The 72,089-nt window shown below is 43.7% G+C and overlaps 2 protein-coding genes across 9 annotated transcripts in view; both read right to left on the bottom strand.

The window, feature by feature from the left end:
* Positions 1 to 21,790, bottom strand: part of LOC110485308 (ubiquitin carboxyl-terminal hydrolase 36) — a 35,733-nt gene extending 13,943 nt beyond the window's left edge. For 5 of the 8 annotated variants that reach the window (XR_005035632.1, XR_005035631.1, XM_036941840.1 and 2 more), the window contains exons 1-13: positions 21,664 to 21,790; positions 11,242 to 11,522; positions 10,722 to 10,943; positions 9,501 to 9,611; positions 3,614 to 3,716; positions 3,396 to 3,463; positions 3,126 to 3,196; positions 2,704 to 2,786; positions 2,479 to 2,590; positions 2,106 to 2,246; positions 1,795 to 1,895; positions 1,013 to 1,196; positions 1 to 270 (exon numbers count right to left, since the gene is read on the bottom strand). The exon at positions 1 to 270 is cut by the window's left edge and continues 105 nt beyond it. Coding sequence is in view for 6 of the 8 variants with exons in the window: in XM_036941840.1 (XP_036797735.1) it covers positions 1 to 270; positions 1,013 to 1,196; positions 1,795 to 1,895; positions 2,106 to 2,246; positions 2,479 to 2,590; positions 2,704 to 2,786; positions 3,126 to 3,196; positions 3,396 to 3,463; positions 3,614 to 3,716; positions 9,501 to 9,611; positions 10,722 to 10,943; positions 11,242 to 11,509 (1,734 nt within the window). In the remaining 2 variants the exon portion in view is untranslated. Of the gene's footprint in view, positions 271 to 1,012; positions 1,197 to 1,794; positions 1,896 to 2,105; positions 2,247 to 2,478; positions 2,591 to 2,703; positions 2,787 to 3,125; positions 3,197 to 3,395; positions 3,464 to 3,613; positions 3,717 to 4,439; positions 4,578 to 4,773; positions 4,879 to 9,500; positions 9,612 to 10,721; positions 10,944 to 11,241; positions 11,523 to 21,663 lie in introns of those variants that run through there. The other 3 variants (XM_036941843.1, XM_036941844.1, XM_036941845.1) reach the window with 3 other exon arrangements.
* Positions 21,791 to 24,645: 2,855 nt separating this feature from the next.
* LOC110538848 (metalloproteinase inhibitor 2) lies at positions 24,646 to 49,875 on the bottom strand. The gene is made up of 5 exons (XM_036941839.1): positions 49,448 to 49,875; positions 29,708 to 29,808; positions 29,493 to 29,601; positions 27,107 to 27,231; positions 24,646 to 26,926 (listed from the first exon to the last, which is right to left on the bottom strand). The coding sequence occupies exons 1-5, from the start codon at positions 49,575 to 49,577 to the stop codon at positions 26,729 to 26,731; spliced, it is 663 nt and encodes a 220-aa protein (XP_036797734.1). The 5' UTR covers positions 49,578 to 49,875; the 3' UTR covers positions 24,646 to 26,728.
* Between the last annotated feature and the right edge of the window lie 22,214 nt (positions 49,876 to 72,089).

Below are 72,089 nucleotides of genomic sequence, written 5' to 3'. Positions count from 1 at the left end.
GTCCGACCTGCCGGCCACACCGTTGGAGGGGGCGGGGGTGCTGCTGCGCGCCTGGGGCTGCTGAGGAGGACAGGGCTTCTTCAGCTTCTTGAAGGGCTCCTCGATCAGCATGGGTCCACTGGGTATCCTGGTGGGTGCGTGGGAGGAGGACGACGTCCCGTTGGACATCTTGTTGGGCTGCTGGGAGATGTTGGCGCCATTCCTAGACACAGGTATGCCCAGGCCGCCCTCTACGGACTGAATCTTACGCAGCTGGAAAGGGTCCAGTTTCTGCAGTGAAAGAGACATGTTTCAGTGACCAAGCCTTGAGACAACACCCCATACAAGACATCCAGGAGGCAATACAAAGTCCCCAGGTTCAGAACAAAGAGGTAGAGCCAGCTTCATCTCATCAGCCATCAAATCACATTTTATTTGTCACATACACCAAACAAAACAGACCAACCTTAGTGAAATGCTTATTTACCATGCTTACATCAAGCTACTGAACAGTGGTATAATGTATATTACATCCTATCAGCCAACAGGCTACTGAACAGTGGTATAATGTATATTATTAACTGGGTGGTACAAGCCCTGAATGCTGATTGGCTGACAGCTGTGGTATATCGGACAGTATACCACAGGTATAACAAAACTTGTATTTTTTTCCTGCTCTAATTACATTGGTAACCAGTATATAATAGCAATAAGGCACCTCGGGTTTGTGGTATATGGTGAATATACCACGGCTAAGGGCTGTGTCCCGGCACTCCACGATGCGTCGTGCATCAGAACAGCCCTTAGCCGTGGTATATTAGCCATATACCACACGCCCCCAAGCCTTAACACTTAATTATAGTGTAAGGCCAGCTTCATCTCATCCGCCATCAGGCTACGGAACAGTGGTATATTACCTTGTGTAAGGACAGTATAGTTAGTGTGTCCTTATTTGAACCGTTCTGTATTGTATTGATTTCCATGCAAATGGACAATAAAAGTATCACATCGAAGGCAGCAAGTCTATTCATACCGTATTGCTTTCAAACATTCTGATGACGGACCGTTCTGCCAGCCTGTCCCATACCTTGGTGACCTGCGGAGAGGACAGGGGTCTGTTGAGGTTGGTCTTCCTGAAGTGCTCTGACGTCGCTACGTTCTTCCCCATTCCCTGCTTGGTGATCTGGCCATCCACGTTCTTCTTGGTCTCTGGGATCCTAATGGGCAAAGAGCAGATATGGTCAATGTGTATGGTTCCTAGCTACTACTGCAATCAGTCGCTAGTAACCATCAGACCAGCAATAGATACTTGATCTAGCTTGTCGTGTAGAACGGAACCAATGGAATAGTTTTAACAGTTGGTAGATCATGGCGCTTGCAACACCAGGGTTGTTGGTTCGATTCCCACGGGGGACCAACTACAGTAAGTTGCTCTAGATAAGAGCGTCTGCTAAATGACTCAAATGTCATGTAAAACATAACAGAGTAAACTCTTAAGATAAACACTTCCAGGGCTCACTTGAAAAAGGTCTCAATGTAAAAGGCATTTGAACTGGTCAGACATGTGTATTGGACCCGGGTCTGGTAACTATATAAGGTCTCAATGTAAAAGGCATTTGAACTTGTCAGACATCTGTATTGGACCCGGGTCTGGTAACTATATAAGGTCTCAATGTAAAAGGCATTTGAACTTGTCAGACATCTGTATTGGACCCGGGGCTGGTAACTATATAAGGTCTCAATGTAAAAGGCATTTGAACTTGTCAGACATCTGTATTGGACCCGGGTCTGGTAACTATATTGTTAACGTCTTACCTCAGGTAGAATAGAACGTAGGCTTGCTGATTCAGGACTACTTTGATGTTACTGGAATGGACCATCGAGTCATTCATCTGGTACCATTGCCCGTTGCTGGCCTGTGAAGACAACAGAAATCTGAATGGGCTTTTCTAAATAAAGTGAAGGGACATGCCACAGTAGAGACTAAACACAGATTAACAGGACAAACAAACATACCGTTCTGATAGATTTTCACTGTCACTGTTCTAAACGTAAATTATCTTTCAGACTTCCAAACAAAATCCATCTCAAATGTTCCGTCTCAGGCCGACCATCAATGTCCTTACCTTGACATAGCAGTAGTAGTGGCCAGCATGACAGCTGTACCCAGAATGCACCAGGACAGCATAGAGGCCATACATGACCGGGTCCCCTGTGCTCTGAGACATGTAGGGGCGGATGTTCAGGAACTCTGGGTAGCCAACGTCCTAACAAAAACACAGGCGAGATAAGCATCAGGGGCATGTTCAGTAGGGAGCAAATTTTATTTTATTTTTTAAAATGGGGAGGAACTTCCTGAATGTTTCAAAAAAATATATATAATAATTGCAAAGTGTTTTGCAATGGTGCCCTACGGACTACGACCCAGTTAGGGTGAGAACTGTTGCACTGAAACAGCATTTTTAAACAGAGTAATGACTATTTTTGCGAGAGGTTTACCTTGGTGATTTTTCCTCCACTGAAGTTGGCAAACCTCTTGAGAGACAGGGTCAGAACATTGGATGTTCGGTGGACTGTGAATCGCTTTGTTGCCGGAACTTTCTTCTTACACCTGATAAAGTGTAAGTGTGTTGTTTATAAAACGTCTATAACACTAATGTGGGCCTTGTGTACGTCTACAATATCAGTGTGTTAGAAGTTACATCATCATTACTCAGAACTTACTTGGCACACATGTAGGCGTTCTCTCCACTCAACACGTCGGGCTTGACAAAGAGCTCCAGGGCTCGGACGATATTTGCTGCTTGCTGAAAAGGACAGACGGAAGACCACTCAACACAGGCATGAAACCAAATAGGAATTCAGCTGATGACTTTGGGACAGCAAACACACATCAATTAACTCTTTATTCTGGCCGAGGGATAAATCAATAGGACCACCTATCTGACAAGAATTTATAAGTACCATTCTTCCTAGGTTTCTGCCTAGGGAGTTTTTCCTAGCCAATGTGCTTCTACATCTGCATTGCTTGCTCTTTGGGGTTTTAGGCTGGGTATCTGGATAAATGTGATTGATTGATTAGATCTGTGCTTGTGAAGTATTCAAGGACAGGAGGAAGATACTTTTAAAGTAAGCAAGAGACTTACTCGAATCTCCACAGCAATGTCCAAGTAAGGGTCGTAAGTGTCTGACACACTTTTGCAAATGGAACACTTAACTGAAAGAGAAAAATATAGAATTAATCCACTAAGGCAATTTGTCAATATGCCTTAAAAAGTAGTTTATCGACGTAGCAGGGTTGGGATCAATTCATTTTGAATTCCAGTCAGATCAGAAAGTACAAATTACAGTTCCAAGAGTTCCTGAATTGAAATGGAATTGACCAACTGTGCAATACAGTAGACTGAAAGCTGTACCTCGCGACCTGAGGTAACCGCCAAATATCTGGTGGACCAATGTGGTGGCCTGTGTCGTCCGGTCTAACCTACGACCCAGAGAGAGAAATATATTAAAAAAAGACAAAGAATCATCCAAAAATGACAGATTGAGGCTTTCTGAACACCCACATTCAATTCAATCCACATTTCATTGAGGTATAATTAATGTCCTTCACTCGATGACTTGACAAACTTACTTGGGGTAGCTGTTCAGACAGGCTTTCTGCATGGCATCGATGGTGTAGCGTAAGAATTCATGGGCGTCTTCCTGGCTACCGAACCGAAAGTGCCTGGCAATTTCTGCAAGAGCAAAAAAGAAACACCTTGTTAGATTAATACCAAAAGCCTCAACTCCATCCCTTATGGCTTAATGGGAAACTATCTAGAGCACACAATACCAGCATGCCCAACCCAACCTTCTTCCTGTGTTTTTGTCTCCGATGTTGGTTGGACGTTGTTTGTAACTAATGGGCTGTGCGGTGAAAATACATTACTGTCCTCAGTGGGGGAAATGACCCGTCCATTATCAGCAGGCCTACAGCATGAGACCACTCTGAGGCATTAAGCCATTCAAATGGGTATCATAATTTTAAATGGAGGGAGAAACAAGAGACCTAAACACACTCCACAACCTGCTAGTCTCCTCTTAAAGGAAAGGTTCATCCATTTTAAATGGAGGGAGAAACAGAGACCTAAACACACTCCACTACCTGCTAGTCTCCTCTTAAAAGGGAAGGTTCATCCATTTTGAATGTTCTATTGTTTTCGTGCATCTCTGAGTGATGTTCTATCAATTCCCCTGGTAATTTCATGTGTATCTGCGTTATTGGAATGTAAGCAGGCAGAAATCCAGCCTGTATGATGTAGCACTGTGATGAAGTAGCTCTCACTACACTAGAAATTATTAGGAATAGGACTTCAAGATGATCAAACATGTCAGATTTCAATACTGGCCAATGTCGTAACTCAAGAGGATGTCTTCTCTGGAATGAGCCATTAATCATATTTTTGTGATATTCCTACCTGGAGAAATGTGTCATTTCATGTAGGATCTAGCGCACGTCATAAGTCTTCCTCTTTAGTCCAGAGTGCATGGTGCCGGCGTCAGAGATATTATACAAAAGGAGATAGGAATCCAACGAAAGACGGAATAAATAAATATATATGTATATCTATAACCTCACCCAGCAGACATGTTCACGATGTCATGCTGCGTCACGTGGTTGCTAAGCTAATCGTCACGCAATCCCTTCTCAAAGTCAGTGTAAATGTCAAGAAACGTGCCTTTTTTCCTCCAAACTACATAACGCCATGATTCAAAAGCTATACAATATTACAAATAGCAAGTTAATCTTACGTCTAGGAAAAGATTTGCAATGTAGTTCTTGTTGACACATTTGTGCTAATGTTGGGTTGCGCCCTATAGACTCCCCTTCACTCCTTGGAGAGCGCAGCTTGTCCCAGAATAGCCCAGAATGCACCGTGCTTGACATGCTTCAGCAACATTTCCCATCTCCTTAAAAGTATATACGTCGTTGCAAATGTCAGACTCCACTCTGAGGCACATTGATGTGCAGGTTGAACATGGTGAGATTGTCGACGCCTAAATGGATAATGGAGTTTAAGGCGATTTTACAGCTAACTAGCTACGTGACATGCTGATATTGTCGTTGGTATTATTGTTTGCTACGTTTGTTTGCTAGCTGGCTAGCCCATAGAGAGAATTGCGGATTTTGTATTCAACTGCAATAGATATCCAAAAGGACTTTCCATGTTGCTATCAACCTTCTTATAACGCCAAAATGAAACATTTGTTCAAAGAATTGTTCTCAGTGTTATTTAACACTGTATATTAAAGGAATGAGTGTTTTTTCCTTTAACAGGAGGGAGAACCAGTCTACAGTCTCCTCTTAACAGATAGAGGGGGAAGGAGACACCACAAACAAGAGTGAAAAGGAGGAAATGGTGGGTGTGAGGAGAGCAAGAGGCTGACTGGTGAGAGGGAGCGAAAGAGGCGAGGGAGAGAACGTCTGAAATCTTATAGCCAGGAGACAGAGGAAGCTAAAGGAAAATCAACCATCTCAGCAGAGCAGACTGTTGATAAATTGTAAGCATTTGTGGGTTTGTGCTAATGCTGCTACCCTGCTACTCCTAGCCTGCAGTCACAAGGAGACAGAGAGGGCATCATAGAGAGAGAGCACCGGATGGGGGGAGAGGGTATTGCAGCAATTGGGAAGGAAAAATTCAGGATGTAAGAAGACTCGGACAGTACCAAGAGAAGAGAAAGGTGATCCCTGGGGACAACGCCTCTCTGACACAGGCCCATCGCAGGGCTGTTCAATGTCGCTCCAAGTGGGCCAAAACACTTCTAGTTTTCATCCTCTCCTAATATGGGAGGAATTCAGAAATGGTACACAAGGTAGGAACAAAACCCATAGTGTTTTTGCCTTCCAGGAGCGGAATAGCCCTTCACTAGAGGACTCTACTACTGAACACACCATAAGGTATCCACAGTAAGGTGCCGGAAGAACACACTCCAAGTCTCCGCAAACTTAAACCAATAAAGAAGATCAGTCATTTCCTGTGCCAAACTTAAGATTATATTACTGACATTAGCAGTGATCCGAGCATTTGTGGCTTCAGATCAGGCTGAACTCACGATCCCTTCCCCCTCTATATAACAGTGTGGTGGTTGTACCATCCCTCCCTCTCTCTATATAACAGTGTGGTGGTTGTACCATCCCTCCCCTCTCTCTCTATATAACAGTGTGGTGGTTGTACCATCCCTCCCCTCTCTCTACATAACAGTGTGGTGGTTGTACCATCCCTCCTCCCCTCTCTCTATATAACAGTGTGGTGGTTGTACCATCCCTCCCCTCTATATATAACAGTGTGGTGGTTGTACCATCCCTCCTCCCCTCTCTATATATAACAGTGTGGTGGTTGTACCATCCCTCCCTCTCTCTACATAACAGTGTGGTGGTTGTACCATCCCTCCTCCCCTCTCTATATAACAGTGTGGTGGTTGTACCATCCCTCCCCCCTCTATATAACAGTGTGGTGGTTGTACCATCCCTCCCCTCTCTCTCTATATAACAGTGTGGTGGTTGTACCATCCCTCCCCTCTCTCTCTATATAACAGTATGGTGGTTGTACCATCCCTCCCCCCTCTCTCTATAAAACAGTGTGGTGGTTGTACCATCCCTCCCCCCTCTATATAACAGTGTGGTGGTTGTACCATCCCTCCTCCCCCCTCTATATAACAGTCACAGCCTCACAGTGACACTTCCAACCAGCGTTATATCATCACCTTATGCATACTGCTACCGAGTCTCCAGGGTGTTCTCTGGCACAATGCACCATCTACGGGACGATTATATATTATAATCGATGTACGGGTAAATAACAAGTGAAAAACACGCAGTACATAATACTAAATCAGATTTCTTTGGTTCTCATTTCATTAGCTAGGTTTCCATCCAACTAGTGAGATTCTTACGCAACAATACAAATCTGCATATAAACAAAATGCTGCACTACGTCACCAAAGATGTTTCCATCAAATGTACTTGTTGTGGATAAAAGGCTGTGCGTGGTGACGTAGTGCAACATTTCCACGGACAGTTAAAGGAGAAGTTTACATACACCTTAGCCAAATACATTTAAACTCAGTTTTTCACAATTCCTGACAGGGAATTTTTACTAGGATTAAATGTCTTAGGTCAGTTAGGATCACCACTTTATTTTAAGAATGTGAAATGTCAAAAAAAAAATAGAAGTATTTATTTCAGCCTTCATTTTCTTCATCACATTCCCAGTGAGTCAGAAGTTTACATTACAATCAATTAGTAATTGGTAGCATTGCCTTTAAATTGTTTAACTTGGGTCAAACGTTTTGGGTAGCCTTCCACAAGCTAGCCTTCCCACAATAAGTTAGTTGAATTTTGGCCCATTCCTCCTGACAGTAACTGAGTCAAGTTTGTTGGCCTCTGCCCACCTCTCCGGGTGGCGCAGTGGTTAAGGGCGCTGTACTGCAGCGCCAGCTGTGCCATCAGAGTCCCTGGGTTCGCGCCCAGGCTCTGTCGTAACCGGCCGCGACCGGGAGGTCCGTGGGGCGACGCACAATTGGCTTAGCGTCGTCCGGGTTAGGGAGGGATTGGTCGGTAGGGATCTCCTTGTCTCATCGCGCACCAGCGACTCCTGTGGCGGGCCGGGTGCAGTGCACGCTAGCCAAGGTTGCCAGGTGCACGGTGTAGCCTCCGACACATTGGTGTGGCTGGCTTCCGGGTTGGATGCGCGCTGTGTTAAGAAGCAGTAAGGCTGGTTGGGTTGTGTATCGCAGGACGCATGACTTTTAACCTTCGTCTCTCCCGAGCCCGTACGGGAGTTGTAGCGATGAGACAAGATAGTAGCTACTACAACAATTGGATACCACAAAATTGGGGAGAAAGGGGTAAAATTAAAAAAACAAAACAAAAAAAGTTTGTTGGCCTCCTTGCTCGCACATGCTTTTTCAGTTCTGCCCACAAATTCTCTATAGGATTGAGGTCAGGGCTTTGTGATGGTCACTCCAATACCTTGACATTGTTGTCCTTAAGCCATTTTGCTTCACCTTTGGAAGTATTATTGGGGTCATTGTCCATTTGGAAGACCCATTTGCGGTCAAGCTTTAACTTCCTGACTGATGTCTTGAGATGTTGCTTTATTTTATCCACATAATTTTCCTTCCTCATGATGCCATTTATTTTGTGAAGTGCCAGTCCCTCCTGCAGCAAAGCACCCCCACAGCATGATGCTGCCACCCCCGTGTTTCACGGTTGGGATGGTGTTCAGCTTGCAAGCCTCCCCCTTTTTCCTCCAACGATGGTCATTATGGCCAAACAGTTCTATTCTTGTGTCATCAGACCAATGGACATTTCTCCAAAAAGTACAATCTTTATCCCCATGTGCAGTTGCAAACCGTAGTCTGGCTTTTTTAATGGCGGTTTTGGAGCAGTGGCTTCTTCCTTGCTGAACGGCCTTTCAGGTTATGTTGATATAGGACTTGATTTACTGTGGATATAGATATTTTTGTACCCATTTCCTCCAGCATCTACACAAGGTCCTTTGCTGTTGTTCTGGGATTGATTCGCACCTTTCTCACCAAATTACGTTCATCACTAGGAGACAGAACGCCTCTCCTTCCGGAGCGGTATGACAGCTGAGTGGTCCCATGGTGTTCATACTTGCATACTATTGTTTGTTAACAAGAAATTTGTGGAGTGGTTGAAAAACAAGTTTTAATGACTCCAACCTAAGTATGTAAATTTCCAACTTCAACTGTACCAAATAAGAGTTAAATGGGTTTCCATCGCATATTTCACTCTACTGACAGTTGTCACTAAAGATACATCTACACATACTGAGTGAGCCCACTCTGGTCTTGGCACATGAGCACTAGACAACAGCTCAGTCATAGATACAGTGAGGGTATAGCCTACATGATGATTATTATGACTAGAGAGAGATCATTTTTAATTGTCTAACGGCAGTCAAGCATCGATCATGACCAGAAAAAGACCCTGGATATTTGTTGGAAAGGAGGATCATGCTCAACACCTTGTACTTTCACCACCCTGTGAAGTTCATCACTTATTTCATCTGTAGTAAACTACGGTTTCCTGAGTCGTAGTGGGAAGACTACACAACATGTCATCATGTGACTCCAATATGATGTTATTATAGCAATATTGGCACATAAAAGCATTTCCATTACTCACATAATTCATCTTAGACATAAAACCATCCCCACCGTGTCTAGCGTATTGTCTAGCGTATTTTGTTTAGTGACATTTGCTGTTTCCATCTGGCCCGTTGGGACATTTGTCCCCCCCCACGTACTTTAATCTCAAAAAGGACAGATGGAAACCTGGTTAGTGTTTCTGAAACTAAACTGAAATCAAGAATATAACAGCCAATCAATATCATGTACCTTGCAGGACAACAAAAACTGCAATGCTGCTAGAAACAAGCTTCCACTTACAACTCTGAAAAACCAACGCCAACTCAAGATGGAAACAGCTAAACAAGAAGCACACTACTTACTTTTTAGGTCTCGGATGAAGGAGACAGGCTTGATGGCATTTCCTGTGTTGGCAAAGGCTTGGATGATGTGGTTCTGCATTATACAAATCATACAGAAACCCGACTGGTGACCTGAAATGCACAGGAATAGAATAATGAGGTGAAGTCACCGTCATTACCCCCACCAGACTGGCCAAGTCACCGTCATTACCCCCACCAGACTGGCCAAGTCACCGTCATTACCCCCACCAGACTGGCCAAGTCACCGTCATTACCCCCACCAGACTGGCCAAGTCACCGTCATTACCCCCACCAGACTGGCCAAGTCACCGTCATTACCCCCACCAGACTGGCCAAGTCACCGTCATTACCCCAACAGACTGGCCAAGTCAAGTTACCGTCATTACCCCCACCAGACTGGCCAAGTCACCATCATTACCCCCACCAGACTGGCCAAGTCACCGTCATTACCCCCACCAGACTGGCCAAGTCAAGTTACCGTCATTACCCCCACCAGACTGGCCAAGTCACCATCATTACCCCCACCAGACTGGCCAAGTCACCGTCATTACCCCCACCAGACTGGCCAAGTCACCGTCATTACCCCCACCAGACTGGCCAAGTCACCGTCATTACCCCCAACAGACTGGCCAAGTCACCGTCATTACCCCCAACAGACTGGCCAAGTCACCGTCATCACCCCCAACAGACTGGCCAAGTCACCGTCATCACCCCCAACAGACTGGCCAAGTCACCGTCATCACCCCCAACAGACTGGCCAAGTCAAGTTACCGTCATTACATCAACAAACTGAGGAAGTCATTTGACTTCCAGCACAACAGTTCTCTTAAACATATGTTCGTTGCTTATTGTGTGTCAGATGTTGGCTGTTTGGCTTATGACATAATATGAATCAATTTCTTATATTGTGAATGCACACAAACCCATTGTTTTTAAGCAAACAATATGCTTTTAGAAACATTTCAGTTGAATGCATTCAGTTGTACAACTGACTAGGCATCCCCTTTTACTCATGGGAGTAGAGCTGTTGGACATGTGCCCCTTCCCATCCAACCTTTGAGGTCATTTCTAGACAATATGTTTGTCCATTTAGGGGACCTGTTTAGTCTCAAAAACTAGAAGCAAAAGATTTGTATTGACCCATTTAATGTTTTTGCACTACAACACCTATATTGTGCCATTCAAAAAGGTATGTAACCAGAGGTCAACTGAACTACTCACAGGCACGACTGTGCTCCTTGGAGAGGAGATAGTTTGCCAGGGGCGGTGTGTAGGTGAGACACTGCACAGTGGAGTTAAGGAAGCAGGTGTTGCCCAGGTTGTGGAGGCCGGCTCCCACCCGGTAGACACGCTCCCAGCGCATGGAGAGTCTGTTCCCAGGGAAGAGCATCTTCTGCGGGGCGGGGATCCCATCACTCTGGCCCCCACACTGGTTGTCTGAAACTGGTGGATGGAGGAGTGAGATTAATTACAGAAATTGCATGGATAATTCAGAAAAGCCATTGAGAATAGTTCAGCAGACAAACTCAACAATTCAGCCAAACTCGATCACGTCGCCAAAAACCCAGTAGAGAGAAACACTCATGGTGAATTGAGCTGTTCTTCAATTCCACCAAAAAGGTTAAGACAGTGGGGGTGATTAAGAATAGCGACGTGTGTTAATTCTGTGGCAGTGAAAACTAGATTTAACAAACCTCTTGAATGGCTCAGAGAGGGTACATTTCTCAGTCAACGGCCTTACCTTGCCTCTTGATCTGAGCGGGCTCTGTGCTGGCCCTCTGACCCGAAGTGGCCCCCTCACTGCCGCGGGGGTTGAGGATCACATATTTGGTCTTGAGACTGTCGAGCTGATAGGAGAAGCCTTTGCTGGCCGGCTCAAACTCAATCTTCTGCAGCAGGACCTTCTTGGCCGAGGAGGCCAGCAGCTTATTGAGGTCGCTATCGTCGCCCGCCGAGGAGTCCTTCCGGCCGGGCTTCAGGGCCTCCTTGAGCTTGTCCACTATAGGCATCGTTTGAGCATCACTGTGGATGAGACAGAGGGTGGGATTCAGGAATCAGAATCACCTTTGCTTACATGTACCAAGGAATTTGACCTGGTGAAATGGTACTGACAAGTAGAACACAGAAAAACGTATGAAGACATAATCCACACAAGCCTACAGTATAGATAAAACAAAATCAGAACAATTACACACAATAAGGCCAGTTTGAGACTAGTCAATTAAATCACATAGGAACAAACACTAAATTCCACAGTGTATATAGATGTTTTTCAGCATGCCTAGGAATAAAAGTCATGATACCATAACAATAATACACCTGGGAAATCTTACTGAGCAGCAATTGGTCTCAACCTTGTGTAGCACATCCACAAGACCCAGTCCCAAGTACAGCACTGCAGCGTCATCGTTCCCTCAGAGAGAGAGGCTACTGTAGCAGTGAATGTCTATTTCCTGTCAGTGATTCCTAAACTGGTAACCCGGACTGTAAACCCGGACTGTAAACTGGCAACCCGGGCTATAACCCCGGACTGTAAACTGGCAACCAGAATGTAAACCCGGACTGTAAACTGGCAACCCAGACTGTAAACCCGGACTGTAAACTGGCAACCCGGGCTATAACCCCGGACTGTAAACTGGCAACCCGGGCTATAACCCCGGACTGTAAACTGGCAACCCGGGCTGTAACCCCGGGCTGTAAACCCGGACTGTAACCCCGGACTGTAAACCCGGACTGTAAACTGGCAACCCGGGCTGTAAGCATGGAACTAGTGCTTTTCGGCCAGAGAGCGGCATATTATGTGAGCAGCAGCATATTATGGCAAGAGGACTGAGTATCTGAGGAGTCAGGCTGGGACTTGGCAGCCGTCTCGGTTGTTATGCAAGATAGTGGAGGCGGGCATCATGTGTGTGTTCATGCTCGTGCATGTGTGTGTAGCGGGGAGAGAGACTCGACACAAGCACAACTGCTGTCTACCAGGTCAGATACTCATGTTTGGTCTATTCCTACATCAATCAAGTCAGCGCCATCCCAACCAGCAACAGTCCACTGTCACAAAGGAAAGACTGGTGTGGTAACAGTCATGCTGTTTGTTACATGTCCTCAGAATGCCTTCAGTTATTCCAAGTGCAATCTGTGTTCTATTTGTTTTATTCATTCAGTTGTAAACGTTGATTATTTTTTTCACCTCAGGGCCCAATTTCATAAAGCGTTAGAGAAGGAGTGTTGATCTCAAATAAGTTTGCCTTTCAGATATTCTAGTGAATATCTGACAGATGGAAGCTGATCCTAGATCAGCACTCTTAGTCAGATGTTTCTAAATACAGGCCAGGTTGGTTATGCTCTAAGAAGAGCTACAGAATTGGTTGTAAAAGACAGGCTATACTGCACATCACTTGTGTGCTTAATATGGGACTGAGTAGTGAAATAGGCTAGATACTGGTCCTCTGTAGCTCAGTTGGTAATGCATGGCTCTTAAAAACGCCAGGATAGTGGGGTCGACTCCCAGGAGAAAAATCTACACACGGATGACTAAGTTGCTTTGGATAAAATAAGTCTATGGCATATCTCATATCTATACCTACTGTCATACAGTGGGGCAGAAAAGTATTTAGTCAGCCACCAATTGTGCAAGTTCTCCCACTTAAAAAGATGAGGCCTGTAATTTTCATCATAGGTACACTTCAACTATGAGAATGAGAAAAACAATTCCAGAAAATAACATTGTAGGATTTTTAATGATTTTATTTGCAAATTATGGTGGAAAATAAACTTTTGTTATTGACCAAATACTTCTCAATACTTTGTTATATACCCTTTGTTGGCAATGACAGAGGTCAAACGTTTTCTGTAAGTCTTCACAAGGTTTTCACACACTGTTGCTGGTATTTTGGCCCATTCCTCCATGCAGATCTCCTCTAGAGCACTGATGTTTTGGGGCTGTTGCTGGGAAACAGACTTTCAACTCCCTCCAAAGATTTTCTATGGGGTTGAGATCTGGAGACTGGCTAGGCCACTCCAGGACCTTGAAATGCTTCTTACGAAGCCACTCCTTTGTTGCCCGGGCGGTGTGTTTGGGATCATTGTCATGCTGAAAGACCCAGCCCCGTTTCATCTTCAATGCCCTTGCTGATGGAAGGAGGTTTTCACTCAAAATCTCACAGTACATGGCCCCATTCATTCATTCATTCTTTCCTTTACACGAATCAGTCATCCTGGTCCCTTTGCAGAAAAACAGCCCCAAAGCATGATGTTTCCACCCCCATGCTTCACAGTAGGTATGGTGTTCTTTGGATGCAACTCAGCATTCTTTGTCCTCCAAACACAACGAGTTGAGTTTTTTCCAAAAAGTTTTATTTTGGTTTCAGCTGACCATATGACGTTCTCCCACTCTTCTTCTAGATCATCCAAATGCTCTCTAGCAAACTTCAGATGGGCCTGGACATGTACTGGCTTAAGCAGGGGGACACGTCTGGCACTGCAGGATTTGAGTCCCTGGCGGCGTAGTGTGTTACTGATGGTAGGCTTTGTTACTTTGGTCCCAGCTCTCTGCAGGTCATTCACTAGGTGTGGTTCTGGGATTTTTGCTTACCGTTCTTGTGATCATTTTGACCCCACGGGGTGAGATCTTGCGTGGAGCCCCAGATCGAGGGAGATTATCAGTGGTCTTGTAGGTCTTCCATTTCTTAATAATTGCTCCCACAGTTGATTTGTTCAAACCAAGCTGCTTACCTATTGCAGATTCAGTCTTCCCAGCCTGGTGCAGGTCTACAACTTTGTTTTTGGTGTCCTTTGACAGATCTTTGGTCTGGGCCATAGTGGAGTTTGGAGTGTGACTGTTTGAGGTTGTGGACAGGTGTCTTTTATACTGATAAGTTCAAACAGGTGCCACTAATACAGGTAATGAGTAGAGGACAGAGGAGCCTCCTAAAGAAGAAGTTACAGGTCTGTGAGAGCCAGAAAGCTTGCTTGTTTGTAGGTGACCAAATACTTATTTTCCACCATAATTTGCAAATAAATTCATAAAAAAAATCCTACAATGTGATTTTCTGGATTTTTTTTCTTCTAATTTTGATTAAGTGTACTACCTATGATGAAAATTACAGGCCTCTCATATTTTTAAGTGGGAGAACTTGCACAATTGGTGGCTGACTAAATACTTTTTTGCCCCACTGTATAGGCAAGACTAGGTCAGCAGGTAGCCTAGTGGTTAGAGCGTTGGGCCAGTAACCGAAAGGTTGCTGGATTGAATCCTCGAGCTGACAAGGTAATTTTTTTTATAATATTCTGCCGTTCTACTCCTGAGCAAGGCAGTTAACCCACTGTTCCCCAGTAGGCCGTCATTGTAAATAAGAATTTGTTCTGACTTGCCTAGTGAAATAAAGATTAATATAAATAAATACATGTTTTTTAAGTCTACTCCAAATAGGCTAGCTGGAATAGTCAGCATGAGAATGATTGAATAGGCTACATTCCATTAACTCAAAAGATATGGTGAGCTGTTAAAAACCCAGCACGCTTAGAGTAAACAAAGGACTGCTACACAAACCTTGCGTCAACTTGCTGTACGACCAGCAAACTATAGCGCTATATGTTAGTGATGCACTAGCATGCTGCCATTGAGGGGTTGAAACACACCGGGGAGACGGAACAGCTCTTGGTCAACAGCACACAGACACAGGATGGACCAGTCACAGAGCAGTGTTCTGTTCAAACCCACACTTGACGGAGAAAAGGGAGGGAGCCTGACTCATCATTAGATCTGGCAGTGACGTAGCCAAGGGAGGAGAGCAGGGGGGCTGCACATGCAGCATCACACACACAAGGGCAGACTAACCTTCATGTGCTGCTACTGATAGAATTAACAATCACACAGCCCACAGTGAGATGTGGGTGGACCACCTACAGGGATTTTCAGTTTATTCACCAAACCGTTTCTATAGGGGTGCTGTTCTACCCAACCATTGGACCATATAGGCGAGGCTACCACACAGAACGATATGCCACTGTCAGAGACACCGTGGACCCATGACACTACATACTGTTTTAATGACATCCCAATCAAGAAAACTCTAGGCTTTTTACTTAGATACTGATACCAGGATTAGTATCACAATAGTCAATACCAAAATGATACCACGGCAACAAAAGGCGTATTAGGCTAAGTCACAGAATGGCACTTCCAGACAGAAACTCAGCTACTTGGCTGTTCAATCACTAGGCATCCTGAGTGCAATAAACACATTTGAACTTTTTCACATCAACATTTTTCAGAGACATCCATGCATGCATTAATTAAATCAAGTATACAATCAATTTGACTTTGACTTCATTTATTTCAATGGTAAATATATTGACAAACTGGTAAAAATCAAGATGTAGCCTATTCACAATACAGGGGAATGCATATTGAATAGGAGTAAGAGAATGCATTGAGTTGAGCTTGTTTTGGCTGATTTCATGGGGCTTCAGATGGCAAACAATCTGTTTCCCTTCCAATTGGGACTCATTTTATTGTAGTGATAAACAACATCTGCATAGAAGTAACGTATTTTATAAAAGTGTGTGCTCGCTCTTTAACCAGTAATGACATCATTCATGAGGCAGGGGGGGGTGGGGGGGGGGGCAGCCCCAGGCCATATCAGAGAGGAAGAGGTGAAGTGAGAGGTCTCACTTTCGCCAAAATACACCCAAGGCATTTCTATGGGAATATTTTGGACCCAAGCTTGTCACCCACTTTGGGTCAACGACTCCCGTTGGTAGGGTGGCGACATGAGCATCCCATGATCCATATTCACACAGAGTCCGTTTGCAGAGGCAATAGATCATCTTTCAGAGAGATGTAAGATCGATTAAGTGAATTAATAAAGTTGTGGTGGCAATCCGATAATTAAAAAAAAATAATTTAAACAATTTTTCCATTATGGTTTGCAAACAAAAAAAATGCCGACATGCAAACAGCAAGCAACTGCCTCTATAAGTGTGCACATTATTATTTGCAAAATATCGGTTGCACATTTGGGGGAATATTCAAAGGTGGAAACTTGGTGGGAATTAACGGAAATATATGCAAACTAATATTAATATAATTTAAATATATGTTTTTTTGAATAGGATACTTCCCCTTTGGATATATTTACCATTTCACATGGAGACAAACATACACCTTATAAGTAGACAGACAATTGTAAATTATTAAATCCTCCCAATAGAACATTTTAAAAACAATTTAGTTATGAATTGAACTTTAAATGAGTTGACTCTTCACATGGAATGATTTTACTGAAAAAAAAGGGAATATTGAATGATCGCCAATGATCAATCGCATCTCCCAGAAACATTTTCAAAATACATACATATAAAATGATAGTCTAGAAACTAAAGCTTTGGTTGTCTTCCTCTCAGGCTTCCATGTCTTCTCCCTGGACCTCCTCAAGGTCCACCTCTTGAACATCAAACTCTCAGGCCTCACCTTCACTTTCCAACCCTGTTGAGGACGGCCCGCTGTCAGGTTCAAAAAGTCTCACATTTGCCCAGATGGCCACACATTTTTCAACCCCTGTATTGGTTATCCTGTTGCGTGCTTTGATGTGTGTGTTCCCAGACAAGGACCAGTTGCGCTCTGAGGCAGCTGATGTTGGTGGGATTTGGAGGATGATGGAGACAACATGGGAAAGAGCCTCAGATCCACAAAGTCCCTTCCACCTGGTGGCTGATGAGATAACCTGGCACAACTACCATTTTGCATCTCCATCCCAAAGCACTTGCTTGGAAGTGTACTTGGCCAGACTGCCAAGAACCTTGCCCTCATCCAGGCCACGGTGGCGAAACAGTAGTGATGACACCATAGGCCTTGTTGATCTCTGCACCAGACAGGATGCTCTTGCAAGAATACTTGGGGTCAAACATGTACACTGCTCCATGTATGGGCTTCAGGCAGAAGTCTTCACGCTTCTTGATGTATTTCAGAACTGCAGTTTCCTCTGCTTGGAGCAACAGTGAAGTGGGCTGGGCAGTATGGATTTCTTCTCTTACATCTGCAAGCAGAGTGAACATCAGACAGGACGGCATTGTCTCCCTCAATCCGTGCAATGGCTACTGCTATAGGTTTCAGGCTGCTTACCACTCTCTCCCAAAATACATAATCCAGGATGATCCTCTTGACGGGGCTATCCATATCGGCAGACTGATATGGCTATTTCTTGGGGAGACTGTCAAACATAATGACACCACCACCCCAACCAACGGGTGTTGCTGGGCAGCTTCAATGTGCTGCTCTTATTCTTCTCACTTTGCTTGGTGAGGTAGATTGCTGATATAACTTGATGACACATACCTAACCATTTCCTTGACTCTCTTGTAGAGTGTATCCATTGTTTTCAGTGCCATGATGTCCTTGAGGAGCAGATTCAATGCATGAGCAGCACAGCCAAAGGGTGTGACGTGAGGGTAGGAGTCCTCCACTTTAGACCAAGCAGCCTTCATTGTCTGTCAACAGTGAAAATACCTTCTGTGGTCCAAGGTCATTGATGACTGACTTCAGCTCATCTGCAATGTTGAGACCGGTGTGTCTGTTGTCCCGTGTGTCTGTGCTCTTGTAGAATACTGGTTGAGGGGTGGAGATGATGTAGTTAATTATTCCTTGCCCACGAACATTTGACTACCAATCAGAGATGATTGCATTACAGTCTGCTTTCTCTATGATTTGCTTGACCTTCACTTGACCTCTGCATCCAGCAAATGAGTAGATAAGTAGTCTGGTTGGAGGGGTGTATGCTGGGCGAAGAACATTCAAAAATCTCTTCCAATACACATTGCCTGTGAGCATCAGAGGTGAACAAATTGCATGCACAGCTCGAGCAAGACATTCATCAGCATTTCTCTGACTAAGTTCCTCCAATGAGTAAAAAAAAACTACTGATTCCAGGAGGCCCATGAGCTGTTGCTATTGATAAGGTCTCTGATTCATTATTTTCACCCCAAATAGAAGTAGAGGGACTTTTGTCAGAGGTTGCTTATTGTGAGCGCTGAGGGAACTTTATGCACTTGGCCAGATGATTCTGCATCTTTGTTGCATTCTTTACATCTGATTTGGCACAGTATTTGTAAATGTGCACCGCTTTTCCTTCTACATTAGCTGCAGTGAAATGTCTCCACACATCAGATAAATGCCATGGGCGCACTTCTTGTAAAGATTAGAAAAGGGAATTTAAAAAATACAATTCCATGTACAGATAACTATTTAAGCATTTAGATTAAACTCCTTTGTAAGATAAATGTTTTAAAACGAAACATGTATTGAAACAGGTGAATTAACACTCAGACTCAAGTAAGTTAAAACTAACAAGCAGAAATTATTCACAAGTTAGAAATAATTTAAACACTTTGCTGTAGGCTACAATTTACAAGTTTTTAAAAATTGTCATAAAATATATTCACCCCACCCAGTATTGTAATCAAAACTTAACAGAAAGCATGTAGTCCTTGGCTCAGACAGTGTAGTAGTGTGGGTTCAATTGAATCTCATTAGTGTGCAAGATCTTCAGAATCAGCTGTACATGTGACGGGAGAACGTAATGCAGAGGGTTGCAATTCCATTGAATTGGGCATAGTTTAACCAAAATATGTCACTAGACTAGAATTTCCTTACATGTATCCCACAAAAAAGGTCTGCTGTTATAAGCTAACTTTTTGATGAATTTACACAAAACTCCCCAAATTCACCGGAAAGTTTCCAACCCTTTGCAACCCTAGCAAAAAAACATCAGAAAAAGAGACTGAGGGGCAAAATACCGACCCTCAAATGGTTGGGATTTGGAGGTGAAAATTTAACATTTAAGCAGCTGCATTCTCTCCACAGCTCTACCAAACTGCCATAATTATGGGTAAATCCTGCCTATTTCCACAATTTCTCATCTTAAAATCTGATATTAAACCCTACTACTACTATTCTTAAGACCAAAAAACACGTTGTATTCAGATTTTTTTTACAATACAGACCATTTTAAATTTGTGGCTGTGGTAGCTGTTGGTTTCATCTTTGCCGTCGATGATTGGGTCTCACATGCTGTGCCCAATCGCATCGTATCCATCCTCATACTACAAGATACAACTAAAATGTGCCCGAATATTAAATCAGGACATCCCACCGGGGGTCTGGAGAACGGAACAGCCAAAATCAGTGTGTCCTTGACCCGCTCAAACTACACGAGTCCCAATGACCTGATCCTTGCCCAAGTTCATAGGATTTCATCTCAAACATGAAAATGTGTCTGGGACAGCAAAAACGTGTCAAAGATCGTGTAGTGTATGCACGGCAATAACACGCAACAACGAGACTGGTTATGCCGAACATACACCACGCCATTTTGCCATCTTGTAGTATGAGCAGTACTATGATGCGATTGGCTATTGACAGCAGTCCATGCCCAATGAGCACTCAGCATGTGAGACCAAAACCATGATGGCGAAGAGGAACACAACAACAACCCGCACCGTGTGGACCAAGGTGATGGAAAACTGATTGGTGGATGCCTTTTCAATGGACGGGTTCATTTTACATGGTCAGGTGCTCCAGCTTAGCAAAGTTCGCCCATTTAAGAAGATTCCAAGAGTCTTTAAAAAAAAATCTCCACTCACCCGGGGCACCGAGCCATGCAAAACAAACCCCACCAATATTACATTGCGTCCTACCATGACAAAAACAAAAAAAATCGAATTTATTATTATCCATATTCTGTGCACCCATGTCTTTTGGGATGTTTCTGCACATAATAATGTACACATTATCTCAACACTAATAAAGCAGCTCAACGTTAGCGTGTCGGCATTTTTCCCTACCACAATTGAAACGCAGGGGGATCAACTAAGGAATCATTGTGTTATGTGAGCACCACAGTCCTGGGGTTGAAGATTGATGGAATTAAAGATTTGGGACAAGGAGACATGTAAATGTGAGCACATCCAAGTTGTTACGATTGTATTAGTCGTGTGGTGTATGCCCAGCATTAGCTACTTGCCACAAATAGCTAAATGTTAGTATTACAAACCGGCTTCTGATCGAAATCGTCCATATGTTTCGACTAGGAGGTTCAGCATGGAAGATGCTGAATCTGAAGTCTTAACATCGGCTATAAACCCAGCGAGTCCCATTGCTGGACATGGACATTTTCAAACACTGAACTACTGTCGGGAAACTAGCCAACTTCCCTGACTGAGACTTGAGCAGTGTTTACAAAAAAAAGTATGCACAGGATTGTGAAGTGTAGCTAGCAAGTTAACCTAGCTATTCCGGTAATATACTGTTTACTAGCTCGCGCTCTGCCCCTTAAGTACAACAATACCATAATAGTTCACTAGCTTCCGGCCATCTACTGCAAAGTTAACATGTGTTTGTAGATTGTTAGTTCGCTAAATAAGACACGGCGACGAAGTCGCTAGCAAAGATTTTACAGACAGAGCAAGTTAACTAGCCAGCCATGTTGGCTGCAGTAACTACTAACGTTACATAGTAAGTCAGTAGCTAGCAAGCCAGGTTAGATACTAGACATTCTAGCTAGCTTAGCCATCAAGCGTTAACTAATCTGCAAAGCGAGCCAAATACATTGCAATTTCTGTGACATTTTTATGTAATTGTTATGGGGCCTCGTTCAGTATGTACTTATATGTGTATCTAACTTGCTATTTAGCTAGCCAACGTGACCAAGGCAATGTAATTAGCTCGTCTATCGTCGCTAGTCGAACCTGGTCTGGTCAAAATGTCTCCACGCGGAGTACTGTGGGTCACGGAGAGGCAAACGTTAGCTAGCATCCGAGTTGGAAACACGTAACTTTAGTTACTACGCTAGCCGATAAACAAACAGGCTTTAGATGAAGGATAATAGTTAACGTTATTCGTTACATGTATCTATTTGTAACAACTGAAAACTGACACTGAATGGGTAGCTAGCTAGCTAAAAAAAAAAACCACGTAACATCAGCAAGCTAACTGTTTACTGCTAGCTTTCTGGTTAGCAACTTTGCTAACGACTAACGTGGCGTCTCGATGCTGCAATGTGGTTAGCTAGCTACCCCCCAACCTCCTCACAATATCCGTCAGATGTTTAGTCCTTATAAAAACAGATCGATAGACTGATCATTCTTAAATATCATTAGTAACACTCACCTTAAGTTCAATCATCCGAAAACGACGACTGTTTGGCGATAAAGACACTCTGCCTGGCTACAGTTCCTTAATTGTGTTACATTCTTTCCCCCATGCTGCATTCTGAGAGGGTGTGGGCAAGCATGACTGACAGATTTGTGAAGCCAATGAAAATGCAGGTTAGCAAATCAAATCAAATTGTATTTGTCACATGCGCCGAATACATCATGTGTAGACCTTACCGTGAAATGCTTACTTACAAGCCCATAACCAACAATGAGGTTAAATAAATAGATTTAGGAAAATATTTACTAAAAAAACTCAAGTAAAACATTCAATAAAAAGTAACCCAATAAAATAACAATAACGAGGCCCTATACAGGGGGTTCCGGTACCGAGTCAATGTGGGGACACAGGTTAGTCAAGTTAATTTGTACATGTAGGTAGGGGTAGTGACTATGCATAGATAATAAACAGCAAGTAGCCGCAGTGTGTGTGTGTGTGTGTGTGTGTGTGTGTGTGTGTGTGTGTGTGTGTGTGTGTGTTGGGGGGGGGGGGGGGGTCAATGTAAATAGTCTAGGTGACCGTTTGGTTAATTGTTCAGCAGTCTTATGGCTTGGGGGTAGAAGCTGTTAAGGAGCCTTTTGGACCTAAACTTGGTGCTCCGGTACCGCTTGCCGTGCGGTGGTAAAGAGAACAGTCTATGACTTGGGTGACTGGAGGTCTTTGACAAATTTTTGGGCCTTCCTTTGACACCGCCTAGTATATACAGTACGTACCAGTCAAAAGTTTGGACACACCTACTCATTCAAGGGTTTTTCTTTATTTTTACTATTTTCTACATTGTAGAATGATAATGAAGACATCAAAACTATGAAATAACACACATGGAATCATGTAGTAACCAAAAAAGTGTTAAACAAATCAAAATATATTTTATATTTGAGATTCTTCAAAGTAACAACCCTTTGCCTTGATGACAGCTTTGCACACTCTTGGCATTCTCTCAACCAGCTTCATGATGTAGTCACCTGGAATGCATTTCAATTAATAGGTATGTCTTCTTAAAAGTTCATTTGTGGAATTGATTTCCTTCTTAAGCCAATCAGTTGTGTTGTGATAAGATTTTATTTTTATTTTATTTATTTCACCTTTATCTCATTTGCAAATGCGACCTGGCCAAGATAAAGCGTAGCAATTCGACACATACAACAACACAGAGTTACACATGGAATAAACAAAACATACAGTCAATAATACAGTAGAACAAAATAAAACAAAAAGTCTATATACAGTGAGTGCAAATGAGGTAAATTAAGGAAATAAATAGGCCATGGTGGCGAAGTAATTACAATATAGCAATTAAACACTGGAATGGTAGATAGGGATTGTATACAGACGATAGCCATATTTGGTAAGTCTATATTATGGCAAGAACAGCTCAAATTAGCAAAGAGAAACAACAGACATGAAGATCAGTCAATCCTTAAAATTTCAACAACTTGTGCAGTCACAAAAACCTTCAAGCGCTATGATGAAACTGAGGACCGCCACAGGAAAGGAAGACCCAGAGTTACCTCTGCTGCAGAGGATACGTTCTTTAGAGTTACCAGCCTCAGAAATTACAGCCCAAATAAATGCTTCAGAGTTCAAGTAACAGACACATCTCAATGTCAACTGTTCAGAGGAGACTGCGTGAATCAGGCCTTCATGGTCGAATTGCTGCAAATAAACCACCACTAAAGGACACCAATAATAAGAAGACACTTAATTGGGCCAAGAAACACAAGCAATGGACATTAGACTGGTGTAAATTTGTCCTTTGGTCTGATGTGTCCAAATTTGAGATTTTTGTTTCCAACCGCTGTGTATTTGTGAGATGCAGCGTAGGTGAAATGATGATCTCTGCATGTGTGGTTCCCACCGTGAAACATGGAGGAGGAGGTGTGGTGGTGTTGGGGTGCTTTGCTGATGACACCGTCAGTGATTTATTTAGAATTCACCCTTAACCAGCATGGCTACCACAGCATTCTGCAGCGATACGCCATCCCATCTGGTTTGGGCTTAGTGGGACTATCATTTGTTTTTCAACAGAACAATGACCCAACATACCTCCAGGCTGTGTAAGCGCTGTTTTACCAAGGAGGAGAGTGATGGAGTGCTTCATCAGATGACCTGGCCTCCACAATCACCTGACTTCAACCCAATTGAGATGGTTTGGGATGAGTTGGACTGCAAAGTGAAGGAAAAGTGCTCAGAGCCGCCCAAAATCCATCTCGCTCCATCTTGTCCCACTGCCGGCCACTGGGCTTCCTCTCATCATCATATTTGGTGGTGAGTGGAAACGCCAAACGGATGCCTTAGATTCATACATCCGGTGAAACATATGGCTCATTGTTCTATCTGTGGTAACGTGCTGGAAATCCAGAGGATTTCATTGATTGATATAATTGAAAACACAGTGCTTGGCTGTTATGTAACACCATTAATTATGGCATGTTATTATGTATTTCTTGTTTTTAATTTCTCAATAAATGTATCATACCCCCCCAATTAAATGTTTTTTATATAAGAATATGAATCACTTATTGTGCACATGCAATCTCAAATAAGAGATGCCCTCAATTAAGAATGTGAACTTTTGAATCTAGCATAGCCTTGAACTGTCACATAAACATTAATGGACCTCTACCATTTTCAATGACCCCTACACTAAAGTTTATTCCATCCTGTGATTTTGACCACTTTCTTCATGTGGAATGTAGTAATAATTGTACATTTCCAGTGTATTCCAGAGGAGGGCACTCTGTAATCAAATACAGTCAACACGAGAAGGCACATAGATCTGTCAGCAGGAGGAGCCATTATACCACCGTAAAAATTCAGCATGACGAACAAATCCAATATGGGCATAATAATAATTATTGATAATAATGTGTGAAATATTGTGTCATATAAATTCTGCTGCACAATTGCCGAACAAGTAAATAAACACATCAGATGTCTATCTAAACTTTTATTTGTATCGTCTGTCCAATGTCTGAAGATACCATACAGTCCCAATGACACAAGGAGTCATATGCATGCAAAAACTTCAGTTGCTTCTCCACAGTCTCATGTGGACCTAGCACGAGTCGTCCAATTTCATTCTACTTTTCTGCTAGTATTACATAAAGAGACACTTACTAATACAGAATTGATACCATGTACATTACAGGAGAATTTCATATTTTTTACGTGGATATACAAGTTTGGAGTTATATGATACAGTATCCCTGTTCTGTCGGCAAATGATTGATAAGTTATTATAGCAGTACAACATTGTGTTCAGTTTTTACTGAAGTAATACAACTGTAATTGTAGATGAAGCTCTTGTAGAGGACAGGTCATGGTGAAGCAGAGCACCGGTAACCAACAAGCTACTCTGACAGGCTGGGTTCAAACCCAGGTGTCCAATGCACCACAAGACTATGTTAGCCCGCTAAACTAAAACCTTGGCAATAGCTTGGGGAGCTAATACAAGTCTTCAGTGGAGATTATGGCATGCTACAATATGGGTCTGATCTGTTTTGTGAAGTAACTACGTGTACTGTAAAGTGAACAGAAAACTGTGCCAAACATATTCCCTTTACCCCAATCACAATTCGAGAATATTCACACACAAAAAAGTTTGTGTTTTTTTTACAAAGAACACATGTAATTTGCAAAAAGGTATAACGAATCTCCCAATTTCTCTACTGAAATATGTTCTTACACAGAGGCATTACACCAAGAGACAAAACAACCAAAGCAAAATATTATAATTATACCAGAACTAAACAAATATAAAATACGTACATAACATAAAAATGGAAGATTCAATGACCTTGTTTTCAGACTGTACTGTGTGGCATGTGCAGTGTAGGTATATAAACATAGCAGCCAGGTTTACAGTCTCCGTTGCAGAGAAATCAACAAAGGGTTTTGTCCATAGTAAGACCTTAGATAAGCCAGTTAATATTATAATAGGAATGATGAAGCACTTCTAGTTATACGACACTGCACCTATTTTTTTTTAGACCACTCCTGTCTAGTACATTAAAATTAACATAATATTTATCCCACCGAAGAATATACACCAAGAATAATATTATCAGACTTATGAAGCAAGGAAGAAAGAATCTGAGCAGCGGAGGCTGGTGGGAGGAGCTATAGGAGGATGGGCTCATTGTAATGGCTGGAATGGAATAAATGGAACGGTATCAAACCAGATGTTTGACTCATTCAATTTATTCCATTTCAGCTATTATAATGAGCCCATCCTCCTATAGCTCCTCCCACTAGCCTCCACTGCATCTGAGTCATGTTTAATTTGGCCAATGACATTACAAAACTGAAGCCCTGGTTTCGACCTAAACTACTTCAGGGCTACGTTCAGGAGGCTAGTGTTGAATGTTGTAGGCAAAGGTTGAATGTTGCAGATAGAAATGCCATGAATAGAGCTTACATGATTCCTTCCTTTATGTCAGAGAAACATATTTGTTCTTCATGTATTTAAACATACGATCTGAACGTTCTACAATATTGTGCCCAGCTGAACATTCCCCAGGCTTTAGGATGGTATTGTTTAGGAATAATGTTCTATTTAGAAACACGACCACATCGGCCAACAACACTTTGATATCACCCTTTTGGGTTTCAATAACACCTTTGGTTCCAGTTTAAAAACGAGCGACAAATGAACGGCACAATATCAATTAATACTTGAAGCTCTATATTTGATTTGTAGTTTATTTTTATTGCACTTGTACAAGAAGTGACCAGTAAGCGCTTTTAGAGCGGTGAGGGGGTCAGAAAGTGCTGTTTTCTCCAGATTGTTGCTCTCTTGCATACGGACTATTTCCTGCAACCTGTCACCTGACCTCTCTATGTGACATCACAACTGGACAAGTCAATATGGGTCTTGTAATTCATTGATATTAACTACTTCACTGATTCATTTAATCATAATTATTTGGATTTGTAGCTTTGTGTACTTTTGCTTTTCCATGTATTAATTGCAGACATCTTTAGTCACTCTGAACAGTAGGTGGATGGCCTGAAGAGTTTAGGGGTCTTCAATATCCAGGAACTCCTTCTTGGGTGGTGCTATCCCCCTGTACCAGGCACAGGACCCATCGCTCCTATTGATACAGGCAAAGTGTTGGGCCTGGGGACCGCTGTGGCTCTTTTCCATCACCCAGTCCGTCCACAGACACTCCTCTGGGGCGCTGATCGTACAGGGGATGGAAGTGCAGCGGATGATCTGTGGATCGGAGCAGAAAGAGAGAAAGACCAAGATCACCGACTGATCATTACCCCAATTCTATAGCGTTTGCCAATGTGACCAGAGTAATCTTTTTAAGAAAATGTGCTGTGTAAATATTGAACAAAACTGGTGTACTGTAATATTCCTATAATTCCCATCAAACACACCCACACACACCTTGCACTTGCAGCCACTCTCATAGCGTTGAGTCAAACTCTTCTTTTGTGTGGCACTCATGGCCTCCCAAGACTCAATAAAGTCACACAGTGTTACATGCATGGTTCCATCAGTCTCCAGCTTGCCTGCAGACAGAGGAGATAGTGAGTCTATGTCCCATAGAGAAAACATACTGATACAGACAGGAACACTGGAACTCTTCGAGTGGGTAACACTTTATAATAACTTGAATAAGCATTCATAAACTATTTATAACTAGTGTACATAAATACTTCAAATCAATTCATATTTCAATATTTATAAACATTTATAAGAATTATAAAATGGTTAATTCATAAGCATGTATAACATTTGTCATGATTCATTTAGAAATCTGCAGTTCCAACAATAACAAAGCAGACACCCCGCCACGGTTTTGGTAAAAAGCTGAGGGATGGGGCTGAAGAAACGTACCCTCAAATTCATAGACAGAGCTATGGATGCAAACACTGACCATGCATGTGATTAAAATGAAAACAAGCTTGTATTTTGGGTTCTGATGGGGTACAACAGTTGAACTAAAGACATTACTAATATACAAGCTATATTCTTCAAGAATCAATGGGTATACATCATTAATTTAAAAACAAACCTTTATTTAAAAAAAAGTTATTATAAATGAAAACCTGAAGTTGTACCAAAATGTATTGTTCTAAAGCACTTGTTTTCTCATACAGCATGCAGTCAGTAGGATGGTCAGTAGGATGGTCAGTGGGATGGTCAGTGGGATGGTCAGTGGGATGGTCAGTAGGATGGTCAGTGGGATGGTCAGTGGGATGGTCAGTAGGATGGTCAGTGGGATGGTCAGTAGGATGGTCAGTAGGATGGTCAGTGGGATGGTCAGTGGGATGGTCAGTGGGATGGTCAGTAGGATGGTCAGTGGGATGGTCAGTGGGATGGTCAGTAGGGTGGTCAGTAGGATGGTCAGTGGGATGGTCAGTAGGGTGGTCAGTGGGATGGTCAGTGGGATGGTCAGTGGGATGGTCAGTAGGATGGTCAGTGGGATGGTCAGTAGGATGGTCAGTAGGATGGTCAGTGGGATGGTCAGTAGAATGGTCAGGTAGAATGGTCAGTGGGATGGTCAGTAGGATGGTCAGTAGAATGGTCAGTAGGATGGTCAGTAGAATGGTCAGTGGGATGGTCAGTGGGATGCAGTCACTGGGATGGTCAGTAGGATGGTCAGTGGGATGGTCAGTGGGATGCAGTCAGTGGGATGGTCAGTGGGATGGTCAGTGGGATGGTCAGTAGGATGGTCAGTAGGATGGTCAGTAGAATGGTCAGTGGGATGGTCAGTGGGATGCAGTCACTGGGATGGTCAGTAGGATGGTCAGTAGGATGGTCAGTGGGATGCAGTCAGTGGGATGGTCAGTGGGATGGTCAGTGGGATGGTCAGTAGGATGGTCAGTGGGATGGTCAGTGGGATGGTCAGTAGGATGGTCAGTAGGATGGTCAGTGGGATGGTCAGTGGGATGGTCAGTAGGGTGGTCAGTGGGATGGTCAGTAGGGTGGTCAGTAGGATGGTCAGTGGGATGGTCAGTGGGATGGTCAGTAGGATGGTCAGTAGGATGGTCAGTAGGATGGTCAGTGGGATGGTCAGTAGGATGGTCAGTGGGATGGTCAGTGGGATGGTCAGTAGGGTGGTCAGTGGGATGGTCAGTGGGATGGTCAGTACGATGGTCAGTGGGATGGTCAGTGGGATGCAGTCAGTGGGATGCTCAGTAGGATGGTCAGTGGGATGGTCAGTAGGATGGTCAGTAGGATGGTCAGTAGGATGGTCAGTAGGATGGTCAGTGGGATGGTCAGTGGGATGGTCAGTAGGATGGTCAGTGGGATGGTCAGTAGGATGGTCAGTAGGATGGTCAGTGGGATGGTCAATAGGATGGTCAGTGGGATGGTCAGTGGGATGCAGTCAGTAGGATGGTCAGTGGGATGGTCAGTGGGATGGTCAATAGGATGGTCAGTAGGATGGTCAGTGGGATGGTCAGTAGGATGGTCAGTAAGATGGTCAGTGGGATGGTCAGTGGGATGCAGTCAGTAGGATGGTCAGTAGGATGCAGTCAGTGGGATGGTCAGTAGGATGGTCAGGAGGATGGTCAGTGGGATGCAGTCAGTAGGATGGTCAGTAGGATGCAATCAGTGGGATGGTCAGTAGGATGGTCAGTAGGATGGTCAGTGGGATGCAGTCAGTAGGATGGTCAGTAGGATGCAATCAGTGGGATGGTCAGTGGGATGGTCAATAGGATGGTCAGTGGGATGCAGTCAGTAGGATGGTCATAATGCTGTAAGCATTTCTTGGTAGTTGAACCAGTGCTGGCAATAGATCTTGGTAACATAGTGAGAACCGCACCTGTGAAGAGATACTCCTTGTTGCCGTTGGTTTCCAGAGTAACGCCACAAACGGCTGAGGAGGGTGCAGTGAAGATGGCGTCGATATCCCGGTCAGGACCTTTAAACATCTGTCCAATCACAAGGAGAGGAAGAGAAGGATCTATCAAACATGTCCATATGCAGGTCTGAACTTCGCTGACTGCAGAAAGCACTTAATAAAAAGTCTGATCATACCTTGATCTGTTTGATGTCGTACTTGATCCTCTTGATGGTGTTGCCATAGACGTCATTACCAGCCTCAACCACTTTCTTTCCAACCACCTTGGCCCTGATCACTAGAAGAGCGGAAGAGAGGGAGACATGTTTTAACTCTACTGAAATAATCTATTTCCGTTTTACTGGTCAGTCAGACACTGACGGTTTAAGGGCGTTATGGGATGGAAGAGAACAACAGTAAAATGCTTTATAGACCCACGTTTTTACCGTCTGTTCAGACTGTGCATAAGTTTAGACTGTTTGGGTGTAACATATTGGCTAGGTTTGCTCCAAAACAGATGAAAGTCCGTTTTCCCTCCTGGTCCTAGATTCCTCGCTCTGGTCGTTTGCTTCTCCTTTAACAACATTCCTGGTTTAACTATGTTGTCCTGCCTTTAATTCAACACTCCTGGTTTAACTATGTTGTCCTGCCTTTAATTCAACACTCCTGGTTTAACTATGCTGCCCTGTCTTTAATTCAATACTCCTGGTTTAACTATGTTGCCCTGTCTTTAATTCAACACTCCTGGTTTAACTATGTTGCCCTGTCTAATTCAATACTCCTGGTTTAACTATGTTGTCCTGCCTTTAATTCAACACTCCTGGTTTAACTATGCTGCCCTGTCTTTAATTCAATACTCCTGGTTTAACTATGTTGCCCTGTCTTTAATTCAATACTCCTGGTTTAACTATGTTGCCCTGTCTTTAATTCAACACTCCTGGTTTAACTATGTTGTCCTGCCTTTAATTCAATACTCCTGGTTTAACTATGTTGCCCTGCCTTTAATTCAACACGCCTGGTTTAACTATGTTGCCCTGTCTTTAATTCAACACTCCTGGTTTAACTATGTTGCCCTGTCTTTAATTCAACACTCCTGGTTTAACTATGTTGCCCTGTCTTTAATTCAACACTCCTGGTTTAACTATGTTGCCCTGTCTTTAATTCAACACGCCTGGTTTAACTATGCTGCCCTGTCTTTAATTCAACACTCCTGGTTTAACTATGTTGCCCTGTCTTTAATTCAACACTCCTGGTTTAACTATGTTGTAATGTCTTTAATTCAACACTCCTGGTTTAACTATGCTGCCCTGTCTTTAATTCAATACTCCTGGTTTAACTATGTTGCCCTGTCTTTAATTCAACACTCCTGGTTTAACTATGTTGCCCTGTCTAATTCAATACTCCTGGTTTAACTATGTTGTCCTGCCTTTAATTCAACACTCCTGGTTTAACTATGCTGCCCTGTCTTTAATTCAATACTCCTGGTTTAACTATGTTGCCCTGTCTTTAATTCAATACTCCTGGTTTAACTATGTTGCCCTGTCTTTAATTCAACACTCCTGGTTTAACTATGTTGCCCTGTCTTTAATTCAACACTCCTGGTTTAACTATGTTGTCCTGCCTTTAATTCAACACTCCTGGTTTAACTATGTTGTCCTGCCTTTAATTCAATACTCCTGGTTTAACTATGTTGCCCTGCCTTTAATTCAACACGCCTGGTTTAACTATGTTGCCCTGTCTTTAATTCAACACTCCTGGTTTAACTATGTTGCCCTGTCTTTAATTCAACACTCCTGGTTTAACTATGTTGCCCTGTCTTTAATTCAACACTCCTGGTTTAACTATGTTGCCCTGTCTTTAATTCAACACGCCTGGTTTAACTATGCTGCCCTGTCTTTAATTCAACACTCCTGGTTTAACTATGTTGCCCTGTCTTTAATTCAACACTCCTGGTTTAACTATGCTGCCCTGTCTTTAATTCAACACACCTGGTTTAACTATGTTGCCCTGTCTTTAATTCAACACTCCTGGTTTAACTATGCTGCCCTGTCTTTAATTCAACACACCTGGTTTAACTATGTTGTCCTGTCTTTAATTCAACACTCCTGGTTTAACTATGCTGCCCTGCCTTTAATTCAACACTCCTGGTTTAACTATGTTGCCCTGTCTTTAATTTAACACTCCTGGTTTAACTATGTTGTCCTGTCTAATTCAACACTCCTGGTTTAACTATGTTGCCCTGTCTTTAATTCAACACTCCTGGTTTAACTATGTTGTCCTGTCTAATTCAACACGCCTGGTTTAACTATGCTGCCCTGTCTTTAATTCAATACTCCTGGTTTAACTATGTTGCCCTGTCTTTAATTCAACACTCCTGGTTTAACTATGCTGCCCTGTCTTTAATTCAACACTCCTGGTTTAACTATGTTCCCCTGTCTTTAATTCAACACTCCTGGTTTAACTATGTTGCCCTGTCTTTAATTCAACACTCCTGGTTTAACTATGTTGTCCTGTCTTTAATTCAACACTCCTGGTTTAACTATGTTGTCCTGTCTAATTCAACACTCCTGGTTTAACTATGTTGTCCTGTCTTTAATTCAACACTCCTGGTTTAACTATGTTGCCCTGTCTTTAATTCAATACTCCTGGTTTAACTATGTTGCCCTGTCTTTAATTCAACACTCCTGGTTTAACTATGTTGCCCTGTCTTTAATTCAACACTCCTGGTTTAACTATGCTGCCCTGCCTTTAATTCAACACTCCTGGTTTAACTATGTTGCCCTGTCTTTAATTCAATACTCCTGGTTTAACTATGTTGCCCTGTCTTTAATTCAACACTCCTGGTTTAACTATGTTGCCCTGTCTTTAATTCAACACTCCTGGTTTAACTATGCTGCCCTGTCTTTAATTCAACACGCCTGGTTTAACTATGCTGCCCTGTCTTTAATTCAACACTCCTGGTTTAACTATGCTGCCCTGTCTTTAATTCAACACGCCTGGTTTAACTATGCTGCCCTGTCTTTAATTCAACACTCCTGGTTTAACTATGCTGCCCTGTCTTTAATTCAACACTCCTGGTTTAACTATGCTGCCCTGTCTTTAATTCAACACTCCTGGTTTAACTATGTTGCCCTGTCTGGTCTGCAGATGGTTCAGGTGCCAACCAGGTGCTGGTAGGAAGACTGAGACACACTCCTGGTTTAACTATGTTGCCCTGTCTGGTCTGCAGATGGTTCAGGTGCCAACCAGGTGCTGGTAGGAAGACTGAGACACACTCCTGGTTTAACTATGTTGCCCTGTCTGGTCTGCAGATGGTTCAGGTGCCAACCAGGTGCTGGTAGGAAGACTGAGACACACTCCTGGTTTAACTATGTTGCCCTGTCTGGTCTGCAGATGGTTCAGGTGCCAACCAGGTGCTGGTAGGAAGACTGAGACACACTCCTGGTTTAACTATGTTGCCCTGTCTGGTCTGCAGATGGTTCAGGTGCCAACCAGGTGCTGGTAGGAAGACTGAGACACACTCCTGGTTTAACTATGTTGCCCTGTCTGGTCTGCAGATGGTTCAGGTGCCAACCAGGTGCTGGTAGGAAGACTGAGACACACTCCTGGTTTAACTATGTTGCCCTGTCTGGTCTGCAGATGGTTCAGGTGCCAACCAGGTGCTGGTAGGAAGACTGAGGCACATGAGTGTTTCATCAGCTGTAATCTGAGAGAGGAATGTGCCTGGCCTGCTCTGAGGAAGCTAGTCAGCAATCTTTTGGAAAATTTAACCAGAATGCACACATGCGCACAGGAAATCAGTCACACACTGGACGTTGTCACACACTGTCGGGCCCAGGCCCCTCCTCCCGAGCCCTCCGCCCATCAGTCTGGGTAGAAGGTGCTGACAGCGACACAAACCAGCCTCTTTTCTTCTTTCTCCTCATTTCACTCTGATTCAGGAGATTCTTACAGGATTTGTTGTTGGACAAGGAAGGAAGAAATAGGCAGAAAGGTTGGAGTGGAAAAACATGGTCCTTGCCAAACAGATGAACTTCCTCTGTAACGATGTTAAGTTCCCTCTATTCCACAACTGTCTGTCATCATTAGGACCAGTACACCACAGAGATGTACTTGTTGCTTTATCACTGGAATTACAGTTTGTTTTTGTTTTGCAGACATCCTGATCCAATGAAATTACAGGAGACTGGGTTTTTTCTAATAGCTGTACCAGCTACTTAAAGGGGACACTACACTCCGTTGTCAGAGTTTGCCAGAGGTTTACAGACCTTAAGATGGCTCCACATCCCCTACAATCGGTTCGGCAGAGCCAACTATGCCTCAACCAAAAATGAATTGAAAAGATAAGCACCACAAATACAGAAATTATATGGTGCTCATCTTTTCCATTCATTAGGGATTGTGGCATGTAGCTGTATCTACACAATACATAGCCTGGGATGTGTATTTATGGATCTACACAATATATAGCCTGGGATGTGTATTTGTGGGTCTACACAATATATAGCCTGGGATGTGTATTTATGGATCTACACAATATATAGCCTGGGATGTGTATTTATGGATCGACACAATATATAGCCTGGGATGTGTATTTATGGATCTACACAATATATAGCCTGGGAGGTGTATTTATGCATCTGCACAATACATAGTCTGGGATGTGTATTTATGGATCTACACAATACATAGCCTGGGATGTGTATTTATGGATCTACACAATACATAGCCTGGGATGTGTATTTATGGATCTACACAATATATAGCCTGGGACGTGTATTTGTGGATCTACACAATACATAGCCTGGGACGTGTATTTGTGGGTCTACACAATATATAGCCTGGGATGTGTATTTATGGATCTACACATTATATAGCCTTGGATGTGTATTTATGGATCGACACAATATATAGCCTGGGATGTGTATTTATGGATCTACACATTATATAGCCTGGGAGGTGGACTTTCCTCAACACAAGATCCCTTTTGAGATAAAAAATAAATAGATCTGACAAACTTAGACTTTAGAGTGTAATATCCCTTTAATATGAACATCTCTTCTATTGGTTTTTAAAACCAGAACTGTACCACTGCCTAGCAACAAACAAAGGGCAGTGTGGAAAACGCTGCTATGAATGAAAGATGAGGTTCACCTCAGTGCAGTCCAGCCCTAGCTGCATTCAGCTGTGAATCAGACTGGAGACTAATGTCAAACAGATGTTTACTTTGAGTTCAGTCGTCCAATTCCCCAAGGTGGCGACCGCAGGTACGGCTAAGAACAGTCTTTTAGGGAATTTATACTTTGTCTAAGAAGTATGAAGCATGTGCCTTAATTGGATTACAATACGGCCCGAGAAAAACATTTCCTTTTAAGGTTTTACAGAGTCAAACTGTTGACAGGGAGAACGGAGAGGGAGGGACAAAAGACAACGAGAGAGAGAGAGAGAATACTAGGAGATAGGATGTTGAGAGTGATGGAGGAATGTAGAATATCTCCAGGCAGGGAAACAGAGTTAAGGAGTGGCAGGAATAGCAATCATTCTGCAGTTGTGGAATCATCCTCATCACCATTTCATGTGTTTAGAAAGAGACAGGCCAGCAATAGCAATACCATATGCTAGCAGTGACATTCAGAGAGAGAGGAGAGAGACAGGGGGAGAGATAGACAGGGGGAGAGAGAGACATGGGGAGAGAGAGACATGGGGAGAGAGAGACAGGGGAAGAGAGAGAGAGCGCGCAAGAGAGAAGCCAACAGGATCGACAGAGAGGGAGAAGTCAACTAAGATCAAGTTCATAGTCAGGAAAAAGCACTAAACTCTACCCAAGCTGCATGGTTTGCTGTGTGCATCAGAACAGCTCTGAGAGGGCAGCCCTCGCAGTCATTCAGACACTAACCACTGGGAACACACTGTTTGAATCAACATGGTTTCCTCATCCTTTCAAATTAAATGACATTGAACCAACGTGGAATAGAGATTGAATTGACGTCTGGGCCCAGTGGGTAAGGTCTACACACAGTCTCACTATAGTCTACACACAGTCTCACTATAGTCTACACACAGTCTCACTATAGTCTACACACAGTCTCACTATAGTCTACACACAGTCTCACTATAGTCTACACACAGTCTCACTATAGTCTACACACAGTCTCACTATAGTCTACACACAGTCTCACTATAGTCTACACACAGTCTCACTATAGTCTACACACAGTCTCACTATAGTCTACACACAGTCTCACTATAGTCTACACACAGTCTCACTATAGTCTACACACAGTAGTGGAACAAGTACCAAATTGTCATACTTGAGTAAAAGTAAAGATACCTTAAAAGAAAATGACTCAAGTAAAAGTGAAAGTCACCCAGTAAAACACTACTTGAGTAAAAAGTACATTATTTTCTTTAGGAATGTAGTGAAATAAAAGTAAAAGTAGTCAAAAATATAAATAGTAAAGTAAAGTACAGAAAACTACATAAGTATTACTTTAAAGTATTTTTACTTATGTACTTTACACAACAGTCTCACTATAGTCTACAAACAGTCTCACTATAGTCTACAAACAGTCTCACTATAGTCTACAAACAGTCTCACTATAGTCTACACACAGTCTCACTATAGTCTACACACAGTCTCACTATAGTCTACACGCAGTCTCACTATAGTCTACAAACAGTCTCACTATAGTCTACACACAGTCTCACTATAGTCTACACACAGTCTCACTATAGTCTACACACAGTCTCACTATAGTCTACACACAGTAGTGGAACAAGTACCAAATTGTCATACTTGAGTAAAAGTAAAGATACCTTAAAAGAAAATGACTCAAGTAAAAGTGAAAGTCACCCAGTAAAACACTACTTGAGTAAAAAGTACATTATTTTCTTTAGGAATGTAGTGAAATAAAAGTAAAAGTAGTCAAAAATATAAATAGTAAAGTAAAGTACAGAAAACTACATAAGTATTACTTTAAAGTATTTTTACTTATGTACTTTACACAACAGTCTCACTATAGTCTACAAACAGTCTCACTATAGTCTACAAACAGTCTCACTATAGTCTACAAACAGTCTCACTATAGTCTACACACAGTCTCACTATAGTCTACACACAGTCTCACTATAGTCTACACGCAGTCTCACTATAGTCTACAAACAGTCTCACTATAGTCTACACACAGTCTCACTATAGTCTACACACAGTCTCACTATAGTCTACACACAGTCTCACTATAGTCTACACACAGTCTCACTATAGTCTACAAACAGTCTCAGACGGAAGCACAGAGCACCTTTTCTCTGAGGCCACACACACACACACACACACACACACACACACACACACACACACACACACACACACACACACACACACACACACACACACACACACACACACACACACACACACACACACACACACACACAACACCAAACATGCCCAGGGGACCCCACAGTACTGCACTGAGTGATCCTTGCAGAATGATCCTCACGCACACACACTCCCTCTTTCCCTCTGTGTTCCACACTCTGCCATTCTGAAACACACAGCTGCTAGTGTTACAGCCCCATGGACAACCAGTGTAGGGAAACCCTCCTGCTCCTCCAGGGGGATTGGTGGTCATCCCCTTGACCGGAGTGTGCAGAAACAATCCTCACTGGCTGAGCAGGAATCAGACACCGGACACTTCTGATTCCCTCCGATGGTAAAGAAAGTCAGGTGGAATGTTCCAAAGGCACCAAGCAAGGATATATATCGACTGACTGGACTGTGGAGTGACACAATTGTGCTGCGTCACTTGGATTGGTGGACAATGCTGTCGGTCTGAAATGTACTGTGAAACTAGTCTGCTCTTGGAAATGAGAGCTGGGTTCTGTGTACATGGCTAATACAGTACTCTCCTCATGTAATATCATTTTGTCATTTGGTATTTCCTTTTGAAAATACACTAACCTGATTGGATCGTGACGTGTAATGTCCCTCTCCATTGATCCTGCGCAGATCATGAGTCCTACCATTTACACATTTCAACTCCTAACACCATCCGATTTTCCAATCACCAAACCTACGAAGAATTGACTGAGAAAGTCCAGAAACAAACTAATACATGTAATCTTCCTCAGGTTTAAATCCAAATGGTTTAACCTCTAGCTGCCACATGTATGTCTAATAGTGGGGATAAAAACACACGTCCTGTCTGAATGACCGGATGGTTACCAGCAGCCATCCATCCGATTCATTACACTATAGAGCTGCTGGAACAGTGGGGCTGCTTTTGGACGTCTTACTGTGGTTGTATGTGCCCCTTTAGGGCCATTTGAGGCTGTGTTTGGTTGACACACTATATCAGTGTAATTGGATGGGAGATGTGATGCATGTTACAGTCTGCTCTCATTGGCCCTGTGCCATAACAACAGTGTACACTGTGTAGTCAACAAACACCATGCTCTGCCTGGCCCCCAAGGTGAGCCGAAATGAGGTACCACCATGCTGGAAGGGGGGGGGGGGGGGGTACAGGCAGCACAGTATGGATGGACACTGAAAAGGGCACTCAAAAAATAGGACTTAAACAAGGCCTTGATAAAGCCTGTTGACAGATGTTCAAGGAGGGTAGATTTACCAGGAAGTGGCTCATCATAAACCAACTCCTTGTTCACTCTGACTGTCCCCCCTAAACTGAGTTAAAGGGTAACACTTTACAATACTGTTACGGGTTTATAAAGGATTTATAATCATATTAATTGTTGACAGTCAATTAAACATTTTACAAGTCATTAAAAAGTTAGAACTCCTTGATTAAAATTGTGAGACAATCATTCAAAAAAAGCAACACAAAGGGAACACTCAATTATGGGTCTGGAAAAATCTGACATTTGTTTTAAGATTCCAGTTACCCATTCAGTGTTACATTGTAAAACAGCATTTCCAAAACTCTTTCCATTTCAAGTTCATTTGTAATCTATGGGAAGGCTAAACTACTCATCCTAGTAACTTTCCCAGACTACTATGCAACTCCACCCTGCAGAGGTGCAACCTGGGAGAGTCCACTGAATGATGATTATGACTAACATGGAGTGTGTGGTGTGTGTTCATTTCTAACCAGAGTTGCACACCAGTTGATTTGCGCTCGGTCTCAAGATAAAATCATTGTAGGAAATGACAATGTTGCCTGAAAACAGTTGACCACAGATAAAATCATTATAGGAAATGCCAATGTTTACTAGAAACAAGATAACCAAAGGCTGTGAAAAGACAAGAATAATTATCTGGCAGGCTGCAACAAGATCAGGAGTGGTTGTGGAACAGAGTGTACTTTCTTTCACAAGCAACAAACAGACTAGTTGGGATACTTGCTTGGTCATCAGCAAACATTTTAGAACAATATGCAGATGGGAAAATGTCCATGCTTGTCATTTAATTGTAGAGGAGGAGAAGGGTTCTGGTTCAGCCAGCGGCCGACAACTCCTGCTCTCTATTCCTGCTCTCTATTCCTGCCCTCTATTCCTGCCCTCTATTCCTGCTCTCTATTCCTGCTCTCTATTCCTGCCCTCTATTCCTGCCCTCTATTCCTGCTCTCTATTCCTGCTCTCTATTCCTGCTCTCTATTCCTGCCCTCTATTCCCGCCCTCTATTCCCGCCCTCTATTCCTGCTCTCTATTCCTGCTCTCTATTCCTGCCCTCTATTCCTGCCCTCTATTCCTGCTCTCTATTCCTGCTCTCTATTCCTGCCCTCTATTCCTGCTCTCTATTCCTGCTCTCTATTCCTGCTCTCTATTCCTGCTCTCTATTCCTGCCCTCTATTCCCGCCCTCTATTCCCGCCCTCTATTCCTGCTCTCTATTCCTGCTCTCTATTCCTGCCCTCTATTCCTGCCCTCTATTCCTGCCCTCTATTCCTGCCCTCTATTCCTGCCCTCTATTCCTGCTCTCTATTCCTGCTCTCTATTCCTGCCCTCTAAAGACTAACAAGACAGGCACTTCAGTGGGATCCACAGGGTTGGACATCGAGGAAGACATTGAGAAGAACCAATGAAGAAGGGATGAAGAGGGTAGGAACTAGGATTCACCTGGAATGAAGTTAAGGAAACTGATCTGAACTGGGTTTGCTGGAGATACACTGTTGAGGCTCTTTGCTCCACTAGGAGCTAAAATGATTAGGTCAAATCAAAAGAAAGACAGTAAATTACCATTTAGCAGATGCTAAATCCTCATTCCATATACAGTATACCATTTAGCAGACTCTTTTATCCAATCTAATCCTCATTCCATATACAGTATACCATTTAGCAGACTCTTTTACCCAATCTAATCCTCATTCCATATACAATATACCATTTAGCAGACTATTTTATCCAATCTAATCCTCATTCCATATACAGTATACCATTTAGCAGACTCTTTTACCCAATCTAATCCTCATTCCATATACAGTATACCATTTAGCAGACTATTTTATCCAATCTAAACCTCATTCCATATACAGTATACCATTTAGCAGACTCTTTTATCCAATCTAAACCTCATTCCATATACAGTATACCATTTAGCAGATGCTTTTATCCAAAGCGACTCAGTCATGTACCCATACATGTATTACGTATGGGTTGTTCTGATAATCGAACCCACTATCCTGATGTTGCAATCGCCATGCTCTACCAACTGAGCTTGCTCCCTCCGCAGCAATGCCAAATTCATCAATCCACTCAAACCAAACAATTAGCTCTCACGTCAAGTGTTCCCCATTGTGTCCCTCAATCATTTTGGAGAATCTACTAGGAATGAAATCTAATGGTTGTCCATAAACTCAACAGGAACTGTCCTCAGGGAATTGTGTGTTGCATGTCATCACACCTCTTCACTAACTGAAATATAAAACCATAAATCTGGTTTATGGTACATTTCTCTGAAACGTCACGTATAGCTGCTCATGTTGTAGTGCTGCCAAAGACCCTCAACCGTCCTGTCTTATCATACTGCACAGGACAGACTGCATCAGTCCTCATCCGTCCTGTCTTACCATACTGCACAGGACAGACTGCATCAGTCCTCATCCGTCCTGTCTTATCATACTGCACAGGACAGACTGCATCAGTCCTCATCCGTCCTGTCTTATCATACTGCACAGGACAGACTGCATCAGTCCTCATCCGTCCTGTCTTACCATACTGCACAGGACAGACTGCATCAGACCTCAACCGTCCTGTCTTACCATACTACACAGGACAGACTGCATCAGACCTCATCCGTCCTGTCTTATCATACTGCACAGGACAGACTGCATCAGACCTCAACCGTCCTGTCTTATCATACTGCACAGGACAGACTGCATCAGTCCTCATCCGTCCTGTCTTATCATACTGCACAGGACAGACTGCATCAGTCCTCATCCGTCCTGTCTTACCATACTGCACAGGACAGACTGCATCAGACCTCAACCGTCCTGTCTTACCATACTGCACAGGACAGACTGCATCAGTCCTCATCCGTCCTGTCTTACCATACTACACAGGACAGACTGTATCAGTCCTCATCCGTCCTGTCTTACCATACTACACAGGACAGACTGCATCGACCTCATCCGTCCTGTCTTACCATACTGCACAGGACAGACTGTTTCAGTCCTCATCCGTCCTGTCTTACCATACTACACAGGACAGACTGCATCAGTCCTCATCCGTCCTGTCTTACCATACTACACAGGACAGACTGTATCAGTCCTCATCCGTCCTGTCTTACCATACTACACAGGACAGACTGTATCAGTCCTCATCCGTCCTGTCTTACCATACTACACAGGACAGACTGTATCAGTCCTCATCCGTCCTGTCTTACCATACTACACAGGACAGACTGTATCAGTCCTCATCCGTCCTGTCTTACCATACTACACAGGACAGACTGTATCAGTGCTTGAAGTAGAATGAAAAGGTGCCGGTCCGCTTTAATTTTCACAATGCCGGTATTCATGTTTTACAGCGACTAACCTAGAGGTGTCGATACTCAGGCAGTTCAATTCTGGTAAAGTGCTGGTAAGCCTGATGAACACTGGCCCAATTCAAGCACTCGTCTGCGTTAGCTATCCGCTCAAGACTTCAAAAGCATGGAAATATCATCTCACTTAGTAGAATGAACAACCGTTAGCCAACCTATCCACGTGATAAACAAACAGCCCAGCCAAACCCTGAGTACATAAGGAGCTGTTGTGATGTCAAAGCTGGCGCAGATTTTTGCTTTGGACAGAAAAGGATGTGGTTTTAATGGTATCGTCTGTTGACACAGCTTGCAGCAGGGCCTGTCTTCAGAGCAGAAACCAGTCAGCCTACTTTTTTCAGATCCCAAAAGGTTTGCATTCCTTTTCCCAAAATGTCTCCATAGGTACACATCCCTCCAACTAGAAGCAATACGAGGCAGTGGACTGCTTGGTCAAATGCATGACTGACATAACATCTGATCGTCGAGCGGCATCGAAGGGCTCCGTAACCAGTCAGTCCTGACGGGAGGATTTCAATTAATGTGGATGGAAATGGATTTGTTTCTGGTCAATCCCTTCTCATCATTGAATAAACTGTCTGGAGATGCCAATTAGAAGAAGACTTCCAGTATATTCAGTACATGGTGTTGTTATCGCAGTAGTCCACAAGGCGCGAACAGGATATCAAGGTCATACGCTTCAGTACATGGTGTTGTTATCGCAGTAGTCCAGGAGCGAACAGGATATCAAGGTCATACGCTTCAGTACATGGTGTTATCGCAGTAGTCAAGGAGCGAACAGGATATCAAGGTCATACGCTTCAGTACATGGTGTTGTTATCGCACTAGTCCAGGAGCGAACAGGATATCAAGGTCATACGCTTCAGTACATGGTGTTATCGCAGTAGTCAAGGCGCGAACAGGATATCAAGGTCATACGCTTCAGTACATGGTGTTGTTATCGCAGTAGTCCAGGAGCGAACAGGATATCAAGGTCATACGCTTCAGTACATGGTGTTATCGCAGTAGTCCAGGAGCGAACAGGATATCAAGGTCATACGCTTCAGTACATGGTGTTATCGCAGTAGTCAAGGAGCGAACAGGATATCAAGGTCATACGCTTCAGTACATGGTGTTGTTATCGCAGTAGTCCACAAGGAGCGAACAGGATATCAAGGTCATACGCTTCAGTACATGGTGTTGTTATCGCAGTAGTCCAGGAGCTAACAGGATATCAAGGTCATACGCTTCAGTACATGGTGTTGTTATCGCAGTAGTCCAGGAGCTAACAGGATATCAAGGTCATACGCTTCAGTACATGTCAGACAGACAAGGAAATACCCCACCCCTGGGATTGACTGTACACCTCTGCCTAAAGACAACGCAAGGTACCAAGTGGCCTTGGGGGTCTAGCTACAGAACACACACCTACCAGTGTCAGCATGGGTGCAAATGTCACCTGCTGCCTGTGACATTAGTGATGGGCGGGGTCGATACAGTTACATACCGGGATACCATTTTTTTATGATATATCGCGTCGTTTTGACTATATCGCAATATTATTTTTGCGCTAGTTGGCTGTACTTGCACCAAAACACCAGTGTTTTCAGCACTTTTATTTCCATGACTGATCAAACCTCGTTTTCTCACGGCTCTCTCTTGTCCCTCTGCAGAAGACAAATGGTGAGCAATATTTTTGGAGCATCAAAACACAATAAAATCACAGTATCGAATTGCAATGCATACAGAATTGTGAAAATCGCAAAACATATGGTATCGGCACCTAAGTATGGTGATAATATTGTATCACGACGTCCCTGGCAATTCCCAGCCCTGTGCGACACACTCGCTTCCCATCTTTCCTGTCCTCTGTCCAATAGAAGACAAATACTGAAGCTCCTTTAAAGAAAGTGACCGAAGCTGCCGTCCCTCCTCTTGCCTGCCACCCCACCACACCAACCTACAATGGACCACACGGAAACTAGGTTGACAGAGTGTCATTCATGCCAGTCACCTCTACTGAGAGGGCAGGAGGTCCCAACTTGAACCTCTTGCGTTAAGAAATGCGATGTATCCTGAAGACAGGGACCAGCACCAAACTAGTACACCAGGCCAAATGAGGTCAACTCTGAAGCAGGCCAAGGATTTACTTCATCAGAATGGTTTGTGTATAAAAATACCCCTTCATCATAGCTTAGCCCGTTAATGGCATCGGGAAAATTACAAAGAATATTGTCTGGTTTTCACTGGTGAACATCGACCAAAGAATTTCCAGAGATTAAAAGTCCTTCCAGAGGTTATGGGTTTACACAGCTGGATTTTAAAAGGCAGTGTGTGCCAGAGACTTTCTCAACAGGTTCAGATGCTTGGTCGTGCTCTTCATTGGCCCTCGATTTCCTCATTTCCATCAGACGGGATGACAAGGCCATTGCAATGTCACCACGTTGCCAACTTCAAGGCATCGTTGTGCAATAGCAAAGCAAACAGTGTCCAGTGTTCACATACTAGAAACCCATTCTGACCATGGTTTGTGCATTTCACAGCATAGTTGGGGTCAATTCGGTTTCAATCCAGTCAATTCATGAAGTAAACTAAAAGTACTAATCTTCCTCAAATTGGAATTTCAGTTTACTTTTTGATTTGACTGAATGGAAATAGGATTGACTCCAACCCTGATTCACAGCCTTTTAGAGTCAATGAAATGAAAGTGCAATGAAAAGACCGTTGACCTTAAACCTAAACCTTATTCTGCTGCACTAATCTCATAAACAGGATTGTGTTTCTACATCAAACGAGCAAAAGGACAACATAGGAATAAAGTGGGACTCCCAATCCCTATGGGACTCCCAATCACGACTGGATGTGATACAGCCTGGATTTGAACCAGAGACTGTAATGATGCCTCTTGCACTGAGATGTAGTGCCTTAGACCACTAGATTTGGGAGCCTAGGGGCTACAGTCCATTACAGATTACAAAGGAAGACCCAGGAGTGATCTGCCCAACTATGCCTCTCTACCAGACTAACTCAACGCATCTAACACATGCTTCGACAATAACCACACCATGCCATGCGTGAGGGCCCAGAGGACTGGGGGATCTCGCTCTCCGAGGTCGACTTGAATAAGGTCTTTAATCAAAATATATTTCATATTTGAGATTCTTCAAAGTAGCCAGCTTTGCACACTTTATGCTGCTACTACTCTGTTTATCATACATCCTGATGCCTAGTCACCTGACCCCTATACATATCTACCTCTATCCCTCCAGTATCCCTGCACATTGGACGTATGGTATTGGAACTGACTCTGTATATACTGTACTGCAGCTTCTTACTTTCTCATGTTCATCTTATTTCAGTGTGTTTCTGTTCTACCCTGTTATTTTTAGTACTACCTTGATACTGAATACTGCATTGTTGGGTTTAGAGCTCGCAAGAAAGGCATTTCACTGTCCTTGTGCACATGCTATTAAAACGTGAAACTCTACGAGCTCTGGTGCCATTGCAACCTACAGCAGAGAAACGGTGGAATAAGTAGAATAAGTAAACTGCTGTATATATACACCACAGGCTGAGCCAGCTCACAACCATGAAGAAAGTCCCTAAAAAAACAGTATATAAACATCAAGACAAGCCGGTCACTGTTTAGAGATTCTCGTTAGCATAAGTTAGTTATGTAAAGACAAGTAACCCAAACAGGCAGTGGTCTGTACCTGATCAAATCAGAAGAGAAAGAGGCCCAGAAACAGATCCTCGTCAGGGGAAACCAAAGGTTTGGCCTAATATGACTAAATCAAATACAATTTGATCAAATACTATTTTATTGGTCGCAGACACATGTTTAGCAGATGTTATTGCGGGTGTACTGAAATGCTTGTGTTCCCAGCTCCAACCGTGCAATAATATCTAACAATTCACAACAATATACACATATCTAAAGGTAAAAGGAATATTAGGATGAGCAATGTGTGAGTGGAATTGATTAAAATACAGTAGAAGTAGTGGGATTCCCTGGTTCTTTAAAGAACATATACAGTCATTAGCCTTCAGGCCGGACGTGGTGCTGTAGTACATTCTTAGAAAAAGAAAAGTGCTATCTAGAACCTAAAAGGGTTCTTCGGCTGTCCCCATAGGAGAACCCTTTGAAGAACCCCTTTTGGTTCCAGGTAGAACCTTTTTGGGTTCCAAATAGAACCCTTCCCACAGAGAGTTTTACATGGAACCCAAAAGGGTTCAACCTGGAACCAAAAAGGGTTCCCCTATGTGGACAACCGAAGAAACCTTTTGGAACCTTTTCTCTAAGAGGGCACTGGGTCGTGTTCACAAGTCATGAAACTGAAGAAACCTTTTGGAACCTTTTCTCTAAGAGGGCACTGGGTCGTGTTCACAAGTCATGAAACTGAAGAAACCTTTTGGAACCTTTTCTCTAAGAGGGCACTGGGTCGTGTTCACAAGTCATGAAACTGAAGAAACCTTTTGGAACCTTTTCTCTAAGAGGGCACTGGGTCGTGTTCACAAGTCATGAAACTGAAGAAACCTTTTGGAACCTTTTCTCTAAGAGGGCACTGGGTCGTGTTCACAAGTCATGAAACTGAAGAAACCTTTTGGAACCTTTTCTCTAAGAGGGCACTGGGTCGTGTCCACAAGTCATGAAACTGAAGAAACCTTTTGGAACCTTTTCTCTAAGAGGGCACTGGGTCGTGTTCACAAGTCATGAAACTGAAGAAACCTTTTGGAACCTTTTCTCTAAGAGGGCACTGGGTCGTGTTCACAAGTCATGAAACTGAAGAAACCTTTTGGAACCTTTTCTCTAAGAGGGCACTGGGTCGTGTCCACAAGTCATGAAACTGAAGAAACCTTTTGGAACCTTTTCTCTAAGAGGGCACTGGGTCGTGTCCACAAGTCATGAAACTGAAGAAACCTTTTGGAACCTTTTCTCTAAGAGGGCACTGGGTCGTGTTCACAAGTCATGAAACTGAAGAAACCTTTTGGAACCTTTTCTCTAAGAGGGCACTGGGTCGTGTTCACAAGTCATGAAACTGAAGAAACCTTTTGGAACCTTTTCTCTAAGAGGGCACTGGGTCGTGTCCACAAGTCATGAAACTGAAGAAACCTTTTGGAACCTTTTCTCTAAGAGGGCACTGGGTCGTGTTCACAAGTCATGAAACTGAAGAAACCTTTTGGAACCTTTTCTCTAAGAGGGCACTGGGTCGTGTTCACAAGTCATGAAACTGAAGAAACCTTTTGGAACCTTTTCTCTAAGAGGGCACTGGGTCGTGTCCACAAGTCATGAAACTGAAGAAACCTTTTGGAACCTTTTCTCTAAGAGGGCACTGGGTCGTGTTCACAAGTCATGAAACTGAAGAAACCTTTTGGAACTTTTTCTCTAAGAGGGCACTGGGTCGTGTCCACAAGTCATGAAACTGAAGAAAATTGTCTGAAACGGGGAGGAAGGTCTACTACCTAAACTTGTCAAATAAGAACCACTCATTTTCTTTTTCCGTTGCACAACGTTTCGCTACGGTGGCCTAATGAACGTGAGCGACCCTGCCTGGACCTCACACCAAAGCCCATGTTTCCCAGATTCCATTTGCCACGCAGGCTAGCAGTAGTAACTATACAGTAGTAATAGTGGCTGCAGTGGAAGGCATCTATCATCTGTAGTTGTTGTTCTGGTGGTTTAGGCTGGACCAGGGTAGAACCCGTCCAGGGTTCTAGAGTTCTTAATTCCACTCTTTTACCTTTAGATCTGTGTGTATTGTTGTGAATTGTTAGATATTATTGCACTGTTGGAGCTGGGAACACAAGCATTTCGCTACACCCGCAATAACATCTGCAAAACATGTGTATGCTACCAATAAAATGTGATTTGATTTGATAGAGTAGAAGGTCCCAGAATAACAGTTCTCAGTCACAACACAGTGGATTGTGCTACTCGACTCTTAACATCTTGCCTGTTCATGGTACACTTTGATGACCAATACAAGGATCTGGCCAGAGAACCATCCATAGTAGAGCTCACAACAAACAGTATTTACCCACAATGCAGTACACAAGCTTTGTTTATTCGTATCTGCCTGTATGGATGTTAACATCACAACAGCAATGACAGCACCTTTGAAAGAACAGATGACTTTAAATGGATACATTTCAATCATATTTTGACCTTGTTAAATCCACTATGAGCCAGGCATTGGTCAGTCACATTCCACAGAATTAACAACTATCCTGTGTTTATTTCACAAGGACAGACGCTGGAATATTCTTAGCTGATTGTGTTTGAGAATATCTCCCTTCATGTGACCCCAAGGTGATTTAAATGATCTGGAGAAGAACATGGGTCTGAGTGTCTGGTACAGTAGCTGCTGCTATAAGACTACTCTATAGAGGGCACAGTGTCTGGTACAGTAGCTGCTGCTATAAGACTACTCTATAGAGGGTACAGTGTCTGGTACAGTAGCTGCTGCTATAAGACTACTCTATAGAGGGTACAGTGTCTGGTACAGTAGCTGCTGCTATAAGACTACTCTGTAGAGGGCACAGTGTCTGGTACAGTAGCTGCTGATATAAGACTACTCTATAGAGGGTACAGTAGCTGCTGCTATAAGACTACTCTATAGAGGGTACAGTAGCTGCTGATATAAGACTACTCTGTAGAGGGCACAGTGTCTGGTACAGTAGCTGCTGATATAAGACTACTCTGTAGAGGGCACAGTGTCTGGTACAGTAGCTGCTGATATAAGACTACTCTATAGAGGGCACAGTGTCTGGTACAGTAGCTGCTGATATAAGACTACTCTGTAGAGGGCACAGTGTCTGGTACAGTAGCTGCTGCTATAAGACTACTCTATAGAGGGCACAGTGTCTGGTACAGTAGCTGCTGATATAAGACTACTCTATAGAGGGTACAGTAGCTGCTGATATAAGACTACTCTATAGAGGGTACAGTAGCTGCTGATATAAGACTACTCTATAGAGGGTACAGTAGCTGCTGCTATAAGACTACTCTATAGAGGGTACAGTAGCTGCTGATATAAGACTACTCTATAGAGGGTACAGTAGCTGCTGATATAAGACTACTCTATAGAGGGTACAGTAGCTGCTGATATAAGACTACTCTATAGAGGGTACAGTAGCTGCTGATATAAGACTACTCTATAGAGGGTACAGTAGCTGCTGATATAAGACTACTCTATAGAGGGTACAGTAGCTGCTGATATAAGACTACTCTAGAGCATCAGTGGGACAGGAATAAGAAAAAGGAGAGAGGGGGGGGGGGTTGATGGGTTCTCTCTGTAAAATGTAAAGTATGTGAAGTATTGGATAATTTCATGTTGAATTGAACATTTGTTTTGAAGCAACGTGCTGTGTGTGTACGTGTGTGTGGTGTGAGAGAGAGGTCCACCCATCACCATTCCCTCTTGTATTCTCAGTATGTTGCAAATAAAGCAGGCCATCCATCTTAAATAGTGAAACAAATGAACTGTCAAAGATAATTGATATAACCTACCACTATTATTTGATTTTCATAATAGTCTACACCAAGAAGTCTACACTACAACTGAGTGCCTTGGGCTCAATGTAGGAAAATGTGAATTTTACATTTTGGTGTATATCATTTAGCTTTTGGACAAATAACAATTAATCTGAAGGCATACTGTAGGCCTATAGCAACATAGAACACTTGGTGTAGAAAACCTACAGGAGGGCAGCTATCCAGGAACAGGGTTTGAGAACCCTGGCTGTAGCCCGTTTTACTGTTGCCTACTTAATTATACAAATAATTGTGTGAGAATACGTAAATATAGGCCTAATGATCATGGCATGAAAATTATACAAAGTTACAACGACCACAGACAATTCAGTATGATGCGCAAAAATGTGTAGTAGCCTATCTTGATACAGTGTAGTAGCATATCTATCAACATGTGAAGAGAAACAAATGTTGCCAAAATTGCTTACCGACGTCTGCATTGCAAAAAGCCTGTTGAGGATGCGCAGGGGAGCAACTGCAAGCTTCTGCGATGTCTTCCACCCGCCAGAGGAACAGAACGACCAGAGTAATGAAACAATTGCTTATGGACCAAGTCATTTTGGAAACGAATTATTCTACTGTCGACTGTATAGAAAAATCTATCAATCTATCGCGTGGAGGGAAAATGTTTACCCCACGGCAGCTAAAGAACAGAAACACAAATATATATTCAGTCCCAAGCTTTTCAGGTCGTGAAGTCGATTGTTTCGCCAAATATCACAAAAGGATCGCACTAATGAAAGTGTGACATGTAAACTACACTAGAACATTGCCCTTTCCCTTCTAGACTGTTCCAGACTGACAGACACCTAGAGATCTGTTTTCCTTGCCTTTTATGGTGGGCTGTGAGCTCCTCCCCCAGTCAGGACCAAACCAGTGGCAGGCAGGCTGAGCATTCTATAAAACAGCAGATTAATGTTGAATGAGCTCTAGTAACAATGAGGTTGCTTTTCATCAACAGGCTAGGCTTACATAATGTGTCTAAGAGTCTAGCCGACATTATGTATATCTTTATATGTAGGCTATGAAGTCTCAGTTTCCATACCTTATGTATCCTCATGGCATTATCTAAATATGTGACTTGAGTAAAGGTTGGATTTAGGCCTAGGCTACTCCTAAATAACAAGTCACTAATTCCAAACATGTACTATCTGATGTCTACAACCTTTTAAAATAGCGCCTGCTCTTGTCATGTGATTTTCTATAAGCATTTATCCACAACCGATGGCCAACTTTGCTGTACTTTTTCCCAAGTTCAAATATCTCTCAGTGTGCTTCCACAGCCCTGTGTTGTTACTGTATAGTGAGTAACAACACAGCCCTGTATAGTGAATGTAATGTGGACATTGTGTGTCTGGGAGCAATTTCAGTAGCTAATAGGAAACCCAAGACATCACAGTACACAAGGAAATACCAGTACACAGAGAGAAAGAGAGAGATATTTATCTTGATTTATTTTCCCTTTTGTACTATTTGTACTATTTGCAGATCATTATAAAACTGTACATAGCCATAATATGACATTTGAAATGTGTCTATTCCTTTGAAACTTGTGAGTGTCATGTTTACTGTTAATGTTTGACTGATTATTTCACATTTGTTTATTATCTATGGCACTTGCTATGACAATGTAAACATATGTTTCCCATGCCCATAAAGCCCTTTGAATTTAATTTAATTAAGAAATAAAGATAGAGAGAGAGAGACAGAGAGAGAGAGAGAGAGACAGAGAGAGACAGAGAGAGAGAGAGAGACACAGAGAGAGAGAGAGAGAGACAGAGAGAGAGAGAGAGAGAGAGAGAGAGAGAGAGAATAGAGGCGTAGGGGGAGGAGGGATGACATCATCCCATTAAACGTAATAGATTCAATCTGGTGGCGATTCCCCTAACGTAAGCTACCCAAACCCCTGCTTCTTTCCCTGCTCCCTGGCTTCCTGCTGAATGAAACATAATGCTATAGTCAGATATATTCAGGCATTTAGCATCCCCCTACTCCCATGCACAACAATGGAAAAACTTATTCACCACTGGCTGCTTGTAACACCAGCTCAGGAAGTTGAGGGGACTTGGAGAATTGGGGTTTGTGGCCTCCAGACCCTGTTTTGTGCTGTTTCTGGCCTGGGAGTGGTGTGTGTGTGTGTGTGTGTGTGTGTGTGTGTGTGTGTGGATAACATGGAGATAATGGTGTGTTGTAATAGGGGAAAGGAGGAATAAGGAAGAGAGGAGAGTTGTGGTTGGAGCGTGAGTCACTCACATCTCACTCTCCATCTCTCTCTCTCTCTCTCTCTCTGACATCATCTTTGGCGCCCATCCGCTGTTCCTCTGGGTTCCATATTTCCACTCTTTTGCGCATTGAATATTTTTGCTTGGTTGCTTTTCCACAGCTCTGTGCTGCCTGCCGGCTACCCCATGCCCATATAAAAAAGAGAAAGAGAGAGAGGACAGCTCCCAGCCTCTTAAATTAACTGTCTTCCAGTCAGTTGCCACTACACACTTGCTTCACAGCCGAGTCCAAATATGTGTCTGTACTGCCTTGCCATTGCCAACTCTGACAGTACACACAGATCTGGGATCAAGGCTAAAGGCCTCACCCATGAGATCGAGAATATATGTGGTACTTCAGTAGTTCACTATGAAGCAATAGTTAACATAGAATTTCAGCTTTAGCCACAAATAAATAATCTCTGGTCATGGTCATTAGGACAGGAAAACTATATCAGTGGAAAGATTTCCCACACTGCCCATCCCATACTTCCACCATTGTGATTCATAGTTCATACACCCTGTTGTTGATTTGTTTACATCTCAGGAATAGTGATGCACTTCACTGAAGTCTAATGTTTGGCCATGGAAGGTGGCTTCTCATCATCAAGACTAACTGGATGCATCTTTTGGATGGATTGGTGTTAAGAGTTCTAGAAAGTAGGCATGGGCAGTAGAGGGAACTACTGTATGGGCACTACTGGGTGTGGGACGAGAAGGAGGAAGAGGAGGAAGAGGAGGAGGAACATCTTGGAAAGTTTGGAGGTCACCTTTCAGTGGGAATGGAAGCTCTTGCCTTCTGTTCTAATCTATTGGAAATTCTCTGCTCTCCTTGGTTACCTTTCACAGAAACGTTTTGTAACCAAAAACGTCAGTCCCCACCTACTAAGAACTGAATCATATCACATTTCATTAAGATCTTTGTTTCAAAAGGACATTTCTCATTAGACAACACAGCTCCACCCTGTTCACTTCCCATCAAGCACTGGGATGTCATAACCAGCTTTCTCTTAATGCGTTCCATCTGCCTATTGACGTCTTTATCCTCCTGTTATTGTAAGGGTGGGTTAGACGTTGAAATGACCATTTCCTCTTTTACTGGTCACAAGCTGCTTGGTAGCTGGGTGTAGGCCTTTCATTTCACAATCAAATAATGAGGATTGGGACAGCTTTCCCTGGAGGTGGACAGTGAACCTGACCTTTAGGCAGTGATGACCTTGCATCAAGAAGATGCAGCTGAGTCAGAATGTGCCAAGGATGTTGGGTGGTTGTGGTTGGAGCCCATTTTGCCATGTGAATTGTCTTAAGTCGGCGCAGCCTGCTCCGGGACGTCTCCCTGCTGGCTTGGGAGAAACCTTGGATCTCTCCATCGTTCCCTCTGAGTACCAGGACTTACGGGAGGTTTTCAACTCTGCATGCCTCGGGGGCGACTTTATTCTCTGTCGGGTCCGGAGACAAAAGTGATGGAAGGGTGTATTGAGGACTCTCTCACTGCAGGGATTATGCGTCCATCTTTCTCCCCCGCTGGCGCAAGGTTCTTCTTCTGCGTCCGTGTATCGACTACTGGGGCCTCAATGACATTACGGTTAAAAAACGTTATCCAATACCAATCATCTCCTCAGCTTTTGAGTCTCTCATCTTCTCCAAGTTGGACCTTCGGAACACCTACTATCTGGTTTGGATACAGGAAGGAGACAAATGGAAGACTGCCTTTAACACGGCTAGCGGGCACGACGTGTACCTGGTGATGCCGTTTGGTTAGACCAACGCTCCCGTTCCAGGCTGTGGTCAATGATGTGCTCCGAGACATGTTGAACCGATTTGTGTTTGTCTACCTCAACAACATCCTCATTTATCCAGGCGTCTCCTGGAGAACCAGCTTTTCAAGAAAGGTGGAGAAATGAGTTCCATCGCTCCACCTTCTTCTTCCTAGGATATGTCATCGCTGCAGGGAATATTCAGATGGACCCTGTCAAGGTGAGAGCAGTGGTGGATTGGCCTCAACCCACATCCAGAGTACAGCTGGAATGTTTCCTGGGGTTTGACATTTTAATACGTTGTTTCGTCCGGGGTTATAGAACCCTTGCTTCCCCCTCTCTTCCCTCACCTCTCCCAAGGTTCCGTTCATATGGTCTCCAGCAGCTGACCGGGTGTTCTCAGACCTCAAGCAGCAATTCACTACAGCCCCTATCTTAATCCATCTGGACCCATCCCGTCAGTTGGTGGTGGAAGTGGACGTATCAGACGTCAGAGTGGGGGCTGTCCTGTCCCTGCATTCTGCCCAGGACCAGAAGCTGCATCCCTGCGCCTTCCTTTCCCATCGTCTTAACCCCTGCTGAGAGGAACTATGATGTGATATATCGCAAATTACTCGCTGTCAAGATGGCATTGGAGGAGTGGAGGCACTGGTTAGAAGGGGCGGAACAGCCATTCTTGGTGTGGATGGACCATGAGAACCTGGAATATCTCTGCAATGCCAAGAGTCTCAACTCCAGGCAGGAGAGATGGGCCCTGTTATTCACTCATTTTCATTTCACTATCTCCTACCGCCTGGGGTCCAAGAATGTGAAGCCTGACGCACTCTCACATCGGTACAGCCCCGCCACTACACCATCGGACCCTGAAACCATCCTCCCTACTTTCTGTCTAGCGGCTGCTATCACCTGGGGAATCAAGAGTCTGGTCCGCAAGGCACAGTGTTCCTAGCTGGTCCCCGGGGAAGCCCGGCTAACCAGATGTTTGTCCCGGCCTCTGCCCGTGCTCCTGTTCTGGAATGGGCACATTCCCTCGAGACTCACCTGTCATCCTGGCTCCCGTCGTTTCTTGACTTTCACCCGACAAAGTTTTTGGTGGCCCACCATGGTTCCTGACGTCTCTGCGTTTGTTGCCGCCTGTACTGTGTGTGGGCAGAGCAAGACTCTGCGGCAAGCTCCGGCTGGCCTCCTTCAACCACTCCCTGTCCCTCACTGCCCCTGGTCCCGTATATCCTTGGACTTCATCACGGGCCTCCCTCCGTCAGATGTCAACACATCCATCCGTACGGTGGTGGACAGGCTTTCCAAAGCCACCCATTTTATTCCCCTTCCCATGTTTCCCTCAGCTAAGGAGACCGCCCAGCTCACGGTGTAGCACATCTTCCAGATTCATGGACTGCCGGTCGACATGGTCTCCAATCGCAGTCCTCAGTTCTCGTCCCGGTTCTGGAAGGCATTGGGTCAACAGCAGCCTTCATCCCCAGTCTAACGGCCAGTCGGAGCGAGCCAATCAGGACCTGGAGACGACTCTTCAGTTCCTCATCTCCACCAATCCCACCACCTGGAGCCAGCAACTCGGATGTTCGTCCCAGATGTTCGTCCCAGATGTTTGCTTCCAACACTCTACTCAGCAAACTGGATGCAGTTTATCACAGTGCCATCCGTTTTGTCACTAAAGCACCTTATACCACCCACCACTGCAACTTGTATGCTCTAGTCGGCTGGCCCTCGCTACATATTCGTCGCCAGACCCACTGGCTCCAGGTCATCTACAAGTCCATGCTAGGTAAAGCTCCGCCTTATCTCAGTTCACTGGTCACGATGGCAACACCCATCCGTAGCACGCGCTCCAGCAGGTGTATCTCACTGATCATCCCTAAAGCCACACCTCATTCGGCCGCCTTTCGTTTCAGTTCTCTGCTGCCTGTGACTGGAACGAATTTCAAAAATCGCTGAAGTTGGAGACTTTTATCTCCCTCACCAACTTCAAACATCTGCTAGCTGAGCAGTTAACCGATCGCTGCAGCTGTACATAGTCTATCGGTAAATAGCCCACCCATTTTTACCTACCTCATCCCCATACTGTTTTTATTTATTTACTTTTCTGCTCTTTTGCACACCAATATCTCTGTACATGACCTGTACATGACCATCTGATCATTTATCACTCCAGTGTTATTAACCTGCAAAATTTTAATTATTCGCCTACCTCCTCATGCCTTTTGCACACAATGTATATAGACTCCCCCTTTTTTTTTCTACTGTGTTATTGACTTGTTAATTGTTTACTTACTCCATGTGTAACTTTGTGTTGTCTGTTCACACTGCTATGCTTTATCTTGGCCAGGTCGCAGTTGCAAATGAGAACTTGTTCTCAACTGTCCTACCTGGTTAAATAAAGGTGAAATAAAAAATAAAAAAATAAACAAATATTTGTCCAACGTTGTTGCCGTACCTGGAAGAGAGCGCGGGCCACTTTTCTCAAGACCACCTCCAGGTATCGACGACAGGCAGACCACCACCGGACCCCTGCTCCCCGCTACCGTCTTTAGCAGAGGGTATGGCTGTCCACTCGGGATCTGTCCTTCCGGGTGGAGTCCCGCAAACTTTCCCCCCGTTTTATTGGACCTTTCCCCATCTCTAAGGTCCTTAGCCCCTCTGCTGTTCATCTTCTGTTGCCCCGCACTCTCCGTATACATCCCACTTTCCATGTATCTAGAATTAAACCTCTGTCTCACAGGCCTTTGTCTCCTGTTTCCAGGCCCACCCCTCTCCCCCCGTCTCATTGACGGCCATCCGGCATACATGGTGAGGCTCCTCCTGAGTGTTCAACCTCAGGGCAGGGGATTCCAGTACCTGGTTGACTGGGAGGGTTATGGCCCGGAGGAGAGGTGTTGGGTCCCAGCTAGGAACATCCTGGACCCAGCCCTCATCACTGAGTTCTGCTGCCAGCACCCCGGTCAACCAGGTATGTGCCCCGGTGGGACGCCAGGTGAAGCCCCTAGAGGGGGGGTACTAACACACCCTGATCTGTTTCACATGTCTTGTGCTTGTCTCCACCCCCCACCAGGTGTCTCCCATTTGTCCCTGTTATCTCCTGTGTATTTATACCTGTGTTTAATGTTTGTCTGTTGCCAGTTCGTCTTGTCCCGTCAAGTCCTACCAGCATGTTCCTGTGTTTCCTGTGCTCTAGTTTTTCTTAGTCTTCCCAGTTCTGACCTTTCTGCCTTTTCTGACCCTGATCCTACCTGCCGTCCTGTACCTGCCTGACTGATTTGGATTACACCTCTTTGCCTGCCTTGACTTACCTTTTGCCTGCCCTTTGAACTATAATAAACTCTGAGACTTGTGCTATCTGCGTCCTGCATCTGGGTGTTAGCCTGAGCCCTGATATGGGCAGAGGTATATAGAAAACGGATTGGTCTACACCAGCTTAAAGTGACGGGGCAGATGCTGACTACCCAAAGAAGAAATTCAAATGTAATCATTATGTTCCTCATGTAGAGTAATCCAATGGATTACGTTACCAATGACTTTTATTGTTATATAATGTGTGATCAGTAATTGATTACATTTATACAAGTAATCTGTCCAGCCCTAATTAGTACTTGCTGAAAGTATACTGTGGTCTCTACATGTATTTGGACAGTGAAGCCAAAAATGTTTGTTTGTACATGAACAGCCTATGATTCTGTGAGGGAGAGTTTGCTGATGTAGATTTAGTTGTGTTCGTTATATGTGTTTGTACAGTGGGTGCGAATAGCCAGTTAACATTATTGACACACATTATTGTAAACTTTTCTCTCACTTCCTGGGAACATTAATGTGACAAGATATGATTCCCAATAAATCAGTTATGGTCATGTGTGTCCTGAAAGTGGTCATTGTGATTTAGAAAAAAACGATGGAAATGTATTTGTAAATTTTTTACAACGCAATTCTACCCGAATTCCAGTACAGCCCTTGGCCAGTATTTATTCAACATCTCAGTGTAGGAATGCTGATCTAGGATCAGATCCCCCAGTCTCTGTAAGCTATTTCACTACCATCTAAAAATACAAAACTGATACTAGATCAGCACTTCTTCTCTGAGATGATTTATGAATATGGGCCTTGGTCCTATAGTCTAGACACTTACTGTGATATAGTACGTGTGTAGGAGTGGGGAGTTTGTGTTTGCCGAATATTCCAGCAGTATTTCCTCACCTCTTCTGGGAAAGAATTCCAGGAATTATTTTAAAGATTGGTATCTTTGGTTCGAGGAAGTCATACAGTGGGGCAAAAAAGTATTTAGTCAGCCACCAATTGTGCAAGTTCTCCCACTTAAAAAGATGAGAGAGGCCTGTAATTTTCATCATAGGTACACTTCAACTATGACAGACAAAATGAGGGGAAAAATCCAGAAAATCACATTGTAGGATTTTTAATGAATTTATTTGCAAATTATGGTGGAAAGAAGTATTTAGTCACCTACAAACAAGCAAGATTTCTGGCTCCCACAGACCTGTAACTTCTTCTTTAAGAGGCTCCTCTGTCCTCCACTCGTTACCTGCATTAATGGCACCTGTTTGAACTTGTTATCAGTATAAAAGACACCTGTCCACAACCTCAAACAGTCACACTCCAAACTCCACTATGGCCAAGACCAAAGAGCTGTCAAAGGACACCAGAAACAAAATTGTAGACCTGCACCAGGCTGGGAAGACTGAATCTGCAATATGTAAGCAGCTTCGTTTGAAGAAATCAACTGTGGGAGCAATTATTAGGAAATGGAAGACATACAAGACCACTGATAATTTCCCTCGATCTGGGGCTCCACGCAAGATCTCACCCCGTGGGGTCAAAATGATCACAAACACGGTGAGCAAAAATCCCAGAACCACACGGGTGGACCTAGTGAATGACCTGCAGAGAGCTGGGACCAAAGTAACAAAGCCTACCATCAGTAACACACTACGCCGCCAGGGACTCAAATCCTGCAGTGCCAGACGTGTCCCCCTGCTTAAGCCAGTACATGTCCAGGCCCGTCTGAAGTTTGCTAGAGAGCATTTGCATGATCCAGAAGAAGATTGGGAGAATGTCATATGGTCAGATGAAACCAAAATATAACTTTTTGGTAAAAAACTCAACTCGTCGTGTTTGGAGGACAAAGAATGCTGAGTTGCATCCAAAGAACACCATACCTACTGTGAAGCGTGGGGGTGGAAACATCATGCTTTGGGGCTGTTTTTCTGCAAAGGGACCAGGACGACTGATTCGTGTAAAGGAAAGAATGAATGGGGCCATGTATCGTGAGATTTTGAGGGAAAACCTTCTTCCATCAGCAAGGGCATTGAAGATGAAACGTGGCTGGGTCTTTCAGCATGACAATGATCCCAAACACATGCAACGAAGGAGTGGCTTCGTAAGAAGCATTTCAAGGTCCTGGAGTGGCCTAGCCAGTCTCCAGATCTCAACCCCATAGAAAATCTTTGGAGGGAGTTGAAAGTCTGTGTTTCCCAGCAAAAGCCCCAAAACATCACGTCTCTAGAGGAGATCCGCATGGAGGAATGGGCCAAAATACCAGCAACAGTGTGTGAAAACCTTGTGAAGACTTACAGAAAACGTTTGACCTCTATCATTGCCAACAAAGGGTATATAACAAAGTATTGAGATAAACTTTTGTTATTGACCAAATACTTATTTTCCACCATAATTTGCAAATAAATTCATTAAAAATCCTACAATGTGATTTTCTGGATTTTTTTCTCTCAAAATGTCTGTCATAGTTGAAGTGTACCTATGATGAAAACTACAGGCCTCTCTCATCTTTTTAAGTGGGAGAACTTGCACAATTGGTGACTGTCTAAATACTTTTTTGCCCCACTGTATGTATGTCAACAACAAACAAACAAACAAACAAACAAACAAAACAAACCACCCAGCTCCTATTTATGCTAATTTCTAAATTAGCAATGAGTTTTCTGCAATTTACTAACAGGACGGCATTGGTGAAGAAGCTTGACTGTGTTGAAAAGGCCAAGTGCAATTTATAGGGACATAAGACCTCAAAAGTAGTCTAAGGTAAAGACCAGTCCACCTCCCATGCCATCGGTTGTATAAAGACATGTACCAACCCCAAATGAATGGAAAAGATAAACACAGCAAATCTGGGAATGAAATGGTGCTTATCTCTTCCACTCATTTCAGATAGTGGTATAAACACTTTATTTTTAGGGTAAATATATCATTAATATGACATAAACGATGAACAACTAAACTTCCATAGTGTATCTTTAAATTATAATGACTACTGTGTATTAGCACCAGGGTTGGGTAGTAATGGATTACATGTAACAGGGATTACGTAATCAGATACAACAAATGAAGTAACTGAAATCAACCTATATTACTTTCGAAAAATGTGTAATCAGATTACAATTACAGTCTTAAAAACAGATGATAATATATTGGATTATGTGGGCTATAAGTGTTTGCCTTAAACACACTGAAATAGCAGATTTTTGGAAAATCTTGGAAAGTTTGGAGGTCACCTTTCAGTGGGAATGGAAGCTCTTGCCTTCTGTTCTAATCTATTGGAAATTCTCTGCTCTCATTGATTGCTTTTCACAGAAACGTTTTGTAACCAAAAACGTCAGTCCCCACCTACTAAGAACTGAATCATATCACATTTCATTAAGATCTTTGTTTCAAAAGGACATTTCTCATTAGACAACACAGCTCCACCCTGTTCACTTCCCATCAAGCACTGGGATGTCATAACCAGCTTTCTCTTAATGCGTTACATCTGCCTATTGACGTCTTTATCCTCCTGTTATTGTAAGGGTGGGTTAGACGTTCAAATGACCATTTCCTCTTTTACTGGTTACAAGCTGCTTGGTAGCTGGGTGTAGGCCTTTCATTTCACAATCAAAGAATGGGGATTGGGACAGCTTTCCCTGGAGGTGGACAGTGAACCTGACCTTTAGGCAGTCATGACCTTGCATCAAGAAGATGCAGCTGAGTCAGAACGTGCCAAGGATGTTGGGGGGGTTTGGTGGGAGAGGTAACTGTTGATTGGTCTACAGCAGCATAAAATGAAGAGGCAGATGCTAGCTAACCAAAGAAGAAATCCTGATTAGCACTTTTTGCAAATATAAAGGTCTCTCCATATGTATTTGGACAGTGATGCTAAAGCTTTTTTATTTGAATAATCTTTGATTCAGTGAGGGAGAGTTTGCTCTTATAGATTATATTGTGTTAGCTATATGTGTTTGTACAATGGGTGCGAATAGTCTGTTAAGATTATTGGTACACATTATTGTAAACTTTTCTATCATTTCCTGGGAACATTAATGTGACAACATTGATATGACAAGATATGATTCCCAATAAGTCCGTTATGGTGTCCTGAAAGTGGTCATTGTGATTCAAAGACACTATGGAAGTTTAGTTGCTAATTGTTTACAACTCAAATCAATATGGACTTGAATTGAGTTGTAAACAAATTGTTCTGTAATATTGTCTGCATGGTGTATACTTCTCTGGGACATTAGGCCTATCACATCAGAAGACCACTTTTAAGATCTGACTAATTTAGATTTTGGAGTGTTATGTCCCTTTAATTGATTGAATCCAACTGCATTGCTCTGCAGACAGTGCAGGTATCCCTTCTTATTTGACCTCAATGAGACAAGCTGTTAAAACAGAACTAGTGCAGGTCTCACTGACTTCAACGCTCGTTTGTTGTCCACGACTGTGGATTGGTCTGCATTAGAAAATAGACAGACATAAGGTTTTCATTTGCACAATGAGGTGGGATTTGTCAAAGTACAATGTAAGCAAGCAGACCCCTCTGAACATATGTAGCACACTGTAAATACTCAGTGAGGCTGGGGGGAATGGTCCAACCTCGCTAGCCCAAATTATACACTTGCAAGGACCGAAATATTCCCTCTCAAAGGAATTGCCCAGTGAGACGGAAAAAGAGGGTCTCATTGTGGGAACTAGTGGGCGTCATGTCAGTGACCCACATCCTCTGCTCACCCCCCACCACACACACGCGCACTCACAAACACACTGCGCACATACACACACAGACACATGCACACGACACATACATTCCGACACACACACACACACACACGCACACGCACACGCACATGCACACACACACACACACATGCACACGACACATACACACCAACACACACACACATGCACACGACACATACATACCGACACACATACACACACAGACACATGCACACGACACATACATACCGACACACACACACACACGACACATACACACCGACAGGTGTGCACACATACACGCACAAAAAACACACACACACAACACACACAGACAAGTGTGCGCACACACACATGGCTCAATGGTGAACTGACCACTACCCTGCCCCTTCACCCCCTTCCCCCCAGGCCACTTACTCCTCCAACTCTTTCCATTCATGCTGTCTTTCATTTAATCCCAGTTCCTCCTCTCTTTAATTTGATCCCACTGGACAATTCCTATGGTCTTCCATTCATCAGCAGATCTATTAATATCTTAGTATTGAAGACACCCTGAAACACTGAATGATCTGTGTTGGCTGTCTCCTCCTTTGGGGCGATGATGAGGCTTAACTGAACAGCTGTGGTTAGATATGAATATCCCTTTAAATGTCTTGAGAATGTCCTCTTGTGGCCTGGACATAATGTCTGATTGCATATGATTCACATCAGGGACTCTGGTCAAGTGGACCACAATGCACCACAGTGGACCACTCTGCCTACGGTGTGACTGCGTGTTCACACAATGAATCACAATGATTCACATGAATTTCAACAGTGCGTCTACAGTAAACAGAGACTGTGGAGACAGAAGAGAGTTGTTTTGGAATTGTCGTAGGTGTGTGAGGTAACATTCATAGCTACTTACTCACGGTGGAACTTTTCCGAAATTGAAGTTTACTGTGAGATTTTATAAGCGCACACTCATTTCCTCAGGCAGACCCCGGATATGACACAGACACGTCCGGGAAAATGTTCCCGGGAGAAAAATGACTTGACATTTCATACATTAGAATACAGGGGGCAGAGTTAGTTCTTCACAGGTTATCGCTTAAATCTTCTTTCTGTCTACGATCCACCCCCTGACAGTTCCACCCCTCAAATGTCTGTATGGGTAATTTATGATTGTACGTGTGTGTAGGCATTGTAAGTGTTCGAGTAAATGACCAGTATTATGCAATACTGTGAGAGTGAGGTGGAATTATGTCATCCGTGATACTAACACAGAATTTCAAACCTGTCTGGCCTTTTCAACCAGACGCCACTGGGCTGTGACACAGCAATGCATTTCCCTCCTCCAGAGACAAAATACATGGGATTACTTCTATCAAAACAGTCTTACAACGCCTCTTCTTCAAAGAGTCGGCATGTTTCAACAGAGATGCACTGCACAGTATGTGACAGATGTTTGTACACATGAGCTGTAATAATAATAGTTCTTATCAGCTCACGCACTCCACGGCCTTCCCCAGACTAAACCATCATGTCTACTTTCTGGATTATGGATTAGAGGAATTCATTATTACACACAGGATCTCTTAAAGTGATAGTTTAGTAAGATTACCTTTTTTATATTAGGTGATTTGAAATGGGCATGATATTTAAAAATGTGCCTTTTTCAGCAGGACACGTTTTGGAACTTTTAGGTAGAAATATGTTATGTAGAACAAACATGCCTCTCCGACATGTAGAACAAGGAATAGAGTAGGCTCTATTCATGGAATTTCTATGTGCAGCATTCAACAACGTTTGGCAACATGGTGTAAGGGAGTGCGTAACTGGCGGCAGGAAGGCAGGCGCAGGAGAGCAAACTGGGTAATCAACGGAGCAGTTTGATTCATAAAACCACCGGTAACCAGAACAACAAACAAATGGGTACAAAACCCGTTGCGCATCAGAGAAAACGTGCACATGCACTTACAATAAACAATTCCGCACAAAGACATGTGGGGGAACAGAGGGTTAAATACACAACATGTAATGAGGGAAATGAGATCAGGTGTGTGGGAGGACAAGACAAAACAAAAGGAAAATGAAAAGTGGATCGATGATGGCTGGAAGACCGGCGATGCCGAGCGCCGTCCGAACAAGGAGAGGAACCAACTTCGGAGGAAGTCGTGACACACGGCCCATTCCTCCACCAGACAATCCCACCCCTCAGGTTTCTATGTGACTCACTCTTGATAACGCGGGTGTAATGTAAGATGTAATAACGCGGGTGTAATGTAAGATGTAATAACGTGGGTGTAATGTAAGATGTAATAACGTGGGTGTAATGTAAGATGTAATAACGTGGGTGTAATGTAAGATGTAATAACGTGGGTGTAATGTAAGATGTAATAACGTGGGTGTAATATAAGATGTAATAACGCGGGTGTAATGTAAGATGTAATAACGTGGGTGTAATATAAGATGTAATAACGTGGGTGTAATATAAGATGTAATAACGCGGGTGTAATGTAAGATGTAATAACGTGGGTGTAATATAAGATGTAATAACGTGGGTGTAATATAAGATGTAATAACGTGGGTGTAATATAAGATGTAATAACGTGGGTGTAATATAAGATGTAATAACGTGGGTGTAATGTAAGATGTAATAACGCGGGTGTAATGTAAGATGTAATAACGTGGGTGTAATATAAGATGTAATAACGTGGGTGTAATATAAGATGTAATAACGCGGGTGTAATGTAAGATGTAATAACGTGGGTGTAATGTAAGACGTAATAACGCGGGTGTAATATAAGATGTAATAACGTGGGTGTAATATAAGATGTAATAACGTGGGTGTAATATAAGATGTAATAACGTGGGTGTAATATAAGATGTAATAACGTGGGTGTAATGTAAAATGTAATTACATGTCAGTGTTGTAAGAGGTGAGCCAGCCTGCCCAGGACTGTCGGGGCTTGCATGTTGTCAAGTAACGTCATTGAACACTTCTGACTGATAGAAATACAGAGAGATACTAACTAGAGGACAGTGACTGATAGAAAGAGAGAAAGAGAGAGAGATACTAACTAGAGTACTAACTAGAGGACAGTGACTGATAGAAATAGAGAGAGAAACTAACTAGAGGACAGTGACTGATAGAAATACAGAGATAAACTAACTAGAGGACAGTGACTGATAGAAAGAGAGAGAGATACTAACTAGAGTACTAACTAGAGGACAGTGACTGATATAAATAGAGAGAGATACTAACTAGAGGACAGTGACTGATAGAAATAGAGAGAGATACTAACTAGAGGACAGTGACTGATAGAAATAGACAGAGATACTAACTAGAGGACAGTGACTGATAGAAATAGAGAGAGATACTAACTAGAGGACAGTGACTGATAGAAATAGAGAGAGATACTAACTAGAGGACAGTGACTGATAGAAATAGACAGAGATACTAACTAGAGGACAGTGACTGATAGAAATAGAGAGAGATACTACTCACTCATGACGGTAACTGGAATAGGGGCGGCAGGTAGACAAGTGGTTAGAGCGTTGGGCCAGTAACCAAATGTTTGCCCGAGCTGACAAGGTAAAAGTCTGTCGTTCTGCCCCTGAACAAGGCAGTTAACCCACTGTTCCTCGGCCGTCATTGTAAATAATAATTTGTTCTTAACTGACTTGCCTAGTTAAATAAAGGTTACATAAAATAATCCCACGATGAAAAAGAGTTTGAAACTAGGTTTATGTGGCCTTATTGAAGTCAGAATCCTCTAAAAGGGTATCAACCTTACGATGACCCCGTTTTCAAACTGCCAACCTCTGAATATAAGTGTTTTCATGAATGTCTACAAAAACAACAACTTTTTTCCCATTATAATAATACTGTTATAGCAGAGCTATTCTCTCTCTCTGTGTGTCTGTCTCTCTCTTCACAGACATGCTGTGAAGTGGTCAAGCCTCCACCCTTATTCATTGGTTCTGTAATAAACAGATGTACTACTTTGTTCCCACGACAGTTAAATATACATCAGAGTTGCTCTGTGATGCTGAGCTAACCAACCCTGCTGGAGCACTGAACAGCATCTATGACTGACGTCATATTGGCAGATGTTTGCTTGACCTGCAGCGATCACAGTCAGTCTGGACGAATCACAGCTGCTGGAGTGGACAAGGTTACAATAATATAAATGTAATTACTAGAATGGATAAAGCCCCTCAGGCCACGGAAATTTGACAGGTATGTTCTAGTGGTTATATTTCTATGGTTCTAATCCTTTAGATTATCCAGGCATCCAGTACTGTGATAATTATGTGCTCCTAGAACCTGAAGGTCTCATATAGGGTCAGAGACTAGTTTGGTCAAAGAGCAACTCATACTTTTTAACCCAATTCCTCTTTCAGCCTCCATACTGAGTATTTCCAGCGGAATATGATTGAAGGAACGACCCCATCTAGTGGAGGAAAACAGACATGGTTCATGAGGGCTTTTAGAGGAGGGTAAGTACTATACAGAGAACCACAGTAGAACTAGATAGACACGGTTCATGAGGGCTTTTAGAGGAGGGTAAGTACTACAAAGAAAAACACCAGCCGTCATCAAGGAAACAGCATAATCACTGTATGTTGAAACGCCTTTATTCAAGTGCAAGCATTCATTTTATAGTTGATATTGTTATGTTCATAATTCTAAAGTAAGAACAGTCATACATGTGGATATTATATGATGAAATTAAGATTCACATGCAAATTCATCAAAATGTTCCATAATGACAGTACCATAATTTAAAACTTTGATTAAAAAGAAAAGAGAGAAGATACCATAGCTAAAAAGGAACTTCAGCAAGTGGTGTTGGACCTAGAGAAAAACTGTGCTTTAAGTAAGGCACCCTGGAGCTACACAATTGATGCAAGGAGACATAGACTCATCTTGACATTAGACTACTTATGAGGTCTAAAATCATCTGACAGATTTGGATTTTGGGGATAAATTCTGCATTTTATCATTTAAGGGTGAAAAGTAGACCATGGGCCAGGATAAACTAAAATCTATCGTTCGGTTTCCTTTAAACAGCCACTACAAATTTCAGTTATACTTTAGCCACCGCTAGCTAAAAGTCAATGGGAGTGATAGGGATATCCATCATACATTTTACATTTGAGTCATTTGGCAGATGCTATTATCCAGAGCGACTTACTGGAGCAACTATGGTTAAGTGCCTTGCTCGAAGGCACATCGACAGATTTTTCACATAGTCGGCTCGAGGATTCTAATCAGCGACCTTTTTGTAACTGGCCCAGCACTTAACCGCTAGGCTTCCTGCCGCCCACATACATTACATTGTAAAATACTGAACTTCCCCTTTAAGACATACTGTACAACATTCTGGATCATGTATTGACCCAATACACATATGTAAATAGTACCTGATGAAGCTGGTGACACAGGGGCTGCAGGCTTGACTCATCTCTAGGGAGAGGTTACTGGACCCGTTGGTGATGTTGAAGTGTGGGTAGAGAGAGAGGATCAGTTTGTGGGTGCAGATGTTCCTCTCCATTTGAACCTTCATTTAATCAGGAAAATAACATTGTGCCTAGTTTTTATGGGTTCAAATGGTCTGTTTCTCCCTGAGTATCAGTGTTACACAGATTTGTGGTAGAAAGAGGCCTTGATCAGACAGGGAACCCAGACTGGTAGAAAAAGGCCTTGATCAGACAGGGAACCCAGACTGGTAGAAAGATGCCTTGATCAGACAAGGAACCCAGACTGGTAGAAAGATGCCTTGATCAGACAAGGAACCCAGACTGGTAGAAAGATGCCTTGATCAGACAAGGAACCCAGACTGGTAGAAAGATGCCTTGATCAGACAAGGAACCCAGACTGGTAGAAAGAGGCCTTGGTCAGACAAGGAACCCAGACTGGTAGAAAGAGGCCTTGGTCAGATAAGGAATCCAGACTGGTAGAAAGAGGCCTTGGTCAGACAGGGAACCCAGACTGCTAGAAAGAGGCCTTGGTCAGACAAGGAACCCAGACTGGTAGAAAGAGGCCTTGGTCAGACAGGGAACCCAGACTGGTAGAAAGAGGCCTTGATCAGACAAGGAACCCAGACTGGTAGAAAGAGGCCTTGGTCAGACAGGGAACCCAGACTGCTAGAAAGAGGCCTTGGTCAGACAAGGAACCCAGACTGGTAGAAAGATGCCTTGGTCAGACAAGGAACCCAGACTGGTAGGAAGAGGCCTTGATCAGACAGGGAACCCAGACTGGTAGAAAGAGGCCTAGGTCAGACAAGGAATCCAGACTGGCAGAAAGATGCCTTGATCAGACAAGGAACCCAGACTGGTAGAAAGAGGCCTTGATCAGACAGGGAACCCAGACTATTAGAAAGATGCCTTGGTCAGACAAGGAACCCAGACTGGTAGGAAGAGGCCTTGATCAGACAGAGAACCCAGACTGGTAGAAAAATGCCTTGATCAGACAGGGAACCCAGACTGGTAGGAAGAGGCCTTGGTCAGATAAGGAACCCAGACTGGTAGAAAGATGCCTCGGTCAGACAGGGAACCCAGACTGGTAGAAAGATGCCTTGGTCAGACAAGGAACCCAGACTGGTAGGAAGAGGCCTTGATCAGACAGAGAACCCAGACTGGTAGAAAAATGCCTTGATCAGACAGGGAACCCAGACTGGTAGGAAGAGGCCTTGGTCAGATAAGGAACCCAGACTGGTAGAAAGATGCCTTGATCAGACAGGGAACCCAGACTGGTAGAAAGAGGCCTTGATCAGACAAGGAACCCAGACTGGTAGAAAGAGGCCTTGGTCAGACAAGGAACCCAGACTGGTAGAAAGATGCCTTGGTCAGACAAGGAACCCAGACTGGTAGAAAGATGCCTTGGTCAGACAGGGAACCCAGACTGGTAGAAAGATGCCTTGGTCAGACAGGGAACCCAGACTGGTAGAAAGATGCCGTGATCACACAAGGAACCCAGACTGGTAGGAAGAGGCCTTGATCAGACAGGGAACCCAGACTGGTAGAAAGAGGCCTAGGTCAGACAAGGAATCCAGACTGGCAGAAAGATGACTTGATCAGACAAGGAACCCAGACTGGTAGAAAGAGGCCTTGATCAGACAGGGAACCCAGACTATTAGAAAGATGCCTTGGTCAGACAAGGAACCCAGACTGGTAGGAAGAGGCCTTGATCAGACAGAGAACCCAGACTGGTAGAAAAATGCCTTGATCAGACAGGGAACCCAGACTGGTAGGAAGAGGCCTTGGTCAGATAAGGAACCCAGACTGGTAGAAAGATGCCTCGGTCAGACAGGGAACCCAGACTGGTAGAAAGATGCCTTGGTCAGACAAGGAACCCAGACTGGTAGGAAGAGGCCTTGATCAGACAGAGAACCCAGACTGGTAGAAAAATGCCTTGATCAGACAGGGAACCCAGACTGGTAGGAAGAGGCCTTGGTCAGATAAGGAACCCAGACTGGTAGAAAGATGCCTTGATCAGACAGGGAACCCAGACTGGTAGAAAGAGGCCTTGATCAGACAAGGAACCCAGACTGGTAGAAAGAGGCCTTGGTCAGACAAGGAACCCAGACTGGTAGAAAGATGCCTTGGTCAGACAAGGAACCCAGACTGGTAGAAAGATGCCTTGGTCAGACAGGGAACCCAGACTGGTAGAAAGATGCCTTGGTCAGACAGGGAACCCAGACTGGTAGAAAGATGCCTTGATCACACAAGGAACCCAGACTGGTAGAAAGATGCCTTGATCAGACAAGGAACCCAGACTGGTAGAAAGAGGCCTTGGTCAGACAAGGAACCCAGACTGGTAGAAATATGCCTTGGTCCGACAGGGAACCCAGACTGGTAGAAAGATGCCTTGATCAGACAGGGAACCCAGACTGGTAGAAAGAGGCCTTGGTCAGACAAGGAATCCAGAATGGCAGAAAGATGCCTTGATCAGACAAGGAACCCAGACTGGTAGAAAGAGGCCTTGATCAGACAGGGAACCCAGACTGGTAGAAAGATGCCTTGATCAGACAAGGAACCCAGACTGGTAGAAAGATGCCTTGATCAGACAAGGAACCCAGACTGGTAGAAAGATGCCTTGATCAGACAAGGAACCCAGACTGGTAGAAAGATGCCTTGATCACACAAGGAACCCAGACTGGTAGAAAGATGCCTTGATCAGACAAGGAACCCAGACTGGTAGAAAGAGGCCTAGGTCAGACAAGGAACCCAGACTGGTAGAAAGAGGACTTGGTCAGACAAGGAATCCAGACTGGTAGAAAGAGGCCTTGGTCAGACAAGGAATCCAGACTGGTAGAAAGAGGCCTTGGTCAGACAGGGAACCCAGACTGGTAGAAAGATGCCTTGGTCAGACAGGGAACCCAGACTGGTAGAAAGAGGCCTTGATCAGACAAGGAACCGAGACTGGTAGAAAGATGCCTTGGTCAGACAGGGAACCCAGACTGGTAGGAAGAGGCCTTGGTCAGACAGGGAACCCAGACTGGTAGAAAGATGCCTTGGTCAGACAGGGAACCCAGACTGGTAGAAAGATGCCTTGGTCAGACAGGGAACCCAGACTGGTAGAAAGATGCCTTGGTCAGACAGGGAACCCAGACAGGTAGAAAGAGGCCTTAGTCAGACAAGGAACCCAGACTGGTAGGATTAGGCCTTGGTCAGACAGGGAATCCAGACTGGTAGAAAAATGCCTTGATCAGACAGGGAACCCAGACTGGTAGGAAGAGGCCTTGGTCAGATAAGGAACCCAGACTGGTAGAAAGATGCCTTGATCAGAGAGGGAACCCAGACTGGTAGAAAGAGGCCTTGATCAGACAAGGAACCCAGACTGGTAGAAAGAGGCCTTGGTCAGACAGGGAACCCAGACTGGTAGAAAGAGGCCTTGATCAGACAAGGAACCCAGACTGGTAGAAAGAGGCCTTGGTCAGACAGGGAACCCAGACTGGTAGAAAGAGGCCTTGGTCAGACAGGGAACCCAGACTGCTAGAAAGAGGCCTTGGTCAGACAAGGAACCCAGACTGGTAGAAAGATGCCTTGGTCAGACAAGGAACCCAGACTGGTAGGAAGAGGCCTTGATCAGACAGGGAACCCAGACTGGTAGAAAGAGGCCTAGGTCAGACAAGGAATCCAGACTGGCAGAAAGATGCCTTGATCAGACAAGGAACCCAGACTGGTAGAAAGAGGCCTTGATCAGACAGGGAACCCAGACTATTAGAAAGATGCCTTGGTCAGACAAGGAACCCAGACTGGTAGGAAGAGGCCTTGATCAGACAGAGAACCCAGACTGGTAGAAAAATGCCTTGATCAGACAGGGAACCCAGACTGGTAGGAAGAGGCCTTGGTCAGATAAGGAACCCAGACTGGTAGAAAGATGCCTCGGTCAGACAGGGAACCCAGACTGGTAGAAAGATGCCTTGGTCAGACAAGGAACCCAGACTGGTAGGAAGAGGCCTTGATCAGACAGAGAACCCAGACTGGTAGAAAAATGCCTTGATCAGACAGGGAACCCAGACTGGTAGGAAGAGGCCTTGGTCAGATAAGGAACCCAGACTGGTAGAAAGATGCCTTGATCAGACAGGGAACCCAGACTGGTAGAAAGAGGCCTTGATCAGACAAGGAACCCAGACTGGTAGAAAGAGGCCTTGGTCAGACAAGGAACCCAGACTGGTAGAAAGATGCCTTGGTCAGACAAGGAACCCAGACTGGTAGAAAGATGCCTTGGTCAGACAGGGAACCCAGACTGGTCGAAAGATGCCTTGGTCAGACAGGGAACCCAGACTGGTAGAAAGATGCCTTGATCACACAAGGAACCCAGACTGGTAGAAAGATGCCTTGATCAGACAAGGAACCCAGACTGGTAGAAAGAGGCCTTGGTCAGACAAGGAACCCAGACTGGTAGAAATATGCCTTGGTCCGACAGGGAACCCAGACTGGTAGAAAGATGCCTTGATCAGACAGGGAACCCAGACTGGTAGAAAGAGGCCTTGGTCAGACAAGGAATCCAGAATGGCAGAAAGATGCCTTGATCAGACAAGGAACCCAGACTGGTAGAAAGAGGCCTTGATCAGACAGGGAACCCAGACTGGTAGAAAGATGCCTTGATCAGACAAGGAACCCAGACTGGTAGAAAGATGCCTTGATCAGACAAGGAACCCAGACTGGTAGAAAGATGCCTTGATCAGACAAGGAACCCAGACTGGTAGAAAGATGCCTTGATCACACAAGGAACCCAGACTGGTAGAAAGATGCCTTGATCAGACAAGGAACCCAGACTGGTAGAAAGAGGCCTAGGTCAGACAAGGAACCCAGACTGGTAGAAAGAGGACTTGGTCAGACAAGGAATCCAGACTGGTAGAAAGAGGCCTTGGTCAGACAGGGCTCAAAGGTTTTTTCCACGATTCCTTGAGTTCTCTCACTTTGCCTCCTTCTCAAAACATCAAGGAGAGCATTAAAGGAGAGGGCACCTCAGGTCTTCTCCACCAACGCTCTCCTTTTCCCTCAGAAGTTTTGGGAATGAGGCAGGGAGGAGACGGGAAAGAGGAGACAAGGAATCAAGGAAAATACTTTAGAGAACCACCCACAGTGAAGAGTAGTATCGTACCTCTCTCACAAACGACCCCTGCATCCTCCTTGTGGCAACAGTCGGTCCACCCCCAGCCTTTGAAAGGACAGCTGGACAGGATCTTCTCAGTTCCTTTGCAGTCCATATCATCCAACCAGATTGAACCCGAGCCTTGGATACACAAAACAGAGGATAAACAAGGAGCAAGCGGAATCATGTGCAGAAATTAATTGAATGGTTCCCTGGATTATCTGCACGGACCCTATCTTGCACTGACTCTACTCACAAGACTATACATTATATACACACTATATACACATTCATTCACACACAATGACATACGTACATTCCCTTTTTACAATCATCATATGCTGCTGCTACTTTGTTCTTTATTTTACAATTATTATTATCTATCCTGATGCCTTGTCACTTTAACCTGCCTTCATGTACACATCTACCTCAAATACCTCGTACCCCT

The sequence above is a fragment of the Oncorhynchus mykiss genome, chromosome 13 (assembly GCF_013265735.2).
Source record: "Oncorhynchus mykiss isolate Arlee chromosome 13, USDA_OmykA_1.1, whole genome shotgun sequence".
Lineage (NCBI taxonomy): Eukaryota > Metazoa > Chordata > Actinopteri > Salmoniformes > Salmonidae > Oncorhynchus > Oncorhynchus mykiss.
The sequence above is the reverse complement of the archived record's forward strand: the minus strand, read 5'-3'. Positions and strand labels throughout refer to the sequence as shown.

Bases quoted from the DNA above. Each gene is read 5' to 3' on its own strand.
- LOC110538848 (XM_036941839.1), bottom strand. From the start codon at position 49,577: ATGACTTGGTCCATAAGCAATTGTTTCATTACTCTGGTCGTTCTGTTC. The intron at 29,809-49,447 runs GTAAGCAATTTT...CCGCTCTTCTAG, and splicing joins TTTTTGCAATGCAGACGTCG to TGATCAGGGCCAAGGTGGTT. The intron at 27,232-29,492 runs GTGCGGTTCTCA...CTCTGTCTGCAG, and splicing joins CAAGGAGTATCTCTTCACAG to GCAAGCTGGAGACTGATGGA.